This window comes from Chionomys nivalis, chromosome 13 (assembly GCF_950005125.1).
Source record: "Chionomys nivalis chromosome 13, mChiNiv1.1, whole genome shotgun sequence".
Classification (NCBI taxonomy): Eukaryota; Metazoa; Chordata; class Mammalia; order Rodentia; family Cricetidae; genus Chionomys; species Chionomys nivalis.
This window is the reverse complement of record NC_080098.1, coordinates 59,356,067-59,428,155: the sequence shown is the minus strand read 5'-3', so window position 1 is coordinate 59,428,155 and position 72,089 is coordinate 59,356,067. Positions and strand designations below refer to the sequence as shown.

General features: G+C 43.3%; 1 protein-coding gene across 4 annotated transcripts; it reads right to left on the bottom strand.

The window, feature by feature from the left end:
• Window positions 1-16,167: 16,167 nt before the first annotated feature.
• Window positions 16,168-63,150, bottom strand: Rnf182 (ring finger protein 182). Of its 4 annotated transcripts, none has more exons than XM_057787717.1 (3): window positions 62,873-63,150; window positions 36,245-36,374; window positions 16,168-19,269 (listed from the first exon to the last, which is right to left on the bottom strand). In XM_057787717.1, the coding sequence occupies exon 3, from the start codon at window positions 19,054-19,056 to the stop codon at window positions 18,313-18,315; it is 744 nt and encodes a 247-aa protein (XP_057643700.1). In that variant the 5' UTR covers window positions 19,057-19,269; window positions 36,245-36,374; window positions 62,873-63,150; the 3' UTR covers window positions 16,168-18,312. The 4 variants fall into 4 exon arrangements, with proteins under 4 accessions (XP_057643700.1, XP_057643703.1, XP_057643699.1 ...); XM_057787720.1 differs by lacking the exon at window positions 36,245-36,374 and having other exon boundaries at window positions 16,168-18,853; window positions 18,980-19,269; XM_057787716.1 differs by lacking the exon at window positions 36,245-36,374.
• Window positions 63,151-72,089: the final 8,939 nt, after the last annotated feature.

The following is a 72,089-nucleotide window of genomic DNA, read 5'->3' as shown; positions in this document are numbered from 1 at the left end:
AAATGAAAAGAAATCCTAAAACACAAGATAAAACTGACTTGAAACTATCCAAAAGGGGGTGTTAAAGAATTTGCTCAGCAGCTAACAGTACTGACCGCTCTTGCAAGCAACCCTCGTTTGGTTCCCAGCACCCACATGGCGGCTCACAACCATCAAGCCATTTGTAACACTAGAGAGGAGCCAGTGACCTTGTCCGGCCTCTGTGGGCTCTTGTGTGCATGGGGCACACATACAGAGGCTCACACACATGCACATAACGAAAAGATAAATAAACAAATCTTGAAAATGAAGGAAAGAGATTGAAGGAAGTAGGGGAACTCCGGAAGGAACTCACAGTCATTCAAAATGTATGCTTGCTTTTTCTAAGCCCAGAGAATGTGAGGAACCAGCGCCACTTGAACAGTCCATTGAAAAGGCGAATAAACAGTGTGGATGGGTGTTAACTTCAATTAAACATTTTTATCTCCTTGATCAACTAAATGACAGCATTGGAAAGCACCGTGGGTTGACTTGTGCCCCCTAAAAAATCGAATGTTGAAGCTCTGACTCTCAGAACCTTCGAGCTTTTAACCTCACTGTGAAACGGTTGCTCCAGGGGAAATTGGCTGCGACGAGGCGATGCTGCGATGGTGTGAGCACTAATTCGACAGCTCCCTCTTCTAAAAAGAAAGATTTGGTCACAGAGTCCGAGGCAGCAGAGTTCAGCTGTGTGAAGAGGGATACTTACCCAGCAGGATGCTTCCAGAAGCCGGGAGAGGGGCCTGGTCAAGATGCTTCTAGAGCCTTCAGAGGAGGTTAGGCCCTTCCTGCATCTCAAGTCTCTACACACGGGAGAAAACAAAAGTGCCTCTTTATGACAGCAATCATGGGAAACCAACACAGAAAGGACTCAAGAAGCTCTTTCCTTCAACTTCCCATGCCACATCCATCTCCTCCACAAGGCAAAAGGGTCACTCTGACTAGGTTCCTAATTGTTCTCTGTTGTTCTGGCCAAATACCCAACACTGGGTAGTATCTAAAGAAAAGAGGTCTTAACTCAGCCTGTGGGTCTGAAGACAGGGAAGTTCACAGTGAGGCAGCCACATGAATGGAAGACCTCAGACTGCACTGCAGCACGTGGGTGAGCATCACACAGTGGCAGAGCCTGCGAGAGTGGCCAGCAGGTGCACGGAGAAGGGGGGGGGGGCAAGGAAGCTCACCTGCTTCATAGCAACTTGCTCGTAAGAGAACCAATTCGTCTCTGACAAAACCGCCCGGTCTCATACAAAATGCACTGCCCCTCCCAAAGTCCCCATCCCCTCACGTGCTATACTGACAATTGAATTTTAATGTATGTTTTGGTGGGGACAGAGTACATCAGAACCATAGCAGCCAGCCTCCACGGGGCACTCCTAGTGATAGGGACTCAGGGTTCTTCTTTCAATTATTTTGTCATGCTTTGGTGATATAAGTGTTAACAAGACAGGCTCATATTACAGGTCATCATTTTCCCCGCAACATCCTATTTCACATTCGAGAAGAAAACACTGTATCTGAAAGTCAGTGTTCCTCTATAGTTTAGCCACTAACCAACATCTCATCATTTATTTACCCAGAGGCAAAAGAAAGTACCAGCACTCCCGTGGAGATAAATGGCCTGTGAATTCTTGCTCTGCCACTGCAAATTCAGAAGCAAGCCCGTGCTGCACCCCCTCCTGGATAGAACAGAGATTTCCGTCCAGCCCAGGGCCCACGGTGAACAGAGTGGTGTTAACAGGCTGGCCCCTGAGTCATAGGAAGCTCAGTGCCTGAGCCAGAAGCCCAGCTTGCTTCCTTTCCTGCAACAAAAAGGCAGGAAAGGAGATGGAGCCGTGAGTCACATAGTAATGCTGGAAATGGCAAAAATCCCATCGGAGTCAGCGGGGGATTCGGAGACATCTTTGTTATGTTCTATTAGGTTCTCTTTCTCCCTCCAAGCAACCATAGCTCAGAAGGGAATAAGCTAGAAGACTGCTCTTTCCCCCCACACACCCGGACTGACTCAGTGAGCAATCGTGTAGGCACTGACCATTGCCCCTGGGAGGGCCGACTAGTGCATGATGGAGCTGCCTAATCTGAAAGAGCCAGCTGCCAGGAGGTGCTTCGGTGCTGACTCATGCTCAGAGATCAGTGCTTTCCAGAGAGGCGGCAAACAGACCTCATCTCCAAATGCTTGACTCTGGGGGCGAGTGAAAGATTCTGTCCCTACCCTGTAGCATGGCCAACATCCAATCTCCTGGGCTGACAACGGGCTTAGCTTCTGCTTTTTTTCCCCCACCCGCATTATTAAGGGATGTTTCCAGTCCTTCTTCTTGATATACCTTGATGTTTTCTTAGTTCAAATTAAATTAAAGAAACTCACACTACTGTTAAGACTTCAGAGGGAGCGGGGGCCGTTGGAAACAGACAAAATGATGCTAGCAGCTGATAAGTCCAGTGAACTTCATGCTCCAAAGGGATCAGTTCCCATTGGCACCGTTCACTGATGGTCCTATGTGTCATCTGCTGCCAACCAATGTTAGAACTGTACCTCTCTGTCCCATCTGAACCTAGAAGTGATCTGATGGCTTGCTTTGGCCACTGGAGGATTACAGTCAGAAGAAAATGCCTCACCTGTAAGCAGACCACATGACTCCTTCCACACGGGCATGACAACATACCTGTCTCTCACGCAAGCAGTATCCAGCTCAACTCTGCCTAGCGTCCAGGATCAGACAAGATGGGGTTCATCTGGGACGGTGTGGCTGTAATTGATGCCTCTGTCTCAAAGCCTCCATTTACCTGGGGCTCTTGGAAAAGAGAAATCCCTAAAATCTCATGGTGGTTGTACAAAGCAAACCAGACAAGCTTGGGGTTAAGTCTCTGAGATTCGGGGTAGAGTGCTTCACTGATATAAGCTATGACCTCCTATTAAAAGAATAAGTCTCCACATAAGCCACGGGACTAAAGACCTCCATGTGGGAACTTGAGGATCATGTACAGTAATTGATTCAGTCTTTCAGCCATGAAGGTCTCAGGATCAAACTCAGGTCATCAAGCTTAGTAGCAAGTGCCTTACTCACTGACCCATATCTCCAGCTCCTGAAGGATCCAGCAAATGGCACTACAGCCTCCGAGTTCAGTCAGATTTCTTTTTAAAAGTTTTAAGACTGTAAAACATAAAGGAAAAGATAAATGTACTTGACAGTACCAGAATAAAAATGTTTCCCAATAAACACCACAAACTGAAGCAACCAGCCACAAACCAGAAGGTTCTGCATGTGTCTAACTGACAAGACCCGAGTCCAGAGTTCACATAGCATATTCTGAAAAACAAGCAGAGAGAGCACAAACTCGAGGGTGTTATAGCACACACAGAGAGAGGGTGTTACAGCACACACACATAGACCGGGTGTTACAGCACACACAGAGAGAGGGTGTTACAACACTCACACACACAGACAGGGTGTTACAGCACACACAGAGAGAGGGTGTTACAGCACACACAGAGAGGGTGTTACAACACACACAGAGAGAGGGTGTTACAACACACACAGAGAGAGGGTGTTACAGCACACACAGAGAGGGTGTTACAGCACACACACAGAGAGGGTGTTACAGCACACACAGAGAGAGGGTGTTACAACACACACAGAGAGGGTGTTACAGCACACACACAGAGAGGGTGTTACAACACACACAGAGAGAGGGTGTTACAACACACAGAGAGAGGGTGTTACAGCACACACAGAGAGAGGGTGTTATAACACACACAGAGAGAGGGTGTTACAGCACACACAGAGAGGGTGTTACAACACACACAGAGAGAGGGTGTTACAGCACACACAGAGAGGGTGTTACAGCACACACACAGAGAGGGTGTTACAACACACACACAGAGAGGGTGTTACAGCACAAACATACAGAGAGTGTTAGAGCACACACATATAGACGGTGTTATGGCACACATGTAGACAGGGTGTTACAGCACACACGTAGAGGGTGTCACAGCAAATACACACAGAGAGGGTGTCGCAGCACATACAGTTGAGGGTGTCACAGGACACACACACATACAGAGGGTGTCACAGCACACACACACATAGACAGGGTGTCACAGCACACACACATATAGACAGGGTGTCACAGCACACACACACATAGACAGGGTGTCACAGCACATACAGTCGAGGGTGTCACAGCACATTCATATAAAACATGTTACAGCACACACATGGAAGAACTGCTGAAGTCCTGTCTCAGCTATGGACACACAAACTAAACAAGTGTATATCTATTGCTGCTTCCATTGTTTGTGACTATAAAGTTCCAGCTTCGGGGCTTTGAACAGGGGCTCAACCCCAGAGACTCTCCAGGGATGTCAGCACTGCACCGGGACTGGTCAAGCACCTATACCTCTTGGACTGGTCAGCTACCGTGTTCACTGACTCTCCAGCATATGGACAGTCTATGCCCTTGTATACAGATGTATTTTGTACACATACGCTGGATTTTCCTATCAGGGTTTGTTCCTCTAGAGAACCCTGACTAATAAAGCTATGTGTTAGGGTCATTGGTTCCCCTGGTTCCCAATCCTGAATATTCTGATTAACTTGGTTATGCATGTGGCTTGATCGAGTCCAGGGTTTAAAAACCCAATGAACAATCAGGGTAAAAACCACTGACTTAGGAGAATTGGGGGAATGAATTTGGGTTTTAGACTCTGCCAGCTGTGGGGAAGAATCTCAAGTCTGCACTGTTTTGTCGCTGTGAGCATTTTCTCTTCAGAAGCATTGAATAACAACACCTGTTTCATTGCATGGCCAACAGAATTACAAAAGTCTGATGGGTAGGCATTACCCACTATGATATCTGACTTGTAGAGGTAAATAATTCTTCTCCTAAAGACCAATGAAGAAAACTGTGTTTTCTAGACATAAAAATCAATTACTCACCTTATGACAGTATCAGACACGAATGCTCCGAGTTCTAAAGACGATCTGGCAGAACCTGATATTTCCTCCACTGGAATGAGCCATCTTATTCCATTGTAGACGGAAGCTTCTGTCCTGCCTGGTCATGTATTCACAGCATACGGACAGGAACCTCGCATCATTCCACCCCCTCCCCCTCCCCCCATGCCCTCCTTCTCTTCCCTTTCTATGTCTCTGGCTGTGCCCTCCAGCCCTCTTAGCTCACCCAGGTGACATGGCTGCTTGCAATCCTGAGACGCTCCAATGCCACGTTCACACCCAAACCACAGTGCTGCTGCCAACGATTTGGTCTGTTGGATTCTGACCATTTCTGTTTACCTGGTATCATCTCAGTATGTCAAATATTGTCATTGAAATGATGAGTAGGAAGTATTTTATAGTCTTTACTGTAGAAGGAAAGATAATATATTACAAGGCCATGCTCTCCTAAACTAGCTTGTTGATGGGTTAGAATCCTCTTTCTTCCCATGTTTAAAGTCTCCTGTAACTTGTGTTATGTATGTTCCATGTCTACTAATTCTACTAATCTTTGTATGGAGGAGGTGAAGACCAGGATGAGAAGTCTAGACACTCAAGCCTGGAGTGTACTGGAATAATGGAGCCCCCTGGGTGACATGAGTACTGAAGGCAAATGATTAGTGTGAGCCCACAAACACTCTGGATGTGAGAGACAAGACCCTTCTAATAGAGTCCCGAAGAAATAGCACAGGCTTGAAAACATTACGCCAATACAGGAGAGCTGAGGACCCAAGGCTAGTGAGTCGCACGTAGAGACAGCATGAGCAGGAATTCTGAGTGGAGCAAGACCTTGGCAATGGGTACGGCAAGGAGGCAGTCGGGACAGGGGCTTTACCTTAGCGTTGAAAGACCAAGATTGGTGTGGCCAGGATTCATCCTCACCTCATTCCTCCATCCCTTGATTGTGCCTGTTTGGAAAGGGAAGTACCCACTTCAGAAAATAAACAGTGTCCGCAGCAATCCTGCTGGCTTCCCAGCTGTGGATCTGGAGACCAAATTCCAGGAAATACTTCCTTGCCTTTGTCCGTACTCCTTTCATTGGCATAGGTTCCTGCCCTAGAATCCACTTCCTAGTGAACATAATGGAAGACTCTAGCAGAAAGCAGAGCACGGCCACCTCAGGGGATGCCGCAAGCCGGTCTGTCAACCATGTGATTGCGCACACCTGTTCTGTTATGTGAAAGACCCATGAACATACTAGTTAGATGACTTAGCATGTCTAGTCTGCCATTGATGCAGTGAGCCCTTCATCCCAAGGAGGATTGCATGAGATTTTCACATGCTTGGGGGGTGGGCGAGGAACAGAAATCGAAGTGGGATGGAATAGTAGGCTAACAGATGGGAATACACATGGAGGTTTGGTGAATGAAAGCAGGGGATCCAAGCTTGGCTGTCGGTTATTTATGTGACTATCAATGTATATTTATGTGACTATCAATGTATATTTATGCGACTATCAATGTATTATTCCACTCCTCTGCGTCATACTTCACATCTGTAAAATAAGATACTCAAATCTACCCTGTGGTGCTGTGGTCACGTCCCTAGATGGGAGGGGCTCAGTAAATAACTGCATTCTTTATTAACGTGGGAAAGTGGAACGATCAGGTAAAGCCTCTGATTTGGGGCCTAAAGAGCTCAAATCCAATCTTGTTGCTAAGAGGAAGTCCTTGGAGGTTTGTGTTTCGGAGCTCTTAATACCATGTGTTTTAAAAATCGTTACTGTGGAGATGGAGAGAAGAAGGCTCAGCAGGTAAAGGGGCTTGCCACCAAGCCTGAGGACCTGAATTTGATACCCTGAAGGCTCATGGGGGAAGAAGAGACTGGCTCCTGCTGTTGCCCTTTGACCTCCACACATGTGCTGTGCACGTGATGTATGCAGGCCGCCCACGCACAAAAATAAATAAATGTTAACAATTTTTTAGTTATTAATGCATTAGCCAAATTATATCCCCACACCAAAGTCCTGTGTATCTAAGACCTTTTTATGAAGCACACAATGTCCATATTTCAACAGCATTACCAACATTCTCATGCGGAGACTCAGATAACCCGGATAAGCAGAAAATTTCTAGAGAAATCGAATAGGTAATGAATAGCCTTCCAACAAAAGAAAGCACCAGGATCAGATTTTTCCTTGCTATTTCAATGAGCATTCCTTTAATATAGTATTTTTAAAAATCTTGCAAATAAATAAAAACATCACTTATCCAATTAGCCATACCCGAAGTCCATACAACTCAATGAACTTCTATACAGTGATAATAACCATTCAGGACGGAAGCTGTGAAACTATGTTTTACACTTTCCGCATCAAATATATTTTATGCATTCCACTTTTAAAAATAGTTATTGGCCATTTGTATTTCTTTTTTGGAAAATTGTCTATTCAACTCATTTGCCCATGTGTTGACTGTCAGTTTTATTCATTTAGTCATTTAAAGCCTGCAGTTCTCTGTAAATTCTGGAGATTAGCCCGTTGCCTGAAGTATAGCTGCTAAAGCTCCCCTCCCATGCTGTGGGCTGTCTGTTAACTCTACTGATTGTTTCCTTTGCTGAACAGAAACTTGACTTTCACAGACTCCCGTCTGTTGACACTTGGGGTTACTTCCTGTGCTGCTGGTGTTCTATTTAAAGCGTTTTTGCCAACCCCAGTATCTCGAAGGGTTACCCCTGTACTTTGTTCTGAAACTTTGCATGTTTTGGGTTTTAAGTTAAGGTATTTGATCCATTTTGAATTAATTTTGTATGAGGTGAAAGATATAAATCTAGTTTCATCTTCTGCAGGTAGAAATGCAGTCTGGCCACCACCATTTGTTCAATAGACTCTATTTTCCAAAGTGTTTTTTTGCCTCCTTTATCAAAATTAAGTGAGTATAGTATTGTCATTTAATTTCTGGGTCTTGTATTCTGCTGGTCTACCCATCTATTTTTACACCAGTATCAGTTGTCTATCTCACATATAGGTCTATAGTATAATTTGAGTTCAGGTGTTATAATATCCCCAGCAGGGTTTTTGTTCCTTAAGATTGATTGCTTTGGCTATTAGTGGTCTTTTGTGGTTCCACATAAATTGTATTGTTTTTTCCTAATGTGTAAGACATGACTTGGAAATTACGGTAGGTGTTTCATTGGTTCTGTGTATAAATTTTGGTAGTATAGGCATTTTCACAATATTAATTCTCCCTATCCAGGAACATGAGATATTTTGCCATTGTCTAGAATCTTCTGTAATTTCCTTCTGCGGTATCTTGAAATGTTCATTGTAGAGACTATGGTAGCTTAAATATGAACATCTCCCCCATGGGGTTACATATTCTCATGCTTAGTCCCCAGCTGATGCATATTTGGGAAGGATTAGGAGGTGTAGCCTTGTTGGAGTAGGTGAGTCCTTACTGGAAGAAGCGTGTCATTGGGGGGTGGGATTTGAGGTTTCAAAAGCCTGTGCCAGGCCCAGGGTTTGCCCTCCCCCCCCCCCACACACACACTGGCTGTGAAACAGGATATACTCTCAGCTACCTCTTCAGCACCATGTCTACCTGTGCCCCACCATGCTCCCCACCATGACGATAACACACTACACCTCTGAATGGGTAAGCAATCCTCCAACGAAATGCTGTATTTTATAGAAGTCTCCTTGGTCATGGTGTCTCTTCATGGTCATAAAACAGTGACTAAGGGAAAGTTTTTCTCTTCTTTCATCATACATTCCTAAATCCTTATTGGGGGAGGTATTTTGAATGGAATATATTTCTTATCAATCATACATTTAAAGAAAAAAAATCACATCAACATTTTCCATCTCTTCCCGAGGCCATTTCCTAAATCCATCCTCGGAGGCCAGCATTGTCTTACTCACAAGCCAGAAACACTGCAGGAAAGAAAATTGCACGTGACTGCCACTCAGGAGCAAGAAGCGAAGAGCCACAGAAGTGTATGCCCAGGGCAACCTAGCAATGCAGGAGACATTCCACACCCTATCACATGGGACTTATTCTAGCCATAGCAGCACATCCACAGAACAGCCCAGCAATGTGGGAGGCATTACACACCCTATCACGTGGGACTCATTCTAGGTATAGAAGAGAGATTGGCATTTGAACGTCAATCAGTGCAATTCACCACACTGACAGACTGAGTAAGAAAATTTGTATGAACATATACACGCAATAATAATAATTAACAAAATTTTAATTGAAGTTAGACTTTTAGATTTACTGGTCTGAAAAACACAGTTAAAGGAAAACATGCCTCAAAATAAAGGAAAAAATATGTATAGCAATTAAGATGTATCAAAAGAAAATGTAAGCCAACTAAACAAATTTTCAGTGGCCAAAGATAAAATAATCTTTGAGTAACAAGTTAAGTAAAAAGCTATTGGTTGATATTCAAAGATATAAGATATACTTCATATTTCCATGAGTCCATGAGATTGTGTGCTTATGTTTCTAAAGTTTGTATTGACATAATCAATATAAAATTCAGGAATAACAGAACCAGCAAATGTGAGAAGTGGGAAGAGATGAATGCCAAATACCTCCTTATTCAAAGAGAGATACTGTGTAGACAGGTACACACTTACACACGTACACATATGAGCACACATAAACACGAGTACACTTTTGCACGCATACTCTCTCACACACAAGTATGTATACACACAGTTGAGGGGGGGTACGTAGAACTGGCATGGGAAAAGAAATCATTTCTTTCTCATCTGGTAGCAACCTTAATTTAACTACCAGATAAGGAAACGAGGATTGCCATAGCAACTGATGGAAGCAATGCATTTAAGGCAGTTAATGCAGGCTCTGGAATGTAGTAAGTGCTCAGTAAATTGTAGGATTATTTCGGGGCCTCCAGAGACAGCTGTGACAGGAAGGGGAGCAGGGCCTCACATTCCCCAGAGCCTTACCATTCCTAAGCACAGTGTAACTCGGTAACATAGGGAGCAACCACTGCTCAGAGAGCCCATCACTTCGGGCTCAATGTACACAGTGTGTCGGTATTCGGCACCCCGATACTGTGTTAATTATCCGATGTACAAGTGCCAGACACTTGTACAGACAGTGGTCTCACATCTACCTGCGTAATTAAAAACAAGTGGTGCTTGACAGATGTGTATTTCTGAATTTCCTATTAGAACAATGCTAGCATCTTGCAAAATAGATTTTGATGAATAACTTCGCCACAAGAAATCTTTTAAAAGAAAATTATTGGCTCTGATGAGCTGAGGTTTTCAGATTATGATTTCATTAATCATTTTAAGTATTATGTCTCACATGGGCTAAAGAGTTACCTTATACCCTAGAGGCCATGGCGCTTTACTACACTTGAAGTCAAAACATCTTCTGCTCATTGCTATTCAGATTTTACTTTAGATACCTTATAAGTCAGAAACCATCCCTCTATTAAATGTAGAATATCTTAAAAAGAATTTAAAACAGAAAATTACTGGGCTCTCCCGAACATTTTCACACCCTAGTTTAGGTGAGATGATATTAACAGTCATTATCAAAGGTCATTCCATTTTAGCAAACTTGCTACTGAAGATGGGTTTCTTCCGATCCTGAACTCCAGCCGAACACATCCATGCTTCAGGGACGTGTCCTTCAGAGTGTCCCTGCATACATTAAAGCTCCTCACTCCTACTGTGCTGTGCACACACATCAACTGGAAGCCACAGAAGCTCAGCGGACATCACCCCAGCTGAGATATATGATGAGCGTCTGCTTTATCCAAAGCTGCTGAGAGGCCAGTGGTGGGAAGGGCATGAAGGAGGGTGTTTTAGTCACTGTCCTAGTGCTGAGAAGAGACACCATGACCTTGGCAACTCTTACAAAAGAAAGCCTTTAGGGGGCTTGCTTACAGTTTCAGAGGCTTGCAGCCCATTATCATCATGGTGGGGAGCATGACGGGTACACATGGCCCTAGGGCAATAGCTGAGAACACATCCTGATCAGCAGGCAGAGAGAGACACTGGGCCTGGCATAGGCTTTTAAAACATCACAGTACACCCGCAGTGACAAACTTCCTCCAACCAGGCCACACCTACTGATGCTTCTAATCCTTTTAAAGATCATTCTTATTCAAACCAACTCAGAGGGAAAGGGCTGCAAAAACTAGCAATATATTTCACACAGAATCTTGGAAAGCTGAACAGTCAGATATGAATCTGGGGTGGACAATGTCACAAAGGTCACGGCCTCTAAGATACCCTTACTACTGCAGGCAGCCAGATAACTGCTCCTCTCCAGCCCTTCCTTGCTAGAGCTGGGAGATCTGTCCTCAGAGATGCTATGTGTACCTGATGGGGGACATGGAGCACTGCTGGAAACAGGTATTAAATAGTAATCTGAATGGCGGAAAGAGCATCAGACACCCCCCTTCTCCTCCTATGGGACTGCAAGACATTAGCATCTAAGGAGAAACTCACCAATGTAAAAGACCTTTAGAATGAGAATTGAGCCTCTGCCACTAAAACAGGAATCCTGCACATGCACCAGCAGGGGCCCAGTGGGGACAAACCCACAGGCATACAGTGCTTCCATTGTGTTTGTTTGCCTCCCACTAAACTGAAAAGACTATGGAAAACTAGAAGCTGGGGAGACAGTTTTCTATGAAACGGATCAATGAACTCAGGAGACAGACAAAGCAGGGAGTGAATGAATGCAGGAAAGATCTAAAATTGGTGTTCTCACCAAGACCCAAAATGGTAAGCATTTGTGAAAAGAAGAAGAGAAAATGGAGAAGGAGAGAAGAAAAGGGGAGGGGAGAAGAGTGGAAGGGAGAGGAGGAAAGAGAAGGGAGGAATTCAGAGGACAATAAAACACTCTAAGGTTAAAAATAACAGAAACCATAACTCAGGCCTGATGAAGAAGAAAGGTATTTTCAAATTGTAAAGACTTACAATTGTACTTTTGAAAATATCCATCAAGCGTTGGAGAAGGTGCTTTGTCAAAAGGGAGGAGGAGAAGAAGTAGAAGAGGAGGAGGAGGAGCAGGAGGAGGAAAGAAAGAAAGAAAAGAAAGAAAGAAAGAAAGAAAGAAAGAAAGAAAGAAAGAAAGAAAGAAAGAAAGAAAGAAAGAAAGAGAGAAGTGAGGAACCAAGGGAGGGATGGAGGAAGGGGGGTAAAGAAATAAAAGAAATAGAGGTTTGAGAAGATGGCTCAGCTCTTAAGAGCACTGGCTCCTCCTCTCAAGGACCAGGGTTCAACTCCCAGCATTGTCTCACGGCAGCTTATAACCATCTAATTCTGGTCCCAGGGAATCTTACACCTTTTTCTGGTCACCTCAGGCACTGTACACATGTCTTATCATGTGGATATACATGCAGACAAAACACCCAAACACATAGAATAAAATATCAAAAACAATGTTAAATGAACTAATGGAACCTGTTAGAAGTGTGTGTGTGTGTGTGTGTGTGTGTGTGTAAGACAATAGAAAAATTAAATCCTTGTCTCCCACAACAGAATATCAATAATGACTAAAACTGTAAAACTGTAGAGGTGTTTGAGAAAATGTCACAGAAGCTCAGTTTTTAAAACTAAGAAAAGGAGGGGGTAATCAAAATTTAAAGTTGAGTTTTCAGAGCTCAAATGCTTTGCCTTGACTTCTCTAGAACAAACTATTCACATAATTATTCCAAGTAATTATATATTCATAATGCTAGACACACACTTTGTATGGAGTTAACTAACATCTATTCAGCTTGATGTTTTGTTAATCATGATGCAATCGTCCTTTACCAAGAGTGGTTGAATACTGGCTCAGAAGTAAGGGAGCATAAAGCATGCAGACTCAAAGAAGGACTTGGACCATGGTGTCCCCCATTACAGAGAATCTGTTTCTAGCCCTTGTCCTGTGACTCCTTTGACCATATCCATGGGTGGGCTTCTTCTAATTTGCTGAATGAAATGGTCACACTTGAACTGTTAAGTATTCCTAGCCACTAACATTAGGATCAAAATTTTACAACTGACACATTTCCCAGAAGCTGGGATACTGGGTTCCCCTCTGAAAATCCACAGGGGAAGTTTCACGGGCAAAAAATAAATAAATTAATAACTAGCATGTAATAACCCACTTGAGACTTCCTTCTGCATATAGTTAGGAATTTTTGCTGTGTAGAGTAACCCAGAAGACTGATGCGGGCACAAATGTTTGGGACCAAGCTGTAATATCTGGACAGGGTCTGCCAATGAAGTTGGAAGCAAGTGGAAATCTCTGTCACCCACCACGACACATGCTCTCAGCCACCTGTTGCCTCCCTCCTTTGCACGTCACATGTTGTCATTCCACTTGGACCCAGCGCATAGCCGCCACCTTAATTTTGACTGTCCGTTAAATTCATGCTCTGGGTGGGTGACTTAGTTCACAGTCAGAGTCTATATTGTAGCTGGGTTTTTCGTTTGTTTACCCATTGTCTAAGGCGGACTTCACAGAATGCTTCCATCAAACTAACCCCACTAAGTAGCAGCGGATATCTTGGGAAAGGGTTCTAAGATAGCCAAGTTTGAAAAACACTGAACAGTTTCGTCCAAGGGACTGTCTTTCAGACACTGCACAGTCCAGATGCTCAGTGAGTCTCTGAGAAGATGGCACTGGCCTTTAATCTCCTTCCACTCACACAGCCAGGACATCTTCCCGGCATGGCCCAGCCACTTGGACACATTCCACAACATGCATTTGGCGCAACTGCCATAATAAAATCCTGCTTTTAAAAGCCATAAACCATAATTGTCTTTATATTTTCCCAATGAGCCATGAAAGGCATGGGTATCACGTCATAAAGTCAGAGGAAATGTGAATATTAGCACAGTAATAGCTAGAATAGGACTCGGAGTCACGGATCTTTAAGTTCTGCATCAAAGAATCTGGTCGGGTTCTCATCTGGAATATGAAGCTGTGGGTAAGGAACAGAAGAGGTAATTAGGGGCTTTTTCCTCCTCATTCCAAAGCCAGAATTTAGCGTTCTTTGGTCTCCAGAGACCAGCTCTTCATGCCGCCCTCCTCTGGCAGCAGAAAGGCCCACAAAATTAGGTTGTCATTTGTCCCATTTTAACTGGTGTTTTTCAGTCTGTTGAACCACGGGTGAGTGAACATAATTGTATAACTCGAAGACCTAGCCAAAAAAAAAAAAAAAAAAAAACCAAAAATTATAATCGTACAGTTAGTTCTAGAGAAAAAGTGTACTAAACAGAAGCAATGTTAACTAATCAGTCCATTGTTTGGCTAAGACAATTTCCATCGTTCAATGATAGTGAACATAGAAAAATGGTAGGAACTGTCTCTGAGGCAAGCATTAGAGTCCGTTACTCTACAAGCAGCAAGAAAGGGAGTTAATGGTTAAAAAACAAATTTTTTATTACTTACCTGGATAACTCAAAGCTTTCAGGGAGACTAACATGCTTCTCTTTCACAGCTGTTACCTAATAATGCCTAAGAATGTATGTGTGTATGCATGCATGTGTGTAGATACACATGCGTGTTGTGTGTGTGCATGTATGTGCAGGAGGATGGTAATGGATGCATGAGTTGCTTCCATAAATGAAATTTTTAAAAACTCAGAAAATAGATTAAAAGGAAGAGTGTGGGAAGTTTTGGGTTTAACACATATCAAAAATAGATGCTCGTTTATTGACTTAAATAGTGTTCCTTAGCATTCAAAACAATATCGCAGGCTAAAGTGTTGCTAAAATAATTAAAATTCATTAAAAATGCTGTGAGGAGACAAGATTTTTAATCTGGAAACAGACAACAAAAATTTTAACATATTCCAAACTATCCAGATAGAATTAACTGAAGTCAGATTTCTGGACCTTACCTTGGTCCAGAATATGTCTAATGACCAAAAGGTCATCCTTGATTGGCTCAACCAAAGTGAGATCATGTTGGAAAAAATGAGGGGGAGTGGCAAATTGAGATTTAGACATCATATGTTTACCTAACAAAGAAAACAAACACAGCCAGTCTAGATGCTAATGCTGAGTGCGAAGAGAACCAGCAACAATTGCTCTGCTCCTATGACCTAACAACTCTCATTCCACCTTCCTCCTCTGGGGTCTAGTGACCACATGCAGGTAAAACACCCAGACACATAAAATCGCTAATAAAAATTTTAAAAAGAAACATGGTTTAGATTAAAGCAAACTTACAAGGAAAAACCCAATATTAAGTCTACACGAGTAAATATTCATAATGAGTATTGAAGTAAAAAAAAAAATAAAGATGCAACAAGGGGGCAAAGATGTGAAAAACATATATAATGCAAGCTGCAAGAACAAATGGCTAAACTCAGGGATTTTACCTGAAACCAAGACTGTCACTGCTGGTTTTGAGGAAAGTTCTAGAATAATCTGTAGTCTGGCTAAAACAGTCCAACAAACCAAGGCAAGTTTTGAGACTATATCAGCAAAGAGGGTATAAAGAATGAACAGGCCCACCCCATTGCCCTCTCCCAAGCTACCTTGCTGCCCCCTCCTCTGAGCTCCCCTCTTGGCTCCATCTGTTTGTCTAGCAACATCAGGATTCCTCTGGCTTCTTATCCGTCAGGCTGACACACTGAGAAACTTCAGCATGGTTTCCACAAGGCTCAAAACCCTGCAGGTTGCATTGCTCCCTGGTCCTCAGCAGCCAAGCCTGAGTTCACAGCAGTCACAAGAGCCCAGGTAACCGTCTTTCTCAACCTGCTTCTTTGCTCACTTGTGCAAAGTGAATTAAACCATTGCTGTTGATTGACATGTGCTAAGTCACTGTTAGGAACAAGGAACTGCTGCACACTCTCTAATGACTCAACAACGGTCACGATTAGTAGGCCCAGTATCTTTCCTGTTTGATCAGGCTGTGCAAGGTAAGAATTCCTTTATTTCACTGGATTCTATTTTGTTGAGCAGTTCAGAAGTTAACCAAATCAGACAAAATAAAACATTTCACTTATGGAGATAATATTCTTATTTCATCTTCCCCCATGTTTCTTCTCCATTTGAAACAAAATACGAGGGCCTTTGTAAAAGTGTGGTAAACGACGTTAGCTTGTGAGGAGATTCTACAATCTTCGTGTGGATGATAGAGGCACTGGCTTCATGAAAATTCACTTTTGTGGTTATCTGAAGTGATAATGGCATTTCAACCATAAATCAGAGAAACCAAACATCTCATTTAGAAATAATAAAATTTAATAGACAAGAAAACATTAGCATAGGGAATACAACAGTTAAGGGTTGTCCTTTCCATTCCACAGCATGGAGAGTTGCGTAGTTTTGCGTTGCTATTGTCATACGTTTAAAACTCTTTAAAACAAACCAACACATTGGCATTAAAAAAAATATTGCCACAACACACAGAGAGACAACTTCAGCACTGCAGACATCACACAAAGTAGCAAAACACAGAGCTGGTCCAGGGCCTTCTGGAAATCTCTTCCTGCGGTTACTCACCACCTCACTAAACATTACAGTTCACACCAAATGAGCATCTTTACAAAAGGAACCTTATAAATATAGAAATCTAAACCACAAAACCTCTTAAATATTGTATTTACTCAAAGTACAAATGGAATTCTGGAAACCGCATCCACAATACTACCTAAAACTAGGGTTTCTGGAATCATAAATGTATTTAGCTCTAACTTGGGGTTTAAATTTCATTGGACCACATCCCACATATACATTCTCATTATGTACCCTGGGCACACATGTTCTCAAAGTCAATAATCGTGTAACTAAAACGAAACTCCTATTCTAGATAAGTACCCACTTTTCTTTCTATACAGTTTGGAACTGGCCCCCTGTAACTATTTCACACGACAAATATTTCACCACAAACAAGCTAACAGAGTCTTGGTAAAGCCCTTTGCTAAGCATTATGGGTATTTTATTGTTAGTATCAGTAACAAGTCTCAGACACTAAAAAGCTTTCTTTCCTCTTTTTGCCTAGTTTCTGTGAACATCCTATGCCCCCATCTAAAATCTACTACACAACTTATTCCCATAAATATATACATTCAATGTCCCCCAGTCTGTTTCATGAAAAGAGGTCCATACTCAAGTCATGTAGTTTATGCTTTTACAGAAAATAAATTCAAGGACTTGACTCTATCCCCAAACTGACTGAACAGCAGGTAGCCACAAGTGAGCTGCACCGGGCCACCTCCACTTCACTCCTCGACCCATTATCCAAGGAGGGCATCGGCTTGGCATGGCTTCACCCTTTCCTTTGCCTGGACTTCCACAGGACATAAGCCTGAGCCACTGCAGTCTGGTACCACTCAACAGAACACGGGGGTTCTCGGTGCCTAGGACTAGAGCAGTTGGTGGCTTGTTATTGGGCTTCCACCATCACAGCTTCCCTCAGAGTGTTGCAGGAGTCTGCGAAGTCAGCCCTGAGCAAATTTCTTAAAACAAGGAGAAGAAAACGAAACCTTCATAAGCTGAAACAACTAATTTAAATGGAACTTCGTTCAGGATATGGCTAGGGGCGGATTGAAGAATGTGGTTAGAAACCAAACAAAACCGAAATGCTGTAAGAAATTACTCCAGGGAATCCTTCCACATGCAAAAACTGCTCAGATCTTCTCCGGGAAGCCTGGGAGAAAGATGCACACGGAAATGACCATGCCCAGGCATGAGGTCCACTTCCATGCAAACTTCTCGGAATCATCCATCTTCTGTAACAACATGCCAGAACAGGAACTCTGCAGGAACCACCAAAGGGGCGAGATTGCGGGACCCTGGGGCAGGGAGCACCACACAGAAGACAAAGGAATCTGAGCGGGGGTAGCAGGCCTCAGAGAAGCATTACCTCAAGAAAGAAAGCACCTGAGGGTGATTATGGGCTCCACTGCTCAGAGAATGGGAAAGCACACTGATCTGTTTTGGAGCAACCTGCCTCTGACATCTACCCACCATCATGGGATACCCCTAATTTGAAGGAGGCCACCATTCATGCCGACCTTCTCACCAGGACCCTGCTACCTTGCCTGGTACCTGTCTGAAAGCACTCACTGTGCCCACACCTTTGCTCCCGGACGCCTCACAACTGTCAGAGCGCCCTAAAAAGCTAGGCACACACAATTTGCTCCTGGCTAACCCCTATGTAGAAATGAACGTCTCTTAAACATTTTTCAGAATCCAGGAAAACCCATCAAGCCAACATCTGGACAGAAAATGGACCACAGACGTATGGCCAAGGGCTTTGTTGAGGCTGTAGACGCTAGTCGTAGAGAATACAAAAGAAAGCAAATCGCACGTACATCATTTGAATGTAGCCGTATGTGCCAAATTTCCTATTTTGCCTATTGATTAAGAAGGCAGTGCCATACAGTCCAGAAATTCATGACAAACGCATTGGCAAAAACCATACACCATAAGGATGACAAGGCTAGAGGGGACGAGGCTAACAAAGACCACCCCAAGGGTGACTTTCTTAGACACCAGTAAATAGATCCCTAAGGGCAAGGAGCTGAAGTACAGCAAACCTAGCAGCCACACTAACACCCGGATGGACGTCTGAAAGAGCAGGGAGGTGCAGTTCCACACCGTCCAATTGTGGGACACAGTGGTGACAGAGTCAAAACTTGCCGGCCTGTAGAATTCTACCACTGGTGTCGAGCTAAGGGATGGGGAACTCTCCCTCTGCACCTCCATGATGGTGATAACCAAGCAGTTGGAGGACGTGTGGGAAGGGCTGACGAGGGAAGCTAGCCTCTTGGGGGTGAGCAGCAGCTCGGTGGGATTCTCGGGCAGGCATTTCTTCCCTTTGCTTCCACAAGTCAAGTTTACCAGGATGTTATTGTCATCAGGCAAGCTGCTCACTTCGTCATCTGGCAGGCACGTCTCGAACCTGCAGAAAGGACAGACAATGACACCTTGGGGAGAGTCTCCAAAGTCTATTATCTTATAGAGGCACTTGGCACAGACCCTGTGACAACACTCCAGAACCTTGGGCTTCCTCTGTTTCAGGTTGTACCGATTGTAACAAATCTTGCACTCCAGCTCATCCGAGACCTGAGACTCCACAGGCTCTTCTGGCGGCTGGCTTGCCATCTTGAATTAGGGATACAATCTTTTGTAGACAGGCCTGACTGAGGGGTGACTTGGATTAAGGAATCCCTCTGAACATCACATTATCCGAGTAGGGAATCAGGGCTGGAGGGGCTGGAAAAGTAGAGAGAGAGCACAGAAGTCTTCCGAACATTTTCTGCTCCTGCTTGGCTCTCTCTGTCTCTGGTGCTTATTTTAAAAGGCCACCCGAAGGATCTGCAAAGAAAAAACAGAGAGGGTGATAGAGCAAACAGTTCACTACAAAGGTGTTCTGAGAACTGTTCGTGGCATTTTCTGAGCTCCAAGGATCAGGAGCAATAGACCTAACAGATTAAATCCCTTCCTATTTCACCTTTCCAGCCCTGGAACAGTGAGGTGCCGTGTTTATGTTTCTGTCCACAAACATCATAAGAAGGCATTAAATCCTAATGTGTGAGAAGTGTACTGACGTACACCCCAGCGCCACAGGCTCTTCAACCATGTATGCTGCACCTAGGACAGATTATCTCTCGGAAATAAGTACCAAATTTTGGCCTCTTTGAATCATGGGGCTTATTCACAGCACCATTCTAGAAAACAGCTAAGTACCTTCCACAGTGCTCACAAACATTCTTAAGAGTTTTCTTGTTGTTGCTTGTTTGTTTTGTTTATTTGATTGATTGATTGGTTGATTGAAACAGTCTTACTATATAGCCCAGGCTGGCCCCAGGCTTAACCACCTAGCCCAAGCTGACATTGAACTCAGTAACCCCGCGTCGCAGGCTCACAAATCTTGGGACTGGGCACCATGCCCCATCATGCCCAGCTGCCCAAGCACAGAGTCTTCAGGAGAAGCACTAGGACATGTTTCCAGGAAACGTTTTGCTAGAGATAAGAGTATTTGTAAGTGAAGCAGATGGTTCTCATTTCTTTTTCTGTTTTGCAGATGCCCTTAGTGTTTGACTATTTAAGTCCAATTTTTGTTTCAATGCCCAACTTGTGCATACACATCTACACAAAGTAAAATAAAACACAAAGCCTGTGACATAATCCCTATAAATACCTCTAATTCCTAAGCAAGAGGCGCAAACATGGGAGACACATGCAATTACACACAGACCCCATAAACACAGGAAAAGTCATTCCGAGGTGACTCTCAGGAAATGCTACTTGCCCTCCCCTGTGTGTCATGTAAATTCTGTCTGTGGTAGGCAGAAGGCACCGTGCAGTGCGCGGGCCTGATACTAGCAACAGCGATGGTACTGGCACTAGCGTTGGACAAAGGGCAGGGTTTATTCGTATGCACAATGTGTCATCTGTAGCAAGCATCAGCGGAAGAGAGTAGCAGCGTGGGAAATCTCTAGATCGTCTCATTAGCGCTAATATGTGTGATATTGGGGGTAGTAGACCCGTCTGGAAATATGCTGTGCTCGGAATGTATGAAAATGGCTTTGCATTTCTGAGCGCTTCCCTCCGAGCTATAATAGCAGGAGGCTGTCACAGCATTTCTAAGGAGACAGCAAACGTGCAGCAATTCAAAATTTGCTATGGCTCACACAGCCCTCAAGGAAAGGGGCAGTGAAGAGCTAAATTAAGCTTGGGCAGTTTTGAAGTCGAGAGTACAGAATGTCTTCCTTCTTATTTCTATGAATTTTGCAAATTTCCAAATGACTTCCTATTCTGTGCATGACAGGCTTCAGTGGCCAGAAGTGTGCTGTGGCGACATGTGTCAATGTACACCCTGGTTCGGAGCCTAAACTTATAGACAGGCTTTTCATCTATATTCAGATCTACTCTCTAGGTTGTTTTTCTGTCCTGTGTGGACCCTGGGAAGCAAATATGTGTTTATTCTGAAGATGAACCAGTAGCTTTGAGGCTTCGCAAGTAGTGTGAACATTAGTAAAATGTGTTCTTTAATTGCTAACATGAAACTCAGCTACAGTCCAGAGCCTACCATTGCTGTCTTCAAATCTGCTCTCTGACCCATCTCCCCCGTCTTACGGTTACTACCCAATGCAAATTTTCTAGCTCTTGGGTCACAATTATATCTGACAAAGAAAAGTCTACTTCATCTGGGTTCTCGGATCCTTGGTCAAAGAGTTGAACGAAGTTTCTCCTTTCTCTTCTCTAGATTGTCACTGTGCCTCCAAATATGCCCCTTTTCTCACTCCCACCTGTTAGGTTTCTAATCACACACAGATTCTTATGCCAGCTTCACTGTGCCAACCAAAGAACTAGCTATATAACGCCTTTGCCTTAGTGGGTTTGTTTCCTTCATTCCGGCCTTTTCCTTGATTGTTTCCTCTGATTTACCTTAGGGTGTTTGTCATTTTTTTCCTCATTTCATGTTGGGACCATTTGGAGTCCTGGCCTCCAGCTGCTCTTCCCTGCTAGAGATCTTTACTTTCCTTCTGATTTGAGTTACTGAAAGCTGTGTCAAAGTTGTTTATCAGCTCTGCTTCACGAGCACGTGTTGCCTTGGCCTTGAGGATCAGAGGATAAGGTTTTCACCTGTTGGTCCACCTGACTGTTGGGTATATAAGCCTCCGTGGTGCTATTGAATAAAGGGCTTCTTACCAGTGACTAGAAGTCTGTGTCTCTGTCTCTGTGAGTCTTTGTGTGTTTCAATCTCCAGCCCCTTGCCCGAAGCTCATGAACTGTATGGTAGCACATAGAGTGCAGACAGGCGTTGTGTGCTACAATTTCATAATAAAAAAACATGTTTTGTCTCCATTTAAATGATGACGATGTGTCAAGTTGGTGACCTCCCCCTGCCCACAGTTTCACTCTCTAGAAGTTTCTGTGGACTTTTAAACAATTTGACATTTGACCTTCTTATTGCTGTTTTTTGTGGGCATGGTCTCACTAGCCCCTGGCTAGCCTGGAACTCACCATGTAGACCAGGATAACCTCTAGTTCACAGAGTGCTCATGCCGCTGCCTCCCCAGTGCTGGAATTAAAGGTGTGCACCACCCATGCCCCTCTCATTTGACTTTTTATTTACCCTTTGATACAAAGGTTATTTCAATCTTTTATAAGTTTATAAATGATTTATAAAAACATTGTCCTTTAAATTTTCTTTTTTTTAAGAAAAGAAACTATCTTTTTCATTTTACATTTCAATCCCAGTTCTCCCTCCCCTCCTCACATTCTTTCTCCCCCCCCCCCACTCCCATCCACTCCTCAGAGACAGTAAGGCACATTGCTTTGTGGAAGATCCAAGGCCCTTCCTACTATATCTAGGTTGAGCAAGGTATCCATCCAAAGAGAATGGGCTCCCAAAAAGCCAGTACAAGCAGTAGGGATAAGTCCTGGTGGCACTGCTAGTGGTCCCGCAGTCTGCCCCAGCCATACAACTGTCACCCACATTCAGAGGGACTAGTTTGGACCTATGCTGGTTCCTTCCCTGTCCGGCTGGAGTTGGTGAGCTCCCATAAGCTCGGGTAAACTGTTTCAGAGGGTGAACCCATCATGGTCTTGACCTCTTTTTTCATATTCTCACTCCTCCCACTCTTCAGCTGGACTTTGCGAGCCCATTCCAGGGCTCCGATGCGGGTCTCTGCCTCTGTTTCCATCAGTTGCTGGGTGAAGGTTCTATGGTGACATTTAAATATTATCAATCTGACTACAGGGCAAGGCCAGTTCGGGCACCCTCTCCTCTATCGCTTAGGGTCTTAGCTGGGGTCATCCTTGTGGATTCCTGGGAATTTCTCTAGTGCCAGGTTTCTTTTTAGCCCCATAATGGCTCCCTCAATCAAAATATCTCTGTCCTTGCTCTCATCTTTGTCTTTCCTCCATCTTGACTATCCCATTGCCTCAAGTCCTCCTCCCCACTCCCCTCCCATCCTCCCTTCCTCTCCGCAGAAGCTAATATTCTGTATTAAAGAGACATCAGGTCCAGCATAGCTATTAAACATAACTTTCTCTCTATTGCTTATTATCCTCAAGGAGGACGTGAGATTATGGAGGGGACAGGTGACCGGAGTTTATTAAAGTGCCCGGCAGGATTGTATTTGTATCTCAATCAGCTTTACAGATTTCATGGTACACTAGTTTATGTGAAAGCTGTGCTCACTGTCTTCATACACTCCTCTTTAGTCTTGAGACTACCATTCCTTAATCCTCCGATGACTTTACCTCAAGTACCACCATTTCCAAGCCTGACATTGCTCATTTCACTGACTGCAGTTACCTGGGATCACTATCTAGTCCGACATTTTCAACTTTGATCACTTTATTTCAAGAGCTTTGTAAGAACAGTACACATTATGTGTGATAGTGTGTGTGTGAGAGAGAGTGTGTGCCTGTGTGTTGTATTTCTGTGTGTGTGTGCCTGTGTGTGTGTCTATGAGTGTGAATGTGTGTATGTACATGAATGAGTCTGAGTGTATGAGAGGGTGTGTTCCTATTTGTGTGTTGCAAGTGTATGCCTGTGTGTGTGTGTGCCTGTATGTGTATCTGTGTGTGTGAATGTGTGTATACATATGAGCCTTGTGAATGTGAGTGTGTGTACGTGTGTATGCATGTATGTGTGTGTGTGTATGTGTGTTGCACCTAAGGCCAGTACAGGCTGGAAAAATGCACCACTATTAAACCCTGGCTCCATTTTTAAAAATGTTTTACTTTGATACACGATTTCACTAAGTTACTTAACCTGGCTTTCAGCTTTTCCTGTAGCCAGGCAAGTATTACATTCATGGTCCTCCTGCCCTCACCACCAGGCCCATCTTGGGATTTGCTTTTTAACTCAGGTGAACGGTAACAAAATAAAAATAAATAAATAAAATTTATTACTTAAATTCATTTATTTGTACATATATATACATACATTTATACAGGCAATAATCATTTTTAAAATATAGGATCATGAGTTTGGGAGATGGGGGACATGGAAGAAGATGAAAGGAGAGGGAGGGAATGAAGTATGTAGATGAATGTTCATGTATAAAGTTTCAAAAAAAAATTTTTTTTAAGCCTAGATATGGCCCCATGGTTAATGGTTAGCACTCCGGACTCTGAATCCATCAATCTGAGTTCAAGCATCAGTGGGACCTGAATTTCCTTCCATTATCTCCCCACACCGTGAGGGCTATGGTTCTGGTGAGCATGAGTTCCCCACACCATGGATGCTGTGGTTCTGGCGAGCATGATCTCCCTCACCACAAGGGCTGTCCTAGCAAGCAGACCATTTCTTTGTACTTTCCTCTTGAGTATTTTTTATCATAAAACAAGTAATGAGAGCCTTAAATTCTTACGTAACAAATTTTAATCCCCGAGGGAAAAGGCTGGCTGCCTGTGTGCAGTACACTCGCCTGCTGCTCTTTCTCTCTACTGCTATTCCCCCAGCTCGTCCCTGGTGCCAACGGTGAGACACCTCAGCTAGCCAACACGTTCTCACAGGAGGTCATTTGCTCCCTGACAGGAAGCTGCTCTTTGGGTCCTCACGAGCTCCAACGTACGCAGAAGAGCCTCGAGTCACTTCTGAGAGTGTGTCTCCTGTAGTCATCTGGTCGCTTCCCATGACCCTCCTGCCACACACATGTTCTAGTTCCTAGGCCGGCATCTCTCACGAATCCCACCCCTTTATGTTTCAGTTCTGTGCTTCAAATCCCTCCACTTGACCAACTAGCTCTCGATCCTCTCAAGAACATCATGTGGCCGGGCGGTGGTGGCGCACGCCTTTAATCCCAGCACTCGGGAGGCAGAGACAGGCGGATCTTCGTGAGTTCGAGGCCAGTCTGGTCTACAAGAGCTAGTTCCAGGACAGGCTCCGTAGCTACAGAGAAACCCTGTCTCGAAAAACAAAAACAAAAAAACAAAAACAAAAACAAAAACAAAAAAAGAACATCATGCCCCGCAACACACTGACTGAACTGTCTGATGGGGAAAGTCCCTGTCTCGTCTGAATCTTTGAATCTCCTGTGTGCTCACTGTTCTTGGCTGTCTCCAATTGCCACTCTGTGTTGGGATTCCAGTTGTTCGTGTAAACTGCCTCCCCTTTGGCTGCAGCGACACCATTCCCACTTGTTACATGATCTGCTATGGAAGGGCCCACATACCTGCAGTCCTGTGTAATGGGAAATGATGTCCACCCCTGGGATACTGGTGCAAGTCTTGGGGTGCAGCCAAGTAATAGGAGTTCATTTTTCTTCTCCAAAGGAGACAGTGAGAATGCAGTCAAGCTGTTGGGACATTTGGTCTTTTGCAGAGTGTACACACACGTGCATGTGCACGCACACATACACACACACACACACACGCACGCACGCACGCACGCACGCACGCACTGAAGAAGGGTGATTTCCAATCCTAGAAGTCCTCCATCCTCCATTCTCACATTCATTGTATTCGTATTCCCCTGTGGTACCATCAGGCTCCATCTTTAATGCCAGCCTAGCTTAGAAAGAAAGTCATTACCTACGCCAAATTCTTCACCTTCAAATCTCAGGGCTTGAGACTGCACCTGAATTTAGAGCTCCAAGTTCAAGCAGGCTTGGGTGAGGAGAGGCCCACATGGGTGAGGGCAGGCTGGACAGCTGCTTCTGATTGCTGGCTCGCAGATTCCAACTATAATTTCTTGGAAGATTTTTTTCTTTTAACAAGTATTGGTCCACATGGGGAGTTGTGACAAAGCTGAATTCGTAGGGAACCTTGGTGAGACCAACCATGCTTCCCGTGACAGAAAAGTGTGTAATAAATTGATTTTCATCCCTCATTTATAATTCATCTTCAAAATCCATATTTTCTAAATGTTCTGTACTTTCTTTTATTTTTCTTCTTTGATGATGGTGAACTATCTGATGTCCAAAAATAAGAATCTTTTTACTTTTCACTTGGTTATCTTTCTTAAACACTTTTTTTAAGTTTTATATTGTAATTCAAATGATTACAGTATCATATGCCAGTTAGATTGAAAAGCCATTAGATAAGAGTTCTCTATGCTTTTCTTTTCTGAAATGATTATATAGTGTTTAGAACTTGGACTGTTTGTTGACTGGGGGACAGCACACAGTGTGAGGACTGAGGTCAGGTCCTCAGCACCTAAAGAGTCAAGTGCAGCAACCATGCCTATACTCTCAGCTCTCGAGAAGTAGAGACAGGAGGTCCCCCTGGCTTGCCAGCCAGCTCATCCACGCTGAACCAGTAAATTCCAGGTCCAGACTCAGGGAGACCCTGACTCAAATAGTCATGTGGGAAGACACCTGTATTAACCTCTCTCTCTCTCTCTCATACACACACACACACACACACGCACACACGCACACACACACACAAAGAGGTGACTTTAGACTGCTCAGAATCTTTCCTACTTGGGGCTTCTTTCCTAGATTTCCATTATGTAACTCTTCTATGCCATGTTGTGACAGAATTCTTAGTAGATAAGTCATTTTGCCTAATTATTATTTATCCTGACCTTTAGCCTGAACACTCCACACAGCAATTCTCCACAATGCTACACCAACACTCTCTATGGTATTGTTTTCTTTTTAAACCACCAAGAGGTGGAGGAACCTGTTTCTTCACCCTTTAATCAACACGTGTGGGGCTTCCTCCGACCATCAGCCTGAAAGTGAAGCAACCCTGTGGGAGTTCAGGAGCCCAGCTTCAAGGTGCCTCCCATTTCTGCTCTTGCAGCCTTGAAGCCACCATGGAAGAGACCCTGGTAAGACTCCTGAAGAACAAAGGTCACGGAAGCCCAGACAAAATCCAGCAGTAAGATCAGTCAAGAGAACAAGACCATCACAGACAGTCCAGCACCGACTTACAGGGCTGAGTCAACCACCTCATTTAAATAAATGCCCCCGGAAAGACCTGCAGTGATCTCAAGCATTCTGACTCACCGATTTCATGAGCAAAGAACGTTCAGGTTGCTCTGAACCATTCCACTTTTAAAGTTGTGTGTTTTCTGACAACTGATAGACACAACGAGCAAAACGACTTCCAATCTAATCCAAAGTCAGCTCTGTCCAATCAAGGTATTTCCTGTCGTTTAAGAATGATACCATTCCTGCCTCTAGGCTCCGAAGTGCCCTGAGTTCCAGCCATTGTGACTGTTGTTAGAAATGATTGGTCAAAATATAGCTTCTATGTGTTCTTCTGGATATAAATAAGCCTTTATCGTTCTTATAACAATGCCCATTAATTAAGAGAATCTCTTTAAGGAACTCCAGCATTTTAGAGGCACCCAGTAAGCTCCATGATAGTAAGGGCAAGGGTAATTCCCAAAGTACTGATATGAATGCCCATGGAAGGTGAGACTCTTCCCCAGATGGCAGGAGTTCAAATATAAGAGAACACACAGGAGATAGAGACCAATATGGTCACCTGCTTACTATCCCAGGGCTTGATTCTGTGCTGTTTGTATTACTCACTGTCCAAGTGAATTTATCGTTAGGGAGTGGGGTGAGTTCTGTTGCTTCAAAACATCTCAATATAGGTTTCATGTGGCCTGAGTCCTGCTCACAAAGGCCATCGTCCATTTGAATTTGGCATTAATGGGATAGATTATATGTTTCCCTGTGTGAAACAACTACCAAATTTCACCCTCTTCTCCTGGATACTCCTCCTGTCCCAGAGAGTAAATATCATCAGCATTGCTGGAAGATGATGAGACAATATATTTCAAATGGATGTAAGTGCTGTGTTCATTGTCTGCGGCTGCTGCTGGTGGTGACGGCGCAGAAGGCATGCTCCTCTCTGATTTTTTTTAGGACCAAATGTAGCATTACTCTTCAAACATTTTCATTCCTTGATCATCAGTCTTCATGACATCCTAAGTTATCTGACTAATGACTCTATCCCTTTGCATGCAGCATGGCAGAGTATTGGTTTTTAATCTAAGCTATTACTACATCATACAGAAGTGACTTTTCCTTGCTGCCATCTCTCAGTCCTGAGCTCCTAATTTTATTACGTATGGCACTGGAGCCTCAAACGAAGTTTAAACCACAGATCTGTGACCTACCCCTGAGAAACTGCAGTCAGAGGTTAACTTCTGGGTAGAGCTTGAAGGAGCCATCTGACTGTGGTTTATCAATCCCTGCTCATCAGCCTCTGATATCAGTCCTAACTAATCAGAGTTCTCCCTCAAAGAACTTCAGTAGCATCTAACTCTCATCATCACCACAGAGTTAAGATGTTTGCTGTGTATTTCCATTTCGAGAACAATCCTTCTCAATGGCAACAGGATCTGACTTGGAACACTCTAAATGAATAGACTCAACAGACGCTAAGCACTCGTTCCTGAGGGATCAACAGCTGCTGCCTCTAAAAGAACTTAACCTGCCGCACCATAACGCCCCACTGGTTGCCTAGCAACACAAGGAGCATTCCAGAAAGCCCCTCTCAAAGATTAAAACTTTAACTTCAACACTCACCCAAGACCAAGATAATTTCATATGATGGAGAGACATCATCTACTCATCAGGAAGTGCCACGTAATCACAAATATGTGAAGCTGGGCTGACAGACTCCACAGGGCAAACTGGCTAGTGAGTCAAATCAGCAAGTGTAGTGGCATTTCACTTGTATTTTAACAAATAAAGCTTGCCTAAAGATCAGAGAGTAAAATAGGCCCACTGGTCAGCCTTATACCAGGCTAGGGTAACACACACCTTTAATCCTAGTACCTTTAATTCCAGTGGCAACACTGGTTGCCATAAAAAAACAGGCAGTGCAAACCCTTAATCCCAGCCCTAGAGAGGAATATAAGGTGGGAGGAGACAGCTCTCAGGCACAGTGTCATTCTGAGATTCCAGAAGGCATGATCACCATTTCGGACTGAGGTTAAGGTAAGAGCCAGTGACTTGTTTGAAAAGGCAAGCAAAATATAAGAAGGTTGGCCTGGAACATAGCTCAATGTACTTCCCTTATATGCACGAGGCTCTGGATTGAATGGCCACACACACACACACACACACACACACACACACACACGTTAGTAGGAACACAGCCTGAAAAAAATTACACTATTAAAATTGATTGATTCCTGTCTCATTATTAATATCTTTCTCATTATGTCCTTCCTCTACTATCTCCCTGGTCAGGATTTTAGAAATTCTGAAACCTTATCAAGAAAAAAGAAGAAAAAAGGGAGGGAGGGAGGGAGGGAAAGAGGGAGGGAGGGAGGGAAGAAGGGAGGGAGGGGGGGGATGTAGGAAATAGTTGCTACTATGTACTACTGAGTGCCTCCCCCAAAGGGGGCGCCCTCCTGCTACTCACTCCATCTTGGCAGCACTATTAGAAGGCAGTGGAGCCTTCAGGAGGTGGAACCCAGTAACAGGCCCTTAGGTCACTAGGGGCATGGCCTCGAGGAAGACTGGGACCCTAACCTGCTCCTTTCTCTCTTTGCTTCCCAGCTTGTAATCTGAGTGAGGCGACACCACCGCAAGTTTTTACCATGATGTTTGCCCCTCCGAGGACCCAAATGCTAAGACCAGCCATCTATGGCTGGAACTTTAAGCACTGCGAGTCAAACCAAGCCCCCTCTCTTTATGCCAGTGACCTGGCAAGTTTCACTACAGCCGTAGGGAGCTGAGGAGTAGCAACGGTTCTCTGCAGTGTTCCTACAGTTTCTGACATAGACGGGTTAATTATTGAGATGCCTAACTACTAAATAAAAGCAATGCAGCACACAGTTTAGCTCCTCCTCTATGCTAGTAGACTTGGCCTTCATTTGGAACCCAGAGGTCACTGGCTTACTAGTCAAATGAAGCACACAACTCAACTCCTGAAGCTGTGGCTAAAAATCCACAGACTGACTCCCAAAGTGCTTTACTGAGTGACAAGAACAGCATCTCCAGCTGTTATAGACATTATCTAAAAGAGCAATGTGGACAGGAGAAAGCTCACATGGCCCTGACTGACCCCTAGAAGAAGGTCTAATAGGCTATTAATGGCTGCTAAGAGAGCCAGGCTTCTCCAAGGACAAGACCCCTGGTAGACTAGATAATCCCGAATTGTGATACCTAGACACACACACACACACACACACATACTCACACACACCTATGTGTGTATGTAGACATACATATGCATATATACATAAGCAACACTAAATGGAGTCAGCAGATTGTATTGACATGTGTGCATGTGTATATACATATATGTATATAACAATGATAATTAAGAGATCACAAAGATGGAGGGGATGGAGAAGCCCAGGAGGAGCTGGAGAGGGGCGAGTATGAGGTGAAAATGATGTAAATACAGAACTCGATACATTGTTTTTCTCAGTTCCCGTCATTTTAGAGAACATTTGCTCTCCTTCCAGCACTAATAAAAACGGGTCCACTAACCCATGAAATGGAGCAGATTTACACTACTGAGTCCAGCTATACCCTGACTCAGCAAACTGTGACAATCTAATTCATGCAGAGCTTCAATTAACACTGGGCAAACATTCTAAAAAGGAAAAAAAAAAAAAGACTTTCTAAATTCCAGCACATCGAATCTATGCCTACCCTGAGATGACAGGGAGAAAATGAAATACAACACTAAATTGTATTGAATTCATTTGCCCCGAATGGCGTTTCTCAGCTGGCCTTTCAGAGTCAACCCCAGTGAATGTGCCACTTTGCAGTCAAGCCACATAATGTGGCAGCAGTGACTGACACACATTCATTCAACTGTGAAGATGAGGATAAAGTAAATACTGTCATTTTTTTAATGGAACAAAAATGACACTTGTATAAAAAAGACCAGAGAAAAGATGCTTTATTAAGGTTAAGTAATTTTGCTGTGTAACTGACATATTGAATTATCTCTTCCCAAAAGGCAAGACCAGGAAAAAAAAACAAAAAAAAAACCTGCCTTTTTCTCTCATCAGCCCTGGAAATAAACAACCTTTTGAGCTAAGCTTTTAAGTTAAAAAAAAAAAATTCTTCCTATTTTTATAGTTGAGAGTAAACAGCTCTGCTGTTGGCATCCTCTGGCAACCAGGATTAGGCAGGAACTATATTCACTGAAACAAGGGAAAATTGCACAACTTCGTGGTGAACCAAGGCAGCTGGAGCGATGGCTCAGGCTTAAAGCCCAGGCTCACAACCAAGACCAAGACGAGCCGAGGTCCAACAGGTGGAGAGCGAAGGCCTGGGGAGCACAGCCACCAGCCAGCTAATGACAGGTGCCTTCTGCAGACTGGGTCTTCGCCCAGCTCTGTCACTGTGTGAACAGCCTAGGGTGCACTTTCACTAAGTCAGATGGTCCAATCAGTCACTCGTGTGGCCTCTTCAAGCCATCAAGGGACACCGTCAACATGAGATACTAAAATTTTATACTGGCAGGAACACACTCCAAAATGATTAGGAGTTTAGTATAAGGGGAAAATATATAGCTCAATAAAAACAATTTTTTTATAAAAAAGAGTTTAGTATGATAAGTTTATGAGCCAGTAGTGACATCATTTATTACTAGCAAGGATGATGTGCTGTTGCTATACATTAAAGTACTTGTTTGGTTTTGTTATTTTGAGACAGGGTCTTACCACATAGTCCAGGCTGGCCTCACTCTCTCAACCCTCCTGCCACCAACTCCTGTATGTCACCACCCTAGGCTGTGATGTACTATTACATACCTGCCACCATAGTGAGTTTGAGAACACCAGCATTACCACAAACATGAGTGATGCGTTATTAGGGCATCAAGACAACTAGGATGTCACCATGAAATAGGAACTTCCCAGCTCCAACAGCATTTTGCAGGTTATGGCCACTGTTGACCAAGATATCATGTTATTTATTTTATGGGGTGGTAGGGAAGTGTGCACACACCACAGAGCAAGTGTGGAAGTCAGAGGACAATTTGCAGGAGTCATTCTTATGCTACTGTGTGGGTTCTAGGACCAAACTCGGTTCACCAGAATTGGCAGCAAATACCCTTACCTACTGAGCCATACCACCAGCCTCAAGATGCCATTTTCCACAGAGTATGACTATAGTCTAATGAAAAACATGGCCAGCAATTATTAGGACAAATTAGAGATGGCACAGAAGTTTTTTTAATGGAGGAGAGACATCATTTTTGAAACCTTTAAACCCATATTCAAAATTTTTTGTTATTGATCAAACTAGCAGCCAGGACTACATGAGTGGCATAGATATTCTTACAGAGAAATTTGAAACATGTTCTTTTCTCTCAACTTTTATTCCCAGATGGGTAAAATCATACACATTTTGTACTTTGTAAGAAATAGAAATGAAAACATCAGAGCTGGAATTCATCAGCAGTTGGGGAATAGCTGAAAGCAGGAATATGGGGCTAGTGGGAGCTAGGGAAGTTTGAAGTGAGCAGAGCTGTGTTGAGGACACAGGGCAGGGAGGTGCAGGGTGGGCTAGGAAAAGAGAAAAGTGAAAACAAGCTAAATGGGGAAAGAAAGTCACATCTCCACCCCAGGAAAGACAGGGAACCCGGGAGGCTTGAGACTGGCAGGTAGTCTCTAGCATCAGGGGCCACAGGGAGACAATAAGCAGAAGGCTTAGAGCTTTGGCCAGGGCAGAGACAAAGTGTCAGTGATAACCAAGGGCACTAGAGCAGCCTGGTGAGGGACGTGAACTGTGGGGGATAAATCAGGAGAGAGCGTTTTCAGATGAATGACCATGTTAGACTTGGGCTCTTGGAAACAGCAATCTTCTCCACCTGGCACCAATGTAAAACGAAAGGTCATTAAGACAAACGGCAGACAGCAAGCCATAAACAACGCAGCATCGTGAAATTTTAGGTGTCAGTGTTATATAACAGCGACGTGTACATTAACAGCATTTTAGAACTGGAGAAAGTTGCAATTTTCTTCATTCGTAAAACATATGTTTAATACCTAATGAAACCAAACTGTAGCACCATTGATTTTAGGGCCATAGACAGAGGCCACTGATTTATTGTATGAAAACAGTACAGGTGCAGTGTGGAAATCATCCTGGCAGGGAGCACACAGCGCCTTGGAGGACCAAAGCATCAGCTATGTATCAGCCATAGTGTCGGAATGAAACGGAACCAGCCCATCACCCTTCAAAGATCGCCTCTCAGAACACAGCTCATTCTGAGAATGGAGAAGCATGCAAAAAGACTCAAGAATTTATTCTCCTCTTCCTTGCGCAGTTTGCCTTCCATGTATGCTCAGGGTAACCTGATTACTAACGATTCTTCCTTGCGAGGACCAACTTGAATCAATAAACAAACAAAGAGGGCGAGGTGGTGGTTCCACTGGAAACACACTTGGCACAGGAACATGAGGGCCTGAGTTAAATCACCAGAACCCACAGGGGAAAAAAGCAGGCGTGGCAGCACATGTCTGTCGGCCCAGTCCTGGGATGACAGAGACAGGAGTATTGTGGGGGCTGACTGGCCAACCAAGCTAGCCAAATCAGTGAAGAGACCCTGTCTCTAAATATAAGGTAGGGAACAATAGAAGACACCTGATAGTTCCACAACTCAGGCTTCTGCACAGGCACGTGTACCCCTCTCACATACAATCATGTACACACATAAATTCTGGCCTCCAAACAGTTAATTGCACATGTATGCAAATGTGCGTACACACACATACATAGAAATTAAGCAAAAGGGGCAGGATTATAGTATCATGCAAACCTTCCTAAAATACTTGGTTAGGTGGGCTGGTCGGTCAGCACCAGGGCCTGCATCTGAACTCCTGTTTGTACACCCATCCAGCTCTCCCTTCCACCCATCTTCCAGCAACAGACACTATATGAATCTCAAAACAAACACTTTAACTCTTTCACGCTCTCTGGAAGGTTCCTAGTACCTGACCTCGTAACAATCATCTGGTTGCTAAGACCCTAGGCACAAAGCGGGTGGAGAAGTGGGTCATAGTGGGTCAGACACAAATCTGGCTGACGACACCTGTGCAAAATGGCGAGTCCCCCCAGGACAAAGAAAGAAAGAAAGGTGTCACCTGTCTCCTGGCACAGGAGATGGAAGTATCTAATGCCACCTCTGAAGTCTCCTGGCCAAGGCACTGAAAATCTATCAAACCCCATTCCTAATTGCGAGGTGAAGACGGAGATCGGAGTAGGAAAACAAATTTAATTACACCATGGGAGTACGGAGGGTTAAAATTCAGAATGGAGTGAATTCCACAGGACAGAGGACCTGGTTTTCTCAATTCAAACAGAACCAGACTGTAAGGAGGAAAGAAAGAAATGGAGAACAGATGGATTGAGAGACCCCTGGAAGATAGCCCACTAACTATGGAGCCTTTGTTTGGATTCTGACTCTAACCCACCAAGTGGGGGAAGAGTTTACAAGACAACAAAGGAAATGTAAACGGGGGTCATACATTTGGGGAGATGAGGATTCTGTCGTTTTCTGCGGTGGTGATAGCATTGTGTTTTTAAATTGTGTCTTCTCTTTTAAAAAAAAAATACTACAGTGTTCGCAGATGAAATAATATGACATCTGGTCTTTGTTCCAAATATTCCAGTGGGGGAGGGGAGATAAATGAAGCGAGATTGGTCACATGTTGATCACTGTTGAGGTTCCATAGTTAGGATAAAGGGATTCATTACACCGTTTTCTCTACTTTTGAATATGTTAAAATTATCCATCGTAAAAAGATAAAAATAAAAGCCATGAGCAAGGCTTTCTGCCTACTCTCTAACACTTGTGTTCAAGGATGCTGTCTTCATCCCCCCTCCTTTCTCTGCCCGTTTGCCATGTATACGAGCACAATGTTTATAGAATACTTTCTACAGCATGAGACCCAGGCTAGGTGCTAGTAGTGACCTTAACCTTCAAGAAATGAGAATGGGAGAAGAAGAAGGGCATGGGAGAAGAGGGAGGTAGGAGAGAGGAAAGGGAGATGGAGAGGGAGAGGGGTGTGACTCATTATTACAGTTCTTGAAGCAATGCTGCAGAACCTGGAGCCAGAGGACCTAAAGGAGCTGGAGTGGACACCTCATGTGTTCCTTCATCGCACCTCTTAAGAGTTGGTGACAGTGTGGTTAATCTCTCCTGATGTTCTTTGTCTCCTCAGGGAGATCTCCCTTCCACCCTTCCTGATTGACCCATTTTAAGACTGGAGGTTTCCTGTTGCCTGTGCCCCAACAGTGAAGCGCAGATTCGGCCTCTCTTGGTTCCCCACTGGGCCCATGGGTACTGTGATGCTCCAGCCTCACACAAACACACATGTGTTTGAGCGCACATGTGTACATGTCTGTGAGCTTCCTCTGCTGTCCATGTAACTGGGAGCTGCCTCCGTGTGACTGCAGCGGACAAGAGCCATACCTTCCCTCCACACTGCAGGATGCGCCCGTGGAAAGGGACACCAACCAGGCAGAGGAAGCCATCAAAATGACACCCAGACCTAGCTGTAAAGGGGGACTGGATGACAAGGGGAAGAAAAAGATGACAGCTTGCGTCTGCCACCGAGAACGGCATCAACCAATAGGGTTTATGTCAGTAACTGCAGGGCTAGACTTCAGTCTTCGCGGTCCCTAGCATGTGAGTGGCCACTCCTAGGCAGAAAACTTGAAAAGGCTCACTTGTTTGGGGCTAAGAAGATGGCTCAGTCAAGTGTTTACTGTGCAAAGAATTGAGAACTTGAGCTCAGTCCTCAGAACCCACATAAAAAATTGGGCGTTCGAACCTATAATCCCAGTTCTGGGGAAGTAGAGCCAGAAGGGACTTGATGACCACCTGGCCTAGTCTAACAGGTGAGCTCTAGGATGAGCGAAAGACCCTGACTCAAAAACAAGGTGAAGAGTGACTCAGGAAGACAAATGACACCAACCTTTGACCTCCACATCCATATACCTCCACACACACACATGTATACACACATGAATACACATACATGTGTGTCATATGTTTTTTTTTTTTCTATTTTGGCTCTTTCTTAGTGGTTGTCATGCTTTTGTCTAACCTAGTATGAGGGGAACACCAGTGTTCTGGTGAACTTTGACAGCCTTGAAAAAAGAAGCTCCGTGGAACACGGGTCCAGGCTGTTGGGAGCACCGCTGAGTTACCTCCGGCCACCAGAGGTGATTCCCATCATGACAGGATTCGTGGGAAGAGCACTCAGTCAACACTGCGGCTGTTTAGCCCAGATAAATATGCTGTTCAATACTCTGGTGTGTGTGCTGGAGGGGGGGTTGGCCCAAAGTGGGCCATGGTAATTCTGTCTAAACAGAGCTCAGTTCTCTCTAATGCACAGGCTTTGGGTTCTTGAGTAAATCACTTGGGTAAATCACTTTACCTTTCTGGGTCACAGCTTTTCATCTCAGAAATTGAGACTCTGTACTTGATAGCTACAGGCTTCCACGCTCCCGAAGGCAGGGTTCTGTGAGCTCGGCCGTGGCTCAAGGAGGAGTGACAGCAGGCGCAGCCTAAGGAAGGAAAGCGTCAGTACCTCCTCCACCATCCTACCGCTCGGTGCTTACCAAGCCCTTGTAAGTTTCCTCCTTCGAATCTGGCACAGACAGTAAACAGCTTATCAGTGTTAACTCATCAATAGAAATTACCTCTAAGGAAAACAAATCGCTATGTAACAGCATTAGAATTCATGCTGAAGACCAGAAAATGGTGATTTGAAATTTAGAAGATCTGAGTTTGGATTTCACTCCTGCCAGGCACTCACTGCGTGACTCTGAACGTGCTACTTAAAACATTTGAGCCCGTGTCCCTTACTGGGAACATGTAGACAGTAGAAACCCGCAGGTTTGTGGGAAGAAAGAAATCAAAACAAGAGATACCACGTGAATGACTCTAGACATTAAACTCTTCGCAGTATGCCTGATGGCCACTCCATTTCCGTTACTACCCTGTACTTGTCATTCACAAAATAACCATTATTGCCCTGTGTTATTAACGAACGTTCTGTCCTTGATCAAACTCTCAAGGGGGCCCCTCGCAGCCTGTCTCCTCACTAGACCTCACTGAACGGTAATTTCAGTATCAGCCCTTTCACCCACGTACACTTAGATGTATACAAACACCAGCATTGTTTCTATTAGTTCAATGCAATGTCTTCATCCCCCTTAAAATGCCTGCCTGAGAGAGCCAATGCTATCCAAACAATTCACTGCTGTACAGCTCACACCTGTTGGTAGGTCCCTAACCTCGCCTTTCGTTAACACTGGGTTTTGTTTTTAATTATAAAATCTTCCTTTAGCCCCTTTCTAGACTGGAGATGCAACTCAGTAGTAGAGTGCTTGCCTGTCATTTGTGAAGCACTGAGTTCTGGCACACACACACACACACATACACACACACACACCCTATACACACACACACACCACACACACCCCATACACACAGATATACCACACATCCCACACACACACACCACACGCACACACATATACTATACACACACCATACACACACCACACACACACCAAAAACAAAAAACAAAACAAAGCAACAAAAAACATGGCTGAACTACCATTTTCTGCCACCCATCAACACCTCTTAGCTCCTCTGAGCAGCTCCCACACCTCAGGCAGTCTCCCCAGTCTCCCAGGTGAGCAAGGGCCCAGCTTCAGTGGGCAGTTTACTCTAATTAGAAAATGTACTTTGCCCAAAGGTGGGAGAAGTTTGCTTCCCCTTCAGATGAGCACCAGTTAATAGCCCAGATCACCTGACCACAAAGGCCTCCCTTGGCATCCTGCAGGGCCTCTTCTTTGCTCACCCCAACATTAAAAAGGCTCTTTGCTTAGGTGGAGAAGCAGGACCGGTCTGGTCCATGGTGTTTCCTTCTGAGAGCCCTAAAAGGCAACACAAAACAGGCTGGAGACCCAGAAATGCAACATGCAGGAAGTTAAAGCACTAAGTAGCACTTCCTGAAGACCTACAGAGATGAGAAGAGATATGGTGGGGTTCACCAAGGAGAAAGCCCCTAAAGCGTCTCAGACTTTGAGTTGGAATCTCAGAAAGCCTATTATAGCCCATGAATAAAGCAAAGTCAAAATAAAATATTCCTTAAAAAGAATGAAATATGGAATTAAATCTTTTTAATCCATATTTGAAAATAACCCTTAACATTTGGAAGAAAATCCAACATTCTCTGTAAACAGGCAACATTCACAGCCCTGCAGCGTTCTCAGGTGCCGCCCGGTGTTCTCTCGAAAATCCACAAACAGCCAGCCTGGTCTGCATAGTAAGTTCCAGAGAGCCAAAGCTACATAATAGAGAAACTCTGTCTCCAAACAAACAAAAGTCCCAAATTGTCCAGGCATGGCGATGCAAGCCTGTAATCCCAGCAACTGGGAAGCTAAGACAGAAGAGTCACAGGTCTGGTGTCAGCCAGGGTCGCATGAGGTCCCACACAAGACTCTGTCTCCAAAGGAAGACAGAAGAGGGGGGAAGGATGGAAGAAGGAAAGAAGGGAAGGGGGAGAAGAACAAAACAAATGACCAAACTCAGAGGGAAGCAGACAACCAAGAGAACATGGTCCAGACGCTGACACTCTTAGACATGAACCCTGCAAGAACTCTGGCATCATCAAGAGAAAGGATGGCAAGTGAAGAATCTCAGCAGAGAACTGGAGTCTGCTTTTAAAGGAAAGAGGAAAGAACTGAATAAAAACTGTAGCACTCAAAAACATAATAACTTAAACAGGCTGGCCTTGGCACAACAGACTAAGGCGGTTGTACACCCTCTCGTCGCGTACAGCTATTTTAAATCTAGACAGGCCTGTCAAGGACAGCTGGCTGGAGATGTGGCTCGCTGGAGGCAATGTTCTTACACCGTGTGTGAGGTCCTGGGCTCACTCCTCAGTAGCATAAGGGAGGGAACACTTATCTCAGCACTCTGGAAAGTTCACGTGTAACAGACGGAGCAAGCAGCACTCGCTGCACCTTGACCAACTGTGGGTCTCTGTGTCTCCATCAACATTTGTTGCAAAAACAAGCTTCTCTCAATGAGGGCTAAGAAATGCACTAATATATGGAATAGTGATAAGTCATTAGGAACTGGTTTAATACCATGTCCATTTATCTGAATAATAGCAGTAATATCTCCCATGGGGCCTGTGATTTATCATGCCACAGTTCTTAGCCCCCAGAATGGTACGGGGTATGTGTTTTGTCTTGTGCAATAGGCCTTAACTCAGTCAGAAAGTAGCTGGCTACTCCCATGTTATTCATGCCACTATTCCACCAACGGCTGAGTCCTGCCAGGCTAGTAGTGATTTTCATTCTCAGGGTTATTACATATTGTGACCCCTACAGCAACCACTAAGAAAATAACAAAGAAACAAAATAGACTATTAAATTGTCTCTAGAATTATGTGGAAAACATAAAAGTAAGAAGGAAAAAAGTACAAAATAGAAAATATATAGAAATATATATATAATATATAAAATATAATAGAAATAGAAATACAGAATGGCAGGAATAAAATTTTATCAATGATTATATTAAATATGAATGAACTAAGCATTCCACTCAAAAGATAGACATTGCCCAACTGGAAAAGGGAGCACACCAAACTAAACCCAACCTCCCAGAGGTTCATCTTAATTCTCACAGGAAAATGACACACCAGGAAAACAGCAAGCATAAGGAGCTAAAATATCTACACTAATGTCAGAATAAAACATGCTAGAAAGAAATATTACTAAAGGCAAAAGGAACTTCTTGTAAAATTAAACCGATAAATACATAAGGAAGATACAGTAATCATAAACGCATAAGCAATTAATAACAGAACCCTAAAACTCAGAAAGCAACATCTGAGAAATGCAATAAAAAGAGGCCCACAACAACCATGGCAGAGACGTCAGTACCCTGTTCTCAATAGCTGACAGGATCCTTGAGCCAAACAATCAGCAGATGCCTAAACTGCCAACCAAGCTGACCTGACGCTAGAAAACCCCTACTCAATGACTGTAGGTACATGAAACATTGACAGAGATAAAACACATACTGGACCACAAAAGTCTCAAGAAACTTTAAGTTTAAACTAACAAAATAGACAGGCCTGGTGGTGCACACCTTTAATCCCAGCACTTAGAAGGCAAAGGTAAGTGGATCTCTGTGAGTTCTAGGCCAGCCTGGCCCACAGAGTTCCAGGGCTACATGAGAGACCCTGTCTCAAAAAAATGAAACAAAAATGATCCAAAATATATTTTTCTTATCATAATACAATTATGTTAGAGACCCATACCAAAAGACATCTGGACAGACACCGAATGCTTGGAAAGTAAGCAACGCTCATTTTTTAACCCCCAAGAATCAAAGTATAAATCAAATTGGGATTTTAAACACATTTTAACTGAACGCAAATATCATAAATTTAAGATATAAGGAAATGATGCCCTGATAACATTTTATTATTACATGCCTAATTAGAAAAGGGCAGCCCGAGTCAGCATTTTCAGCTTTTAGGAGACAAGGAACAAATGTCACCCACAGAAAGTCCCAGGAAGGGGCTAGTAAGGACGTACCAGGGGAGGATGCCAAGGGGCAGAAGACAAACAATAGAGAAAACCATAAAACTGGAAGTTATAAAGAAAAATCCGCAAACTCTTATTTAAACTGGCCAAGAAAATAAAAGAACAGCGAATAAAGAGATTATCAAACACAAATAAAGTTGGAACATCACTACTATTTATTAAAATAGATGGATAAAATGAACAGTTTCCTAAAAATCCACAAATTGAAAAGAAAAAAAAAAGCCCTATATCTGAATAGACCTACCGAAAGAAAAAGGATGAGCCAATAAATAAAAATCTTTAAAACAATCCCATGCTCACATGACTTCTGGGGGGTGGGGCGGGGAACCTACCAGATCAGGGAGGGAATGAGACTAGCTCTTACACAGGGCTCTCAGAGTGTAAAGGAGAGAGCCCTTCCAAAGCCACATGGAGATATCAAAGGAGAAGTACAGAACACGCTTCCCAAACACGGACACAAAAGTCCTTTTAGAAGAGATTAAAAGCAAATTTAGCACCACGGGAAAAGTAGAACATCCTTTCCAGATGGGACAAGTGAGATTTCGTTCTGGAAAGCAATATTGGCTTCAAGCTGAAAACTGTTAGCACAAAAGGGGTGTGTAGCATTCAATACACGCACAGGCAACAAAATCAGCACCCACCAAAACTTCAAACTATATATACTCCCACACTGCGAGTGAGCAGCCCCCAATACAATCTGTGCACAACGGCCCCAGACTCAGTGCTTTACCTTCAAGGTCAAGAGCAAAGCATGGATGTCTGCGTTTCCAGTGAACAAGGGTACAGATGCCCATGTGTCACTTCTAACTCAACACTGCAGGGGAAGCAAGGCAAGCCTGACAAAAAGGGAGGGGAAAGAGAGGAAAGGAGGGAACAGCAAACAGGAGCAAGTGAAGGGGGACGGAAAAGAAAAAGGTTCAGATTTGGAAAAAAAAAAAAAAAGTGGAACTTCCTTGATCCTCAGGTTATGTGGGTTTCTTTAGATTGTGACAAGGAGTTCACAAGTCCCAGAAACAGTAAGTGAATTCAGCAGGGTTACAAGGCAGGAGGAACAAATACAAGAGTCAAGTTCATGTCTGCATATTACCAATAAACTCTGCAGCTATTCAATATGCCATATACCAGAAAAAAAAAACCTATAAAAATTAACAGTGTTGTCAGGCAGTGGTGACACATGCTTTTAATCCCAGCACTCAGGAGGTAGAGGCAGGTGGATCTCTGTGAGTTTGAGGCCAGCCTGGTCTACAGCAGCGAGTTCCAGGACAGGAACTCCAAAGCTACAGAGAAATCCAGCCAAAAAAAAAAATCATTCATACCAGCATGAAATAATAAAATCCCAGTGAGGAGACCCAGACTCACATATTAGATGTGACCTAAATCATGAAGACATTCCTTACTCAAGAACTGGAAAACTCAAAGTACACTGTGGAAAAGTCTGTTCCCCACAATCTATTTATGGGACCAACACAACCACTATCAAATTCTCAGTAGGGAATTTTCTGTATAAATTAGTAAATTTATCTTAATATTTATATGAGAGTGGGTAGGATCTGGGATAATCAGAGAAATTTTTGGAAAAAAAACATATTTGTACTATTTATACTAACCAATTTCAGATTTTAATATAAAGTTAATGGCATGATACAGGGTAAAGAAAGTTATGAGAATGGATGAACAGATGATAGATTATATAGATAAATATTAATAGATGATGGTGATGATGTGAAGATAGGTAGAAAGATGGATGGATAGATAGACAGACAGACAGACAGACAGACAGACAGACAAATAGATGATAGATTCAAATTGAGAGCCCAGAAATGATTACATATAAGTACCTCCATACTTAACTTTCAATTCATTTTTGATAAAAGCACTAAGACAATTTAAAGTCAAAATTATAATCCTTTTGAGGAATACTAAAGGAAAATTACTAGCTCTTATACAAATGAAAATTAACTCACAAATTGAAATCTATATACCAAGAACTCAAAGACGGCTTAGAGAGTAAGAGTACTTGCTGAGAAAGCATGAATGTCTAAGTTCAAATCCCCAGGACCCACATAAAAAGGCACGTGGTCTCACACACCTGTAACCCCAGAGTTGTGGGTCACTGAAGATATAGAAGAGACCCTGAGGCTTTCTGGCTGCCAGCCTAGCTCCAGGTTCGAGAGAGACCCTGTCTCAAGCACTTAAGTCAGAGAATGGATAGTGTAGGTAGCTCTTCTGGTCTCTGCATGCCCACACAGGCAATCTGTCCTGCAAACACACATTAACCTATACTATACCCACATACAAAAATGAGTAAATACATTTACAAAGAAATATACAAACCTACTAGGATGGCTGTGGTCAGCAGTTGTTGAAAAGGCTGTAAAGAAACTAGAACCTTCATCCTCTGCTGATGGGAATATAAACTCGGAGCAAAATTTGATGATTTCTTAAAAAGTTAAATATACTTCCAGCATATGGCACAGCAGTTTTATTTGTAGGGATTTTACTCTCCCCCCCAAAAAAAAACTTTAAAGTACATATCTACGCAATGACTCACATGGATGCTAGTGGAAACAGTCTTCAAGGTGTGCAATAACTAGAAAGAATTTTCACTAACTGATGAATGGATGAACAGACTGTGGTATATCCATATAGTCAGATACTGTTTAACAGCAAATAGGAGAAATAAAATATGATGTGCACAAGTCTCAAAATCATTAACCTAAGTGAAAGAAGCTACAGGCAAAAGATCACATATTGCATGACTCACTACATGTCATAGCAACAGAAAATGCAGTTGTAAATCAATCGTAGCACACTTACCCTGCATTCATGAAGACCTAGATTCAAGCACTAGAATGGGAGAAACTAAACAGTAAAAGTCTGAGGTGAGGGCTGGGAACAGAGGTTATGCAATCATGCAAAAGCATTCTGGGAGTCTATAGAAACGTCCTCACACTAGATGATGATAAGGGCGTAGAACTAATGCTACTGAATTCACTGCATCCTTACAAAGGATATGCCCTATGTTATGGAAGCCACACCCCATAAACTGTAATGAATAAGAAACTGAAGAGAAGATAAAAGCACTCACTCGGAGCGAGATCATTGGAAAGTCTCCATACCAAAGCGAAAGGGAAAATGACAATGGAAAACACAGAAGAGAGTTTGTGCCAAAGAAGACAAAGTAGAAAGGTCTGGCAGATGGGCATTCATACATCCAGAAGGAGAGGAGGGAGATGGAACTAGGCAAAGTACTGTTTGCTGAGATAATTGCCAAGAATAGTCCACAACTAACTCAAGAAGTCTTCCATGATTCTCCAAGCAGGAGATAGGAGGGGAATGTGCCTCAGAACATTCCAACAAAACACCACAAGCCAAAAACCAAGAAAAACATGTCCAAGAGGAAAAATGCATACACCTTCAGAGGACCAACAATAAACTGACCGTTGACTTCTCTACTGAAAAGAAGAGAAGGAGGAAGGGGAGGAGGAGAGGAAAGGATGACCGGCGACAACCGAAGACAAGGAAGTTACATCTTTAAAACAGTAAAAGAAATTGGCAGCCCAGAGTTCTCCATGCGGTAAAAAAACATGATTCAAAAATGAAGACAAAATAAAGAAACTTTCAAAAATTAAAATTAGAAATATCATTCAAATAAGTTCTTCCCCTAGGGAGAAGATAAGCTGAGATGGAAGCACATACTCACATGCAAGAATGAAGAGATGCTTCAAGTGGAAATAAATTCTAGCTGCCACAATGACATACCCTGTGATTTCAGCCACCTGTGGGGGTGACACAGTGACAGAAACGAAGTAGAAGGAAGGTGTGAGGTCTGTAGGAGCACTGAACGTCGGGGGCGGAGTTAAATACTAACCCAGAGGGACGCAAAGAGAGGAACGGATGCGCAGTCAGCACCTTGCACAACAGGTGATGGGTAATAAGTAAACATAGAAGCAACCTTAACGAGACTTGATTAATTAAAAAGTACAAGGAGAAAAGAGGACAAAGGTGCGTGGGATGATTAAAGATCAAATAGACGGAAGTTAAAACCCGAACATGCTATTGGTTGCTGTCAACATAAATGGGCCACCGGGTGCTCTGAGGACTGTCAGAAGAGGTGGACAAACAAATAATATGCTGCTTATAAAAGAAGCAATGGTCAAAAACTTGACAGTACAGAAAACAGTCACACTGCGCAAGCACTGGACAAAAAAAGGCAGGAGGACACTGATCAGACATTGAGGCTTTTGAGTCAAGGACCACTAGAAGAACTGAAGACAGGCATTGCATAACAGGAGGCCAACACATGAGAAGCTAGTGCAGATATGTGTATATCTATAATAGAGTCCTGACTATATACGAAAAATGATGGCATGAAAGGGAGAAATAGATACAGATTTCAAGAGAGAGATTTAGCTTAACTTTCTCTAAACTGACAGAATAATCAGACAAAAAGATGTTTCGTTACATCAGAACCCAACAAATAGATCCTTAGACCACCTTCAAAACTTTGAAAATTAAGCAGTAAATGAGAAAACCGCCTCTAGGCCAAAAAGAAAAGCGGAATGGCCATTATAAAACATACCGAACAGAAAAAATAAAGACACAACATGAAGAGGCAAAAGATGCTTCCTGATCCAGGCCCCAGAGGAAAGCACAGAGCTCTGAATACATGGATGGGAAAAGAAAAGAGAGTAACGGACAGGAGAAAATAGTGAGCAAGACACAGCAATAAACAAATCAGGGGGAGAAGCACACAGTAGCGGGGGGAGGCAATAAATAAATTAATTAATTAATTAATAAATGATCAAAATAGGCTCCTGAGAAAATAATAAATTTGATAGACTCCCAAGTTAGACTCAACAAGAGCAAAGAAGGTGCAAACTGTCGATGCCAGGGCTGAAAGGGGCACCACGTGTATTCTCTGCTAAGCTTGATATGGTTTTATCATCAACTTGCATGCATAAATTTGGAGATTTAGATCAAGTGGCCAAATCCCTTAAAAAGGGAAATAAACCCCCACAATTAAGAACACAAAATATTCATCTAGACACACTATGTCTCTGCAAAAAAAAAAAAAAAAAAAAAAAAACTCTAGAACAAGTGGCTTCAATACAGATTGATTTCACACAGTTCAGGGAGAACTCAAACAAATCTCTCCCAGAGGACTGGACCAAAAGAACAAAAGTGTCCTGGGTAGTTGTATAAAAGCCACACATCCTTAATATCTAAACAAGCCATGGGGGAGGGGTCTTAGAAGGCCAATCCCTCCCCCAACACAGACACAGAAATCACAAAGAAAATGCTGGCAAACTGAAGCAAACAAGACACATAAATGACAGCACACCGTTGAACTGATGGCGAGGTGGAAACTGCTTCGTCCAGCTTTTGCTTCCACTATGGCTGCCACGTGGACAAACTGAAGGCAAAGCAATTGTGTGATCTTTGCAATAAACAAGGAAAAGCATTTGCTAAATCTCAAATTAGCTCACCACTAGAGTATTGATCAAACTAGAAACAAAAATATTTTAATCAAATAAAAATAATGCTTACACACCCTTAACTACTCAATTTTCCCCTGAAATTGAGTATGAGATAAACACATGCTGTGATCACTTCCACTTAAAATCACAACTGAGGCTCTAACTGGTACAAGGAGGCAACAAAAAACAAAAGGAATAAGGATTGGATAAGAAAAAAATAAAACTCTAGATTCACTGTGCAAGATAACACACACCAGAAATGCAAATTATTCTGGAACTATCAAGATTGAGCAGCAAGTTAACAAAATCCCCAGAGTCAAGGCAAATTGACAGAAGTCTATTATGTTTACAGACACAAGCAGAACAATTAGAAAGCAAAACTTTTACAGGTGTGACTCAGAAAAAAAAAGAATCAATGTAATGAAAAATGTGCAGGAATGCTGCAAGGGAAATCTAATTAGATGGAGAATTATGCTGGCTCCACTGGGAGAGGACTCAGTAATGCAAAGTCATCCACTCTTCCAGAGTGCGTGTTCAGAACAATCCCAATCCAAACTTCAGTGGGGTGTGTGTGTGTGTGTGTGTGTGTGTGTGTGTGTGTGTGTGTGTAAACTAACACAGTGATTCTAAAATTTATATGCAAATGCTGGACATTAGGAATAGGTTAAAAGAAAACTAGGAAGAAAAAAATGAGTACTTAACACTACAAAATGTGAGCAGTTTTATTAGGAAAATAGCCCAAACAAACCAAATATAGAGGTCAGAAACAAACTCACAAACGTCCAATGGATCTAGGAAAAGAAAGCTTTTGCAATTCGGTGGGGGAAAGGATGAAGTTTTCAATAAGTAATCCTAAATCAACAGATATATAGATAGATATATAGATATAGATAGATATTATCATCACCCTAGCTCATAACTTCACACTATACACCCCAAAAAATCAATTCTAAGTGGTTATAGATGTGTGAAAAAGTCAAATTCTAAAACTTCTTGATAATCCAGGAGAATACCTTTAAAACCCTGAGACAGTCAAAAGGAAACACTGGCCCTAAATGGAGCTCATAAAATTAAATACTTATGTGCTGTTCCAATTAATCAGTTTTTATTTTTTGCTGTTGAATAATGCTCTTGGACACTTTAAAGATTTGTCACTCATATTGGTTTAATAAAACAGATTGGCCAGTAGCCAGGCAGGAAGTATAGACAGGGCAACCAGTCTAGAATTCTGGGAAGAGAAAAGGCAGAGACACAGTCATCATCCAGAAGTAGCGGAAGCAAGATGAGAATGCCTTGCTGAGAAAAGGTACTAAGCCACATGGCTAAACATAGTTAAGAATTATGGGTTTAAGTTGTAAAAGATAGTTAGTAATAAGCCTGAGATAATAGGTCAAATAGTTCATATTTAATATAAGCCTCTGTGTGTTTCTTTGGGACTGAATGACTGCGGGACTGGGTGGGACAGAAACTCCTGTCTACACTAGTGCATATCAAAATAAGTATAAAATTAAGAAGACAGTGTATACAAGAAAACATTTGTAACACACATATCTCCAAAGAATTTTCAGCCAGAAAATATTAAGAATTTCATAAAACTTATTCAAAATAAAACAGAAATTCTTAAGGTAAAAACAAACTTTTTTCATGAATTACCAAAATCTTAACTAGCATTCCATAGAAGAAGTTATCCAAATGATCAATCAAATACATGGAAAATTATTCAACATCACTTATTGGTAAACCTCAATGAGATACTGACCCTCTTTTTACTCTCCTCTGTGCACAGCAATCCAAAGTGTGAATGAGAAGAGCTCCCATACACAATGCTGGGCCTGCGGGTGGCACGGCCACTTTGGTCCAACTGTTCAGCTTCAAGGCTAAATACTGCCTAACCTACGACCCTTCCAGTACTAGCAGATTCTCATCCTATAACACGCATGTCTAAGTATAGGAAGGTTCACAGGCCACATGTGATGCTGCTTGGCTTAAAGCCAGAACTTTATTTATATGCTGAGACAAAAGGATCATGAGTCCAAGGCTTTCATGGGCTCCATAATGGGACCCTGTTGTGTGTGTGTGTGTGTGTGTGTGTGTGTGTGTGTGTGTGTGTGTATGTGAAATATATATTCATAATAGCACTATTTATAATAAAAAACTAGAACTACCAGATGTGCATCATAGATTCTGAAATGGCAATGTGCAAATATGAAAGTCTATAGAGAGATGATTCTATTTGTATAAAGTTCTAAAACGAATAAGACTATCCTATAGTCTGGGGTTATTGCTATTGTTGATCTTTTTTAAGATTTTTATTTTTATTTTATGTGTATGAGCTTTTTGCCTACACATACGTATGCACACCACATTTGTGCCCAGTGTCCACAGAACTGGAGTTACAGATGGTTATGAGCCACCCTGTGGGTGAAGGAAACCAAACTCAGATCTTCTACAAAAGCATCAAAGTGCTCTAAACTGATGAGCCACTTCTCCAGCCCTGGCTGTGGTAATGTTTTAGGAGCAGATTATTATTGGAAAAGGCAAAGGAAGTATAAGGGATATAGGTATTCCGGTATTTGGGATGTGGAGAATGGTAACATGGAAATTCATTGTGTGGAAATACACTTCTCTGCATATACATTAATCTTTAATGGTGAAATTTGGCTTAAAAACAAAAGCCTTGCTACCTCTGTACAAGAGAATTGATACACAAAAAGCTTAAAATGTCATGACTTTGAAGAGATTTTTCTAAACTCAACTCTGAGCTTTTATCTCCTGTTTCAAGTATCTTGAGATCTTCCCAGCCTGGCCTTTACATCAGTTACCACTGCCTTATCCCCCACCTAGCTCGACCCCTCCAGCCACACGCTCTGGACTGACTCAAGACAGTTCCCTCCCAGCCTCTTCTGCACACTTTCTCACTCCAACCACCTCACACCTCCTCTCCCCTGGGTTATCCTTCACTCAACATAAACAGAAACTATTCTCAAATCTCAAAAATGCCTCTCTTTCTGACTCCCACAATCATCATATATCCCATAAAGCCACATCCTAGTGCAAGGTGGAAGCACTTGTAACTCCTATTACCCCTTTAGCTCGGGATGGTGGGGTTGTATATGATTTGTCCACTTGTTGGTCACTAGTGCCGGTCACAACAGCACATGTGGATAAACTGGATGAATACAGTCAGAAGAATCCCTAACCATACCTATTTAAGAGTCCTCCTTGGCTCTACAGTGTGAGATTTTCACATGAGCTGAGTACATTGTCTCTTTTCTGAAGTCACTTTATCTGGCAGAGAAATTGGCCATGACCCAGAGTTAATAATCAAACCAGTGAAATTTACTGCAAACCAAAGAATAATGGAATGTCAGCCCAATTCTGAGCTTTAAAACATTTAAAGCATCTTCTAATTATGGCCCACTGTGGAAATTTAAAAAATGAAAGTCATTGAAGGTTTCATGCTTTTCCATCACCAACCTGTAAAGACAAAGAAAATATTGAATTTGTCATGTTACCGGTTCCTTACCAAAATGGTATCAATTGACAGTGGGGTCCGTTCCTAATCTCCCATTATATAAGTAAGGTTTATCTCAAGTGATTCAAAGAAACATATCTTCTTTTTTTTAATTAAACATGTTAAGTCATCTTTTATTTGTATTCGGTGGAATATGCTGAGGAACTTGCCCACCCGTGCATTATCATGAGTGAGAGATCACGACACTGTCAAGTTTCAGTGACTTCACGTAGCTCTAATTAATACGCTATCCTTCTTGATGATCCAATGCGCTGGTAGATTCCCCAAAAGTGTCTTCCTCCTACTAATATATGCCTTGCACTGGCTCTGCTGTCAGAATCAAGTGGGAAAATAGTTATCTGAATATCTGAATAAAGGCCTTGGTAATTTGACTTTGAGAAATGCTTTGCCAGACAGAGAGAAGGCTCAGCCAGTAAAGAGCTTACCACACAAGCATGAGGACCTGAGTTCGAGTCCTTAGCCCACCCCCCCCGAAGGAGCCAGGCCCTCATGGGGTGTGTTTGTAATCCCAGTGCTGGGGAAGTGGAGAGAGGAGTCTGGCACTCGCTAGTCAGCCAGCTTTTCCAAACTGGTGTGCTCCAGGCTCAGTGAGAATTCCTGTCTTGAAAACTACAGTGGGAAGGGATTGAGGAAGCCATTTCATGTCAATCTCTAGAAACCACAAGTGTGCACAAGCATACACATGTAGACACACATATACCACAGACAAAAATAGTTAACTAAAATAAAGAGAAATATTTCCTGGCTGAGACATAGCTCATCTACTATGTGTAAGGTCCCCATACACTTCCCAGTACCACAGAGACAAGCAGTGCTTCCTCTTAGCCCTAACCCTTTCCTTGGCCATGTTACATCCATCTTCTATTTGTGATGTTAGGGTCAACTCTGAATGGACAGCTAGATGCACAAAGACTGCATCTTGTTCACGACTGTTTCTCAATACTCAGTGAGTAATCCGAGTGCCCAGTAACCAAGTGCCTTTCAGTGCCAGGTAACCCAGGCTATGGTACATACCAAGAATCATAAGCAAAAACAGACATTGTCTCTGCATTCATGGAGTTCATAGTCCAGTGAAGATACTACCAGTTTTTTAAGATCACATAAACACAAGACTATACTGCTCACAAATGCAGTATCTCTCGTTGGACCACTGCAATTGGCTGAGCAAGTCTCCGGCTACCTCTCCAGTCCATTCACTATCTGTTCACTACACATGACCCGTGGCTCCATCTGTGCTTTCGAGGGGTCTTGAAGTCCTTTGAGAAAGGAAGCGATCGTACCAAATTTCAAATTCAAAGAATTTGTACTGAAAAGCAGACTGTGGGTATCACAGGAAGAACTGGGAGACCAATAAGAAGAGTCCTGGAAGAAAATAAAAGGGAAATGGCAGTCGAGGGTAGCAGAGTGGCAGTGGTGGTTGAGATGAAAATGGCCACGCCTGATGGCAAAGTCAGCAAAGCTAGGCCCCGTTTATTTGCATTCACTGTGAATCGTCTGGGTAACCTGCCCATACATTATCATAGGAGACCATAACAATGTGCAGCGAGCCAGTGACTTCCAGTGGTTCTAGTTAACAAGTTACCATTTTGATCATCAACTGTCCCTCAAAATGCCCTGATTTATTAACATGTGACTTACAGTGTCTCCACTGTCTGAGAAGGAATAAAGGGGGAAAGGAAGTTCTGGGTCAGCTGCAAAGTTACAGTCTAAAAACCTGAACAAATGAAGCAACCACTCACCTAAACAGGATGAAAGGGGGTTGAATGTGCATCACTTCAGAGAATTGGCACTCAGTTTCCTATGCGGTGCACTGGAAATAGCAAGAGCAGCCACAAGGATGTGGTGTGAAGAGCAGAACTTTCAGTTAGAGACGCAGATTAGGGGTCTACCAGTATATTAAAGCTCTGAGGCAAAGAGGAAGTCTCTAAACACTTGAGGTAGGATCAGAAAGGAAAGGATCCAAAGACTAGAGTTGAGGTAACTTCAGTGCTTTCAAGATCCGAAGAAATTCCCAAAGCAGGCTGCACACCAGCTATTGCTTAGCTCTGCTGTGGTACCAACCCCCTTTAAGACCAGTCATTTGCAGGGAATCTTCAGCTCATTGGTGTCGGCCAATTGTATTTCAGCCAAGGAAGGGGAGCTTTGCTGCTGGCTTTGCTCCAGGCTGTGACTCATCTGGCATTGACTCTGAGCTATGGATTGTGGTAGATCTGCTCCTTAGGTGTTGGCTCTAGGACTCAGGCTGAGGGGACGGACTGTCATTGCTGTGGCAGCTGTCCCCTAACCAACACCTAAGGAGCAGATCTACCACAAAGCCACCAACAAAGCTCCCCTTCCTTGTATACCGACTGACGAAAATCTTCCATGGAGAAATCGGCCCATTGTTAGATGGTATTGGCAGGTGGGATAAGACGAAGATTAGGAACTGAAGTGTCGGGAAGAGAGCATTCGGTAGCACTTCCAGCAGGGTCGGGGATGTGAATGCCTAACTGGAATAGGTTCAAAAATAGAGGGGGAAAAGAGGAGGGAGCAGTGGCTGTACCTCTTCGTCGAGTTTTGTTATACATGAGAGCAGAGAAGTGGTTCAGAGGCTGAAGAAAAAAAAATGTAACGTATGGGTCAGAAAAGACTTAAGATAGCAGTGTCACGGATCACAATGTTGGAATTTGAAACTGATGGGCATGATTCTGAGTCAGAGATTGGGTGGTTTGTATGGACAGTGCCAGGTGACGACGGATCAGAGGCCGCGAAGTGGCATATGGGCAAGATCATCTACAGAGATGAGAAATGAGGAGGGACCCAGGGAAGAGGAGAATAAAGGCAGATACAAGATGTTTGTTTATCTAGGACAGCCCGCTATGAGCAGACAGGGAAATAGGGCAGGATGGCCCGCTTTATTGGACCTCACACAGAGACTGTATTTAGTCTCCTAAATTCCATCAACCTGCCCCCACGATGTGGACAACATACGCTTACTGTACTGTACCTCCTCTGGACCTGATACAGATGTTAGAAATGACCCAAAAAGACTGGAGCCATCTCTTAGGAAAATGGGCAAAATCATGGGATATTTGGGTCTAAACAGCTGAACACATGTCACGGAAACTGCTGTAGAACTGTTAACTAGAGAACAGACTCAGCTGAGTGAGAGATATCTGAAATAGCGGGGCCATAACCTGAATCCGGAGTAGAACTGTGAGGTTAAATGTGAACACTACATCCGGGGATATATCATCCAACACAGCCGATCCTAACTGGGCCACGGAGCTCCTGGCAGGAGGTATGCACAACTAAGAAACCAAAATTTTTGTTTTGTTCTATTCAATCAATTTACATTTAGGGACTGGAGCCGTGTAAAGTGTTTGCTCTACAAATATAACTTCACCGTGTGAGGAGTACATTTAATTTTAACTCCTGAAATACATATCCAGATGTTCTAGAAATGTAAACTACGCACCAGATTTTGAAAGTGAAAAAGAACAGCTTTCATTATCTCATTAATCACATCTATATTGACTCCATTTGAAATTATGATGAATCTTTGGGTACACTGCCTTTAAAACCTATTACAAAAATGACCTTTTAAAATATGGCTATCTGAAACCTGAAGTCACATTTTGGACAGTGACATTCTAAGTATTTTTTTAAAAAAAAAAATCAATATGATCTGAAAAAAACGGCTTCCTGTTACCTGATGCTATGGTGGATATGAAGGACAGGCCATCCATCAATGCCACAGGAGGAGTTAGCCATGGCGGATGCAACCCAGGTGCAACACTGAACATTCAACCTTTAAATCTGTAGTCAACGAGCAGGTCTGCTTTAGGGGAGAGAGGTCACGCAGCAGCTTCAGCGTGGAGCGGTGTAATAACGAAAGCTTACCTGGGAAAGGCACCTTCTGTTCGCTACTAAGTGAGCAAGCAACTTTACATTCTAGAGAGTTTAGAATTGGACAGACACTGAAAGCAACAGGTCCCAGGGCTAGTGAGATGGCTCAGTGGTTAAGAGTACGTGTCGTTCTTGCAGAGGGCCTGGGTTCAATTCTGGGTACCCACCCGGAAGCTCACAACCATCTATAACCTCAGTTCCAGGTTATCCAATTCTTCTTCTGCCATACTCAGACACCAGTCATACATGTGGTGCGCAGGCGTGCACAGACAGACATGCAGGCAAAACACTCATACATATGAAATAAAAACAAATAAATCTTTCATTTAAAAAAGAAACAGGATTCTGTTAATACTTTTGGTACAATCTATGAATGACTGTCATATTTTTAATATTTAAAAGTATCTGACAAAGTGACAGCTTAATCTTGTGATTCTAATTTAAAATGTGTGATAGATTTTAGACATGAGACTTATTTAGATTGAAATGTTTAAGAGTATTTGATTAAGTCTAGACAATATTAATTTTGTAAGTGATAGAATATTCAAAGAAACCTGAGCTACTGTTTGGGAAGACTTTACCTACTAGAGTCAGAAATTTGCCCAACAATTATCTGATTTCTTAAAAGAAAAATTCAGGTATATTAAATTTACATATAAATGTAAAATAGTTAAGGTTTAAAATGAAGCTGATAATTGAAGAATTCAGTCTGTTCAATTTGAATGGGAGAGACGTCAAAGAAAGTGAATGTGGTTTCTTTACATTTACCAGATATATGAACAGAGTAAGATAACATAAGCTGACCTTACAGGTCTAAAGAACACTGCTTCTATTCTATTACCTGTGATGGATTACAGAGTAAATTTCTGTACATAAAACTCACTTCTAATAAGTATTAACTAGGTACTTTCCAAATATGAATTCAAGTAATCCTTACAACACCAAGTGGTAGTGGTGCCCCCCCCCCACCATTTAGCAAGTTAGTTATCCGAGTACATTCACATTGCTATAACAAATTTCCATAAAACTGCCTGGCTTATACACAAGCAAGAGAAATCTTCCTGTCACCGTCCTGGGAGTCGGAAGCCCAGGACCATGGCGTTGGAGCTTGATGTCTGATGAGAACCCTTTGCTGGTTCGTAGATGCTCCCTCCAAATTGGATCCTCAGATAGGGAAAAGATTAACAAGCTCTCTGAGAACCAATTCTATTCTATATGAGATTTATGCTAATCACGTCCCAAAGGCCCCACCCTCCAATGCCATCATCACCCTGGGAGTCAGGATGTCAACATAAGCAGTTGTAGGGAGGACAAGAGCACTGGGGCCATTGCAACAAGGAATGACAGCACATTCAGCGGCTACCCCAAGGTCACGAAGCCACAAAGGTGGCACAGTCAGGGTTCAAATTCAAACCATCTTCTCCGATTGCTCTTGAGCAAGAAAAAGAAATGAGTTTTAATAAGCAGTGTACCCAAGTTTCTGGTTCATCTTTTTCTCCATAATTATAAAGTTTCCACGAGTAATTCCAAGAAAACCCCATTGTGTACTGGAACGACCCAGACAGAAATTGTTTTTAAGACTTCTAGCTTCAACCTTGATCTTCAACATCCTAAAACAAGGACTGCCCTCATTGCAGCACTGAGCACAATGTTCTGGCATCCTTCCGAAGGTCCCAGCCTGGAATACACAACGGTTGTGGAATAGTTTTCATTAACTTCCTTTCTCTAATATTTTAGATTTAGTTGCTTTATTTTCTGTTTTGCCTGCGTGTGTGTCTGTGTGCCACATGCATGCCTAGAGTCCTTGGAAGTCAGAAGAGGGCATCAAATCCCCAGGAAATGGAGTTTCAGTCATGAGCTACAAGGTGGATGCTGGGAACCAAACCCCAGCTTCTCCTCTCTCTCTCTCTCTCTCTCTCTCTCTCTCTCTCTCTCTCTCTCTCTCTCTCTCTCTCTCTCTCTGCTATTCCATACAGCCCTTTCCAAATTAATTCCCACTCTGGGGCCCAATATAAAGGAAAACAAACTCACAGGATTTCGAGTCTACTTATTTTGTCTTTAATTCTAAAAACATAAGTCCTCTCCCTTTTTCTGTTCTCAGACCCCACCTGTCATCTGTATCCGGCTCAACAATGATGCCCTTGCCCTACCTTCCTCCTGAGGACTGCCTAACCCAAGACGAGCATGCCTGCCATTCCCAGTCTGCCCACTAGGCTGCCCTGAGCGCCAGCTCTTTCCAGAGCTTGCTCTGCACCCTCCCTGCAGTGGGAAGACTTTCTTGGACTGCTGATAATTAGCAGAGGCATCCTGGTCAGCTTCAGCTGGAGAGTTAGCCACACACATCCCGTCTTTCCACTTACAAACTCTGTGTACTGCTGGATACTGTGAGCAGTTTATAGTTTGGAAAGCAAGGGTTGACTGCGGAGTTCAAGAGAGAGGGCTTCTATAGAATGTTTGGTAGGGTTCCCTGCACCAAGTAAGTGCTCAGGAAATAAAAGCTAAGGTATAATTTACTGTTAAAAGAACCTGCAAAGCTGCGGATGATTTCTGTTTGTATAGTTACCTGTCTCTTCTTCAGTCCCACTCTGCATACAGCTTAAAGAAAGAGACCCTGAATTTGGACCTGCTCATTAGTCTTCTATGGAAAACAAGAGAACATGTGTTATGGGTGGGGGAGCAGATGGGAGGCAGTGGCTAAAACAGAACACTCAAAAGACAAATGTAGGTTGTGGAAGATCCATTTTCTGTTCTCTTTGGCTAGAGTAACCAAAGGCTTAACCATAACCCGTGCCGTCAAACTAAGCTAGCAACTGCTTTCTGTCTTTTGCGTACAGTCTTGTGAGGCATCGGCCTCAGAACCCCAACAAGTTCAAAATGGAATTGTAATATTTTATTTCTAGTGATATAATTCGAATAACTAAAACTTCGAATGTTATAATGCCCTCATAATACATTTCAAACTTCCGAAAATGGAACTATCACTATAGGGAACCCAAGGCAACTCTTTCAAGCCTTAAAACAATACTGACTTTGGAACCAGATCCAAACACCATAATTTTACATGATACGAAATGTCTTTGAAGTATCTAATTAAGAAAAGCAGACTTCTGCCCGCCTTACATTTGGTATAGAAATTAGTCATGGCCAGTTCTGTTGACAGTATACTGGGGGAGGGGGAACACTCAAGGGAGGGTTTCTGCCTCAGACTTTCTTTGGGGTCACCAATCAGCTCCCAAATCATAACACAAAGACATTATTAGTTATGAGTGTTTGGCCTTATCTTATGCTCATTTCTTGCTAGCTCATATAACTTCTATTAACCTGTTTCTCTTCATCTATGTTTTGCCTCAGGACTTTTTACCTTTCTTTCATTCTGTGTGTCCTGCTCTGTGACTGCTGGCAGCTGCCTGGCTGGCTGGCCCTGGGTGCCTCCCTCTCTTTCTCCTTTGCTCTCTCTTCTCTTCTCTTGAGCCTAGATTCCTCCTCCTTCCTATTCTCTCTGCCTGCCAGCCCCGCCTATGCCTCTACTGCCTAGCCATGGCCATGGCCTGTTCAGCTTTTTATTAGACCAATCAGGTGCCGTAGGCAGGCAAAGCAACCCATCTTTACATAATTAAACAAATGCAGTATAAACAAATGTAGCACATCTTTGCCTAGTTAAAGTAATATTCCACAACATAAACAAATGTAACACATCTTTCCACAGTTAAAGTAATATTCGACAGCAGGTTTCTCTGTGTAACTCTGGCTGTCCTGGAATTTGCTTTGTAAATCAGGCTGGCCTTGAACTCACAGAGGTCCACCTGCCTCTATCTCCCAAGTACTGGGATTAAAAGGCATGTGTCACCATGCTTGGCATGGCAGTGTATTTTTTTTTTTAATACAACCTGTACAGTTCTTAAAGGAGGTGGGTATTCTCAAAAGAGAGTGAGACAGAAAAACTACACAGCCCTTAGGACAAGTCAGAGATGGCCCAGGAAAGAACAGGTGGTCCGGAGTAAGGCCCCTCATAAGACAGTGAGAATGACAGACATTTCTGTGATATATTTACATGAATTCGGCAAAGCCAACACCAGGGGAAATCTATGTTCTTGTAGTATATGAATTCACATAATAAATGAAACATCAAACCCCTAGAAGTTCCTCTTAATGTATTCTAGATCCTAGGAGGAGAATACTAATAGAGCCAAGAATGGAGGCACGTGCCTGTAATCCCAGCACTAAGGGGGCCGAGGCACAAGGAATGTGAGTTCAAGGCCAACTTCGGCTTTATGGTAAGCAAGTGACTAGCCTGGCCTAGGCTACAGAGTGAGACCTTCTTTCAAAACCAAACAGAAATAGCTAAGTGTGGTTGTGCACACCTTTAATCTCAGCACTTGAAGGCAGAAGCAGGCAGATCTCTGTGAGTTTGAAGCCAACTTGATCTACATAGTCAGTTCTAGGACAGCCAGGGCTCCATCACAGAAACCCCATTTAAAAAAAAAAAAAAAAGAGAACAAACAAATAGGATAAATTTTAAGTCATGAACTATATAAAAAAATTAGCTCCCACCTATAATATCCACACTCAAGAGGCTGAGGCAGTTCAGCCTGGCCACTTGTCCTAGGTCACACTGGATAACATATTTAACTGCAGGCTAGCTTGGACTATAGAGTGAGACCCTATCTCAATTCCATCATTTCCCCCCCCCAAAAAAAACTAATGCTGGCACGTGTCATGATACACAATAAAGAAATGAATCTTGTCCTGTGACTTCAGTTTGGATTCTTCTTATGAAAGAGATGGAAATAAGAAAGATGGGGAAAAATAAGAAAAATGTCCAAGCCTAATAACTAATGATGTTATTTCTACACTTAGTATATACTGCTGAATAGAAAATAAAGCTTGGTACATTGCTTAACATAAAGCTCAAAATCTGGTAGATATTTTTGGCATCTTTAAGTTAACATAACAGAGAAAACCCATCAGGGTCACCATCCATACAATAAGGGCAATGCCCAGTACTTGCCTCCCAAGGTTCACGTGCAGGAGATAATGAGTTTGTATTTGTAATGTGCTCAACATAATGCCAAGCACACTGTTTGATATTGGCTGACTGGTTGATTGATGATTGATTGATTAACTGACAAACTGACTTTAAAAAAAACAGATGGAAATTCAAATGACTGCATTCGGACAGACACTTAGGAGATCAATGTATAGCCAGAGAAAATGCCAGATAAGACCACAGAGAAACCGTTTCCCATCGATTTATAATTCAAGAGCTTGAGTAAATATCTATTCTTCGAAGGAACTATACCTGACACGCCACATTGTGATCAAACTGTGCAAAGGGCCACAGACGGACGGCTTGAATGGCTATAGTTAGCAAGGAGGGAAGACAGTTGACAAGTGATCAATACTCAGAACAAAACCCATCCAAATACACCCAGCACTTGAGACAGGCACGTAGTTATAGATCCAGAGTGATCTTGAGTACCTAACTCACATACCTGGCCAACCGGACTCCATGACTTGTGTGGAGAAAAGTGTCTTCTCAGCCCTTCATATGTGGTTTGCAATGCGCAAACGTGCACATAAGCTAGAATTCCAGAGACACCCATCTTATTCAGAGGAGGAAAATGGGTCTCAGCCACCAGCACGAGCACCCTGGTGTGAGAGTACCTAGTCTCAGAAGTCCTAGGTAGATGATGACCTTAATTTGCCAGAGAACACAAACCATGAGGTATTTAAAAGCTGTTTAGAGGCACCAGCCTTTCCTCCCCATTCTTGAACCCTGTGCCCCGTGGGCCCTTGCTGTGAACGGACCTCCTTTTCATTCCCTGGACCCTCAGCTCCCAAACTGGTATTTCACTTTTGACTGACTTTAAGGGAAGAAGCAGGAATCTAGCATAAGACCCTGGAGGATGCGCGTGATCAAAGTCCTCCAGCAGAAGCCCAAACGTTCCCACCCACTGCAGCAAACAGCCGAACTGAAGAATGAGGCACGCCATACAGGGTTTTTGTGAATGTGTATCACCACACACTGAGTTTCTAATATTTTTCTGGTTGAACTACCAATTAACAAGACCACATTTTAAGAATTAGCTCTGGGGGTATGAACATTTGTTTTTGATCAGTAAAGGATTAAGAGGTAACTTTTCCCCTGAAAGAAATGAAGGCAGCAAAGTAAACCACAGTAGTAGATTGGGGTGGCATATATAGTGAGTTAAAAAAAAAAAATCAAAGAAATAAGAGCATGTATAAAGCAAATATTTCTTCAACCAAAGAGTTGCAATAGCTTCATCGATAAGAAGGAAGTGCTTGGTCCACATTTGTTAACTCTGTCTGAATCTATGCTAAGCTACTGCTGCATGTAACTAGAAGGTACGAGAACTCAGCTATTTTCTTTGAACTTCCATCTCATAAATATAAACATACTCACTTTCCACTCAGCACTTAGAGTTTGCAAAATCTCTTTAAACCATCATATCCTTACTTAACTCAAAGCACAAAACTGGAATATACCCACAATAGTCTCTCCATCCCCATCAATCATTACTAACAATCTATGTCACTAAACACCCCTTCCTGCCACCATGGCCGGTATCCCCCTCCATCCTCAGAACAGTGGTTATGATCAATACTCATGGTGCAGAGTGGGTCAGGAGATGATATCTTATATTTAGAGCACTTTGCCTGGAAGTCTCAGGGTCGCCTCCTCTCCAGCCACATATCTAAGCCTAAGTGTTTGGGTAATGAAGTCATTAAAAAGCTATCCTCCTTCAGCAATGTGATTTTATAAGTGCTAAAACACATTGCACTAGCTGCTGAACTACCAAGCCGTAATCATGCTATCACAGTACAACCAGAAATTGCGAGAGAGTGATGACCCAGAAACAGCAGGCAGAGGCTCGGTGGCTTTAAGCTGCCAGGCAGGCTTTATGGTTACAGACAACTGACTTTCAACTGCACAAAGGTAACATCAGTTTGAAGCTAGAGAAGATTCCTTGGCCTGCCTTGGTACCTATCTTTGGATACATTTGATAAATTTAAAGGACAAGATTCATCAGGTGGAGCAACCATACCACCATCTGCCAGACTGGATTTTACAACTTGGACCAAATATTAAGGCCGGTTTTACTTTGTAAAAATTTCGACTGTTAAACCAGGATGGATGTGCAGGGGAAAGACAACACCCTTGGGAACTGCGGAGAGCCACGACCAGCCCTTCACACCTAAGAGAGTGTTTGCTTCCCCCAGGTGGCTGATCCAAGTCAAGGCCCTGAGGTACAGCTTGCATTTCCTTCTGCAGCAGGATGGCTGTCCCAATGTGACTTTCTTCTAGCACCTGGTGATACGCACACTCCAGAATGCCAGTGACATATGTAAACACAGGTCAGGGTTTATGGAAGTAAACCAATACTGGTAAGCGGTGCGTTCAATCCGTGGCTGTTTATTTCTGATTTCTAGTTAGTGTTTTTATTTTAGAAAGCAGCAAAAATAAAAAAAAAATGCTGTTTTGAAGATATCAAACTATTGAATCTTATGCCTGTGTGAGCGGGCATGGAAGGACAAACAGGAGCCCTAATCTTGCTGGATTAACACCAAGCAGTTCTACGCTTCGACACTCTAATTGTGAGCCACAACTGCCCAGGCTAGAATTCCCAGTGTGGGTTTCATATAGCTACATGCACAGAGTCCTTGTACTCGAATGTTAGGATGCTGACAAGGAGCTAAATAAAGCCACGCTCCTGGTACCTTAGAAAGAACTCAAATTGTATTTTTAGTACAAACCGCGCGACTACACTCTGTGACTATATAATGTGCCTTCGTTTCGGGTAGCCTGATTGCCTTTCAGGCTGAATTGAGAAAATGCTGGGTTTCTGCCCTGCTTATCTCCTCAAAACTCGCTCTACCTCATTTTAATCAGGCTAGTATTTTATTACCCCATCAAAGAGTGTTTAGTAGGGCATCTACGAGCCCCTCGGCAGGTAAAACTCAGTTTAAAAACAAGCCCGATTGTGGGATAATCGGAAAATTACTGCAGCCTAAGTCCTTTAGTTTCTAGTACAGTCTTAGAATGAAGTGCCATTAACTTAAAATTGCTGGCACACAAGAACAGGCTTAGGAACCCAGTAATCAGCGAGCTAACAGGTGTTGGAATCCCAAAGGAGGAGGAGGAATATTAAACAATCACTCCGGGCTGACACCTCCTGTATCCAGAATTCTAATCAACTTAACCACAACTCAAAATGATCGATGTTACCGGTTCATTAACTATAATATCAGCTAACAACAACAACAACAACACAGTTCTTCTCATCCCATAAAATGTCCCCTAACCTACATACATATGATTTTTCTAAGTTGGGCTATACAGCTTAATCGGGTGAGTAATTTTCCAGTTATCAACATAGCATCTGTCCCCAGTTAATACAGATAACATCAGCACACATACAATTTCCCTGATAACTGTAATCCTGAGAAACGGATATTTTCTTTCTCTCACAACGGCACGTATCATTTCCAGTATAAGACTTCACTATCCCATTTTAAATTTTATTCTTTGTGTCTGCAATGAACTATCGTGAAATAATCTGCTGGTTTGGAGCCATTGAAAAGGAGTGGTACCCACAACTTGAGCAGTTCCCCATCCGATACTCCAATGCCCTTGGCAACTGCATCCCAGTCCTTGCCATCACACTGGTAAACACTGATGCAAACACTGCCTAGATACCTGCCTCCAAGGGTGTTTTGGATGTCTCCCTTGGAAAAAAAAAAAAAGAAGAAGAAAAGAAAGAAAAAGAAAAACACACAAGGCATTTTCCACTTGCCTAAAGCGTGAACACAATGTCTTCCAAAAACAATAGCAACAATGTTGGTGCCAAGTATCTCCTCAATGAGGTATTGGTCCAGCTAACATCCTGGAAGGCTAGATAAATCAGGAGCCTGGGTACTCTTTCCTACCATCCAGTTCCAGGTTCAGATTCAAAACCCAGAGGAACTTCAGAAACCACTTCTAAATGCGTGGACCACAAGCGTCAGAATGCGCTGACTCTTCGGAGATTTGTTTTAAAATAATAATAATAATAATAATAATAATAATAATAATAATAATAATAATAATAATAATAAATCTCTCATTTGTTCCTCTTACATCTATCCTGGTCTTTAAGGAATTAACCATAAAACACGAAAGTCCTGGAGCAATTTTGTTTCCTTCTTTTCCTTCAAATCATCAAAGGCGATGGAGAGAGGTGGGAGAAAAGAGGAGATACCCCGGCAGGTGGTTATGGCTCGGCCCGCCCCTCAACTTGGCCGGGACAGAACAGGCGGTGTTGAGGGCTCTGCCCCGCGGCCCCGGCGCGCGGCCCGAAGTTTGCTGCAGGTGCTGGACGCGTGGGGTTCCCGGAGGCCGTGGCGGTGGGCGGCATTAGGGTGGCCCGGCAGGGCGTCCAGTGCATCCCCGCGCCGGGTGGACACCGAGCTCGGAAGCTCCTGGGACCTTCCCCCGGCCACAGACTGGTGTGCGACTTACTTACCTGGTCAGCCGGCCGGGGGCGGCTGGAGGACGGACGAGAGGTTCGCTGGGAGGACCGTGAGCCGCTCCGGCGGCGGCGGCGGGATTGAGGGAGGCGCGGCGGAGGAGGAGCTCGGGAGCTACGGGCGGGCGGGCCGCTTTGTCTCTACGGCGCGCAGCCGACCCTACGTCACCATGGCAACCGCCAGGGCCGGGGCCGGCCGGGAGCCCGAACCCCCTGAGGCACCAGGGTCCGGGACCCCTTCGGACCGTGCGGCCCACGCCCTTCTCAGCAGTTGGGCTGTGCGGACCAGACAAGGACCCCACCCCCCACTCGGAGTCACAGCCACCGTAGTCACTCTGGAGACTCAAGAGTCCCTTGCCAAAGACGGGGAGGATCCAGAGAGCCCTAAACCCAGAGCCAGATCTTATTGCCGTGCCGGCACTGCTTTGCTTTCTCACACTGGACATTCCAAAGCCCTAAGGTCCCCATCGCCACCACATCTTTCTTCTACTAAGCTATGCCCTCGAAGCCAAAATTCACTTAAGGGAGGAGAAAGGGCGATACAAAGTGATAAACTATTGAGCAACTGGTACCCGGTGCCTCTGCTGCAGCAGGTACAAAGCGGCCAACAGAGGACAACGCCCCTCCTCCTCCTCCTCTGCCATCACCACCAGCAGCAAGTTTTGATTCTGCTGCACTTCTGGCCTCCTGCTAACCAAGCCAGGCACCTGCCATGCCAGGGGCTCCCATAGGAAAGGAAAAGGTGCCTTTACGTCTGATTATGAACACAGGATGCTAAACCACAACTTTCACACAGGCTACAGTGTGAATTCGAGATGCTGCCACGCTGCTTAGGGACAGATTACGACTGTTGAGCATCTACCATAAACACCAAGTAACTGAGCTACAGTCTGGCCCTGTGCTGCAGACCATGACACTTAAGGAAGGAGCTAGGATCCCTTGGCACAGTCTAGGCATCCTAGCCTGAGGAAATTTCTGGAGAAGGAGGGAAAAGTACTAGCTGGTCTTGGGGTCATGCTTGCTTTAAAGGGCAGAGCGGGAGGGCAGCCCCCTGGTGAGTCATACACACACACTGTGTTTTCTTGGAAATTCAGTGATTAAATCCAAATTCTGCAGCATCTTTCTTTGGACCTCAGGGAGCAGGGCACTTGCTTCCTGGCGTTTGTGAACCTCCAAAGAAGCATCAATAATATGCTAACCCCATGGAGAGCTGTTGTTTTCTGGGCTTGCTAGCTATCTGACAAGGACAACACCAAAACAACTATTTTACCAATCGAGGTCACATGTATGAACTGATGAAAATGTAAGACCCATTTTATGTAAGAAAATTAAAATATTTCATTTTTAAGGAAGGTTGTCTACTCTTTTTTGATGAGAAGATTGGTGCTTCCAGATGAAGTTAAGAGAAAGAAATCTTTCAGACAAGTCATTAAGTCATTTGAAGACGTGTATCAAAACTCAAAATGCATGTACGTTTCTCCCAGTTATCCAAATCTGTGAAATGTTACACAGAAACCAATGAATACGTAATGAGGACCATGCCAGGTTGCACATCCAGCACTTTCCTACCAAAACAATTTAAAATAAATTGTAGACCAACAAACAGTAATCTGGTTCAATAAATTTGGTTCCGTTGCATGGTATGATACTATGCATCCATTAAAAATAATAAAGCACACAATAAATACATACTCGGTTTCCTTTTGAAAGAAGAATGCTATGGAAACCCACACCCAAGCACCATAAGTGTGAGATTATATTTCAGTTGCCGATTTTTCCATCATTAAAGGAAAATGTTTGTATAAGGTAAACTCAGTCTGTACAAAAAGTTTGATAACTGTCTAGAATCCACAAAGACCACATAGAAGAAACTTGATCTACAAAGTAATAGCGTTGAGAGGTTTCAGGACCTTGAAGAGACGAGGCCTACCTGAGAAAGGGTGGGTCGTGACTGCCCTTCACAGAGGGACAGAAACTCCTGGAGAAAGACCCTGCAGGAGTGGATTCATCTGTACAGAAGAAGGAGACCGGCCCCTCCCTCTGGCTTCCTCTCTCACTGTAGCACGTGATATCTCTTGCAGGGGCTGTTGCTGGAGCTGGTGCTAGCACCATGCTTGGCGAAACTTTGGGCCCAAATAAACATCTTTCCTTTAGAAAGTCCCCAGCCTTGAATATTTGTTATGGTGACACCAAATGAGTGAAGAAAGGCAAGGGAAAGAGATGAGAAGAGAAAGGAGGCGAGAAGGGGAGGGAAGGGGGGTGCAAGAGCTGGGAAATGCAGCAGAAGTAGGGTACCTAACACCTACGGTAAGAACTGAAAGGAGTACCATATGCAATTAACCACTGTTTTGATTCTCGGTGGTCATTTTCCTAAATGAACATTTATCAGTTGGTCAAAGAATTAAAAACAGAGATTCTTAATATATTCATAAATATCAAAAATATTCAAGAACTTAGAACAGTAAGACTTTTAAGTACTATATCATTAAGAATGTTAATATGCGTTACAAATTGAAACACTATTTAAATATATTGGATTAAACAAAATATATTGTTAAAATTATAATGCCTATTTCCTTTAGCTTTCAAACACGATTATAGACATTGTCAAAATTTATCTATGTGGACATAGATAAATATTGGACACCACTTAAAAATTAATATTTATGGTAAAATATAACTGAGAGATCCAAAATCAGCTTGTCTTCTTAATCCTTACATAAAAAGTTTGCTTTGGGAGGCTGAGCAGGAAGATTGCCAGAAATTTGAGGCCAGTCTGGGGCACAAAGTGAGTACTAAGCCAGTCTGGGCTGCACACAGAGTGAGATGTGCTATCAGAAAATTTAAAGATTCAAATCAATAAAACAAAATTGCCTCATAATACTCTTCTATGTATAAAGCGTAATTTTTAGCAAACAGTTTCTCTTTAATGAAAGATATCGTAAGATTTTGCTCAAGCACATAGACTTTAGAAACATTCCAGCCATGGCACTGATGTCAGATTGCTCAGCCCGAGTTTGTCATCTATGAAGTAGGACTCAAAATGAGATGAGTGCCCAAGGGTTGCTAAATCGGGGCCCTGAGCATAATCGCCAAGGCTGAATAATTTCTATTTCTGTGTTTTTATTATTACTCTTTGTTACAGCTCTGGTTAATTTCATCAACCTTCAGTTCAGGTTAGCATCCATGTGGCAATGCTTTTCTCTAACTCAGAGCTCAACCTTCCTAACAACGCAAACCTCTAACACAGTTCCTCGTGTTGGGTGACTCCCCCTCAACCATAAAGTTATCTCATTGCTACTTCATAACTGCAGTTTTGCTACTGTTATGTATCATAATGTCAATATTTTGGAGCTAGCCGGTTGGCAAAGGGGTCGCGACCCACAGATTGGTAAGCACCACCGCTCTAGACGCTCTGAAGAGAGCTAAACCCATCCATCAAATTTAAACTCTTTCCCCCCCCCGAACCAGACACAAAGTTGTCAGAAATAAAATGAGTATTTCGATTCATTCTGAGAGGACAAAAATAAACCAAATTTTCAATTACCAGAAAAGCATCCACTGTAATTCCATCTTGATAAATATTAACCTTCCCAGATTTAACAAAACATAGCAAACACTGCTCAAGTGGTTCGCAAACAATGTATTCAAACAAAAATTCCGACATGCAAAGTAGATGGCACCTCCCTACTGAGGCATTTTTACAAGAATTCTCTTGTTCTATAATTTAGAGTTTGTCCTCCAAATGGCAGCTCGTACTTATTGTACAGAATTCCAAGGTCACCACGTCCGCACAGCAAACTCACTCGACTCTAAACCACTTCACGCTAACTACAGATTTGACTAAAGGGAAAAGAACATGCGCTCATTTTTATGTTCCTGACATAACCAAATGCTAAAAGAAAGGTTTTGCAAGACAGCTCCGTTGGCAAGGCCTGATGGCCTGAGTCAGATCCCTGGAACCCGCACAGCAGAGGAACAGACTCTAGCAATCTGTGCTCTAACCTTCACGTGGATGCTGTGAGACCTGCACACACGGAGAGGCACACACAACACACACACACACACAGACCCTGCTCATGTGCACATCTCTGTACACAAATTTATGTCTTTGAAATGTATTTGATTTAAATTTATTTGAATTTTAAAAAAAAAATAAAAGAAAACAATTGTCCTTGAAAAAACGTCTTTAAATTATTTGAAAGCTTGAGCCCAAATGTGGTCCATAAAGCTTTAACTTTTGGACGAGGCGGAGTAAAACACAGGAGCTACAACGCTCCCTCATTACAACCTCAGCTAAGCCACAGCTCTTTGGACCCCTACCGTCCAGCCATGTTCTGACACTGTTGAATGAGGGATGGGAATACATTCAAAACACATTTTAAAACACTTGTTTTTATCTCAAATTTTAGTTTAAAATGTTCAATTATGGCTTTAAGTTTGCTTTCTTTTCGAATTTTTAAAAATTCATCTGAGAGGTGGGGGGAAGGGAGGACAGCATTTAGAACAGTTAAAAGGCTGGAAACTCAGAACTCAGAAATTCCTCTCTGGCTGCCCTAAGGTACTGGGGAAGTATGCTATGAGAAGCAAATATTAACTCTCATATCCTGGCCAAGCAGAGGGAAAACCACACCTTCAGACACTATTCCCAAGTGGTATGGACACCCTCATACAAAGAGACCTGCTGGTCTCTTGGCCTCAACAACTCGAAACCCCAGAGAGCAATTCAAATCAAATTTGTTTCAGATGACGCAAAGAGGTACCCTATTAATATTCTCAGCGTCTGCATCTTACTGATCTCCTAAGAAAAAATAAAGAAAACCTTGAGTTTGAGAACGAGAATTTTACCTGTCTTGACATGAGTTCTATGCGCGGTACATTGGCTTCCAAAAGACTCTGGTGGCTTTAGCAGTAAAGAATTTAGAGAAGCTAGGTGGATGACTCAGTAGGCAAAGCGCTTGCTGAGCAAGCCTGGGGACCCGAGTCTAGAACTCCAGCACCCACCCGTGTAAAATCTGGGGATGGCAGTACATGCCAGGGCTGGGTAGGGAGAGGAGTCAGAGACAGGTAGATCCAGGGGACACACTGGCCCACCAACCTGGCCAAAGCGGAAAACTCCACGTTCAGTGAAAGAACCTGTCTCAAAAAATCAGGTGGTGAGTGATAGAGAAAACACCCAAAGTTGACCCTCTGGCCTCTACATGCACAGGCAAGTGCCCTAGAGAGAGAAGAGGCGGGGGGGTTCTTATTCATCCTTTATTAGTCCCTTATGTTTATTATGTACTCCATTTAAAAATATAGACATATTACTTGTCAATAGGGAGAACCACATGGAAACAGAAAGTTAAAAAACAAACACTTTGTAATTCCCTGCCAAGAGCTTTCCATGGCACGATTCAGCATGGTTCCTCAGCCAAAATATTAATTTGATACTGATCAGATTACATTAAGGTAAATTTTTGGTGTACTTTAATCTGGCTCAAGTAAATTTTGTTGGGAACAAGCCAACTTTAGGTGATATGGCTGGAAAATGCTGTTTAAGGAATACTTTGTTTCCTCCTCTTGGATGCTCAGTGAAGGCCACACTGAGACCTCTCTGAGCCGCTCAGAGTTTGAAGAGTAAACGTCCTCCAGAGGCTGTGTCATCAGTGCTTAGTCCTCAGAGGGTGGCACTATTTAGGGAGCTAGTGAAGGAAGAGCCTGACCAACGGAAGTAGGTCACTCATGGGGAGGACTTTGAAGGTTACACCACCCCGTTCTGCTCCCTGATCTCTGCTTCCTGTCCATAAGGAAGGGAAGAAGTTTTTCTACCCGATCTTGGCTGCCATGATGCTCAAGGGACAGAGTCACCATGCGCTAAAATCTCTGAAACCGTGAACAAAATAAGCCTTTCTTTTGGTTGTCTCAGCTGTCTCTGTGGCTCCTGGTCACAGCAAGAGAAAAGTAATGAACACAGCATCCAACATTGCCACCTTCACAGCTTGCTTACATCATTCTTTGGCAAGAACACGTGAGAATGTGAACTACTTCCAATATTATCTATTGAAGTCATTTACTTATTGATCCTCACACAGTCACAAATTAGCTGTTAGCAGGATTGAAATGGCTTATACCCTCATCTATTAAATGAGGGTGTTGAGGCCGTAACACTTTCATAAAACATATTGATCAGAGAGACCCTGTGAGGTTCTAATGTCATAATACAGCTGGGGTAAGAGGCTAGCGCAGGTATCAAAGGGGAACCGTGAGTTATATACATTATTATAATATTAAAAGCATTTCAAAGGCCTTCTCAGTGACTAGATCTTCTAAACGGCATACACCATCTGAACATTCTAGACCATCAAAAGCAAGCCGAGGGTGTTGTGACCAGACAGGTTCTTCATGCATCATGTATGCAATGTGTCAGAGGAAGAATATAAATGACAGGGTTTCCCACCAATGTCTTGCCATCCAGGGGATAATGTGCCTTGCTTTGCTAGATTGTCATAGGTAACAAGAAGTGCCCAGACATGTACCTATAAACCGGAGCCCGACATGTCAGATCGGGAACAAACTCTGTCCCCTGGAGCGAGACCACTGCCCTGGCCAGCATGGCTAGGTCAGTTTTCTTGTAACTGTGATAAAACCCTGTGTGGAGAAAGGGTTCGTTTTGACTGACAGTTTGCAGGTGCTGTCTGTCTCGGTAGGGAGGGGAAGCAGCAGGAGTGGGAAGTGGCCATCACATGGAGCTGTGTTGTACAGCCAGGGAACAGAGAGAAGGGAGAAGGAGCTCTATTTGCTTTCTCTGTTTTGTCCAGTCCCTTACTCTTACTGGTGGAACAGTGCTACCCACATCCAGAGTGGTCTTCTCTCTTTATTTGATATTCTCTATAACACCCTCACAGGTACGGTCAGAGGTTTGTCTCCTAAAATCCAGCCAAGTTCGCCATGCAGATTAACCTTCACAAACAGTTAAAGTGATGGCGAGTTAGGGTGTTCTCGTGAACCCAAACAATCTTCTCAGTAAAATCTCACTTTATATTTCCAAACCAAAAGTGTAAACAGATCTCTGCCATATCTTAGTTTCTTTTGTTCTGCTATAACAGGATTTCTTTGGCTAGGTGGTTTACCAAGAACAAACAGATTTATTTCTTGTGCTTCTGGAGTCCAAGGTTAAGGGGCCCGTATCTTGTGAGGTTTTGCTTTTCTTTTGTTTTTATTCATCTTCCCATAATAAAAGACAAAACAAAACAGGGCTAACCTCACCTTTCTACTGGGAGCCCACTTCCCACAGCAGCGACCTTAGTCCCGTCCTGAGAGTGGAGCAGATGTGGCCTAATCACTCCCAGTAGGCCTCACGTCTCCACGCTGCTTTGTTGAGAAATAGAGAACACTGGGGGACACAGTCACACCAGAGCAGAGGCTATCCCTCAACCTGTAAGCTTTGAAAGACCCGTTTACACAGAGTGAGTCCATAGTGGGCCGGTTAAAATAGGAAAACCCATGAAACTAACTCCTAGGACCAAGTGAGGGATGGCGGTGGGTTGGGGAGGCAGGTGGAGAAGATGAAGAGAGATGAGAAATTAAAGAAACACTCTGAGGGGCTGGAGAGATGGCTCAGTGGTTAAGAGCATTGCCTGCTCTTCCAAAGGTCCTGAGTTCAATTCCCAGCAACCACATGGTGGCTCACAACCATCTGTAAAGAGGTCTGGCGCCCTCTTCTGGCCTTCAGGCATACACACAGACAGAATATTGTATACATAATAAATAAATATTTAAAAAAATAAAATAAAAAAAAAGAAACACTCTGCCCAGAGCAGAAGGCTGTTGGTGAGCGGCTTCTTCCAGGGCACGGGGGAAGCGTGGGGGGAGAGGGGGAGAGGCAAAGTACCAAGAACCCATCCAGGCTCTGGCCTGACATGTGGATAAGTGAGAAGAGAGCTAATCAGCCCATCGTTCCTGGGACAGGAGGCTTAACTCAGATGGTGGGGGTGGATAGAGCAGCAGCGGCCTGGCACACAGCTGACTGCCTGCTATGTTGATCCTTAAGCAGGGAAGATAAGCGGCTATGAAAACTAACTCAAGATCTCTCCAGCCTGTGTGAGCCCTACGGGGACCTCGTAAGCTTAGCCCGTCAAACGCACTCCGTTCTCAGTCTCCCACTGTCTGTTCCTAACCTAAGATGATTTTGTCTGGCGTGGTTCACAAGACTGGCTTCCCTGTGCCTCTCAGTTCTTCCCTCAAATGTTATTTTCTCAAAGAGAGTCCTAGCACTCCATTTCCATGATCACATGACCCTCTGTGTTGTTTCCGAAACACTCAGCATCTTACAGGGTCCTCGTCTCCAACCGCTCTAAATATGAGCCCTTAGACCACAGGTACTCACCCAGCCTTCCTCATACTTCATTCAGAAATTCCCCTTCAATTCTGAAGAAGAAATGAGCAAAGAGCTTTCCCAAATCAGCAGTATGGTTTGGTTTGGTTTGGTTTGGTTTGGTTTGGTTTGGTTTGGTTTGGTTTGATTTGGTGTCATTCATTTCTTTCCTTGGCTCCTGGAAAAATGATGCCCTGAAAACTTTTTCTGACTTTCCACTTCCTTTGAGTTGTTTCTTTTCCTTAATAATGAAATGGGGAAAGCCAGAATATATACAGGAACCTAAGTCAGAAGATTAGGTCAAAGAACGGGCCAGTGTGTCTGTCTCTACTAAGAGTCATGGGTTTGTCAGCATGGGAACAGACCCTGAAAAGCAAGCGCCACCCTCGGCTAGCCTGCCACCTTGTGAACACCAGTTTACTAAAATCTGTTACTCCTTCACAAAGTAAATGCCATTTCCCCTCCATATGCAACCTTGGGCAAGACCAGAAATTCAGACATGAGTAAGGTCTAGCCCGAGTCCTGGGGGACGGTGGTCTGCGGAAGTGCCGGTTAAGGCAGCAGTCTGTGACACCCTATATGCACAGTACTCCGTGGTTGTCACCAGACCATGCTTGGGCCCCGGAAAAGCATCCAGGAGGGAATATTCACTTTGGTCCTGAGGGAATAGTGGCACAGGAGTCACTCCAGATAGCGGACCGACAGCTGCGAAGCGCGGAGAGGCAGACTGCAGATTAAGTTCTACAGGGCTAGCATCCAGGGCGTTAACGGTGACAGGAAACTACACCGAGACCCTAGCCAGGTGGTCCAGACCTCTGTGAGAAAAAAAAAATACATTTTCTTTAGCAAGATTAAGAA

Coding starts and splice junctions, on each gene's coding strand:
- Rnf182 (XM_057787717.1), bottom strand. CDS start 19,056: ATGGCAAGCCAGCCGCCAGAAGAGCCTGTGGAGTCTCAGGTCTCGGAT.